Source organism: Phaseolus vulgaris, chromosome 3, assembly GCF_000499845.2.
Source record: "Phaseolus vulgaris cultivar G19833 chromosome 3, P. vulgaris v2.0, whole genome shotgun sequence".
In the NCBI taxonomy this organism is placed as follows: Eukaryota; Viridiplantae; Streptophyta; class Magnoliopsida; order Fabales; family Fabaceae; genus Phaseolus; species Phaseolus vulgaris.
In genome coordinates, this window is record NC_023757.2 from 45,016,675 (window position 1) to 45,087,462 (window position 70,788).

Consider the following 70,788-nt stretch of genomic DNA (forward strand, 5'->3'; position numbering starts at 1 on the left):
AAAATTTCTCATGCAAGTTAAAACTACCCTTAACATCCACAATACGTCCCACAATACAACACGTTCTTCTAAAACTGAATTTGCCTTCTGTATCGGTCGGCCCCGAACGACCGAGGCCGCATATTAAATAATAAAATATAGTAAATACGTGGCAAGGAAACGATTGCAACTAGTGTTGAATAAGTCAGAGACACTTCGAGAAGCATTCCCTTAATATCAGGGAGCCACTACACATGACCCAAAGACCACTACGCATGTCTTTAGCAATCGGTTACTTGGCCCACACGAGCCAAAACCCAAGTCAACCTACAAAAGGAACTTCTGAAAGGGGGAAAGGTACGTTTTTATGATATCTGGAGAGACTAAACTGAATACTAGCACTGACTTGAGCGTCGGATTGCAATCGCAGATACCCCGCCGACCGGACGAACGCATGCGCGAAGGAGGAAGGACTCGAAGAATTAGGTAATTGCAAGCACGACAACAATTGTGTATCGACGTGGATCAACATTACTCTGGCCCTGACATCCACACAGGTACAATTGGCGCCCACCGTGGGGCCCGGGTAATCTCATTTTCCCAGACCTAAGGATTTCGACAAGCAAAGATGGTTTCAGCAGTGAACAACACCAACAATGATAACACAGCGGAAGAACATATGATGATGCTCCAAACCCTCCAAACTTAGATGCAAGAATTGCTTCAAAAAGGAGTTACAGATCAATTGTGTCATGAGGAGGACATGCGTAGACAAGAAGAAGGGCGACAACGGCAAGCAGAAGAAATGGCTCAGTTAAAGGAGCATAATAAAAGACTACTGGAACGACTCGAACAGTCTGAACGAGAAGGACACTCACGTGCACCCACACCACCTCCACATCAATCTGGATTAAAAGTCCTCACCCAGGCAGTACCTCATACATCGTTTAACCATCAAACCCACCAAAGTGTTAAGCACGTTATCCCAAGCAGAGTACCAAACCCAAGGGGCCATCCCTTCACAGATGACATCATCGCTACGCCTCTACCTAGCAAATGGAGGGGTCTAACCATGAACCTTTATGATGGTTCCACCGATCTGGACGAGCACTTAAATATTTTTAGAACGCATATGACTCTGTATACGGTTGATCAAACGGTATGGTGCAAGGTTTTTCCCACGTCACTTAGAGAAGGACCTCTCGGATGATTTATTGACCTTCCACCTAACTGCATTACCAGTTTCGATGTTTTGGAATTGAAATTCACTACTCAATATGCCACGAGTGGACCCCATCGGACGTCCTCCATGTCTCTCCTTAATGTCAAACAAGAAAGAGGAGAGTCCTTGAGAGCTTTTATGGACAGGTTCAGCAAGGTATGTATGGGAATACGGAATCTGAATCCGGATATAGCAATGCACCGCTTGGTTCCGACCATACTGCTTGGACGGTTCACAAAAAGTCTCATCAAACGACCACCGTACAACATGGATGAATTAAGAAACAAAATTTATTCAAATTGAATAACATGTTGACTATCATAGGAAGACACATGTTGAAAATACAAAAAGAAACAAGGTAACACGTCCTCCTATGGTGTCGGCTGACCGAGACCGGTATCGCTCTAATAAAGGTCCTCGCTTCCATAATTACACTCCATTTACTGTGCCTAGAGGAAAAATTCTGGATGAAGCCTTACAAATTGAATTAATCCCGGCATTAAAGCAAACACAAACACCTTCCAATGTGGACACAACTAAGCGTTGCCAATATCACCGCAATTACGGCCATACGACTGAAGGCTGACAGTCTTTAAAGGACAAGATAGAAGAACTTGTTCAAGTCGGCCACCTCCGTAAGTTTGTAAAAACCATATCGGCACCACGGTCGCCCCAGCGCGACGTGGATTATTCCAGAGGAAAAGAACGTTATGGATAAAGGGACGAAACCGCGACGACTATCGCCGCACGAGTCGCAGGAAACGAAGTGAAAGTCCAGTCAGACGGACGAGGCCTCGAAGTGAAAGCCCCGAACGCAGAAGCCGAACCAAGCAGAAGGTTCGCGAGGTTATCAACACAATTGTCAGACCAGTGTCGCTCGGTGTACCTCTTCAAGAGGTTAACTATATCGCAGGTGGTTTCGTAGGCGGGGGTTGCTCCAACTCAGCAAGGAAGAAACACTTAAGGGCAATTCAGTCCGTCCATTCGGCCTTTGCACATCGCCGACCACACATACCACCAATCACATTCACAGACAACGACTTTACTGCAATTGACCCTGCTCAGGATGATCCCATGGTCATAACCGTGGAAATTGACAAGTTTGCAATTGCCAAAGTTCTGGTGGACCAAGGTAGTTCGGTCGACATCCTTTATTGGGAAACATTTAAGAAAATGAAGATCTCAGAGGCAGAAATACAACCTTATAACGAACAGATAATTGGATTTTCGGGAGAAAGGGTACATACAAGGGGATATATTGACTTATTCACTAACTTCAGTGATGACTATCTCAGTAAAACTATCAACATATGATACCTGCTGGTCAATGCCAATACATCCTACAATATCTTGCTCGGTCGTCCATCTATCAACAAGTTGAAAGCTATTGTTTCGACCCCTCATTTGGCCATGAAGTTTCCTTCCGTCAATGGAGACATTGCAACAGTGCATGTAGATCAGAAAACGGCACGAGAATGTTACGTAGCCAGCCTGAAAGTCGAGCCAACCAGACGGCTCTACACCACAACAAGCGACCGATCTCCAAGCCGAAGAGACCGGTCACCAGAAAGGCGTTCCAGAGGAAGAGGTTCTATAAGGCACTTGATTGCTCTCGTTGACCTAGATCCTCGGTTGGACAATCCTCGCATGGAGGCTGGGGAAGACCTTCAACCCATATTCCTCCGTGACAAATACCGCAAAACACATATGGGAACGTCCCTCAAGCAGGACGACCGAGAAGTAATTAGTAAGACACTAACAAAAAATGTTGACCTTTTTGCTTTGACTGTTGCAGATATGCTAGGAGTAAAATCCGATGTTATCACTCATCACTTGTCCGTTTATAAAGAAGCTGGGCTGATCGCTCAAAAGAAAATAAAATTGGGTGAAGAGCGGCGCAAGGCTGCACGAGTGGAAACTGATAAATTGGTGCAAGCTGGGTTCATTCAGAAAGTCCGCTACACAACATGGTTGGCCAACGTGGTAATGGTCAAGAAGTCAAATGGCAAATGGAGAATCTGTGTAGACTATACAGACCTTAACAAAGCATGTCCGAAGGATTCATATCCTCTACCTACCATCGACCGACTGGTCGACGGCGCGGTCGGACACCAAATCTTAAGTTTCCTCGATGCATACTCAGGATATAATCAGATTCAGATGCACTATCACGATAGAGAAAAAACAGCATTCAGAACATACTCCGACAATTTCTTCTATGAGGTCATGTTGTTCGACCTCAAAAACGTTGGGGCCACTTATCAACGCCTAATGGACTATGTCTTTCATGACATGATCGGACGGAACGTAGAGGTATATGTTGACGATATTGTTGTTAAGTCAGACTCGTGCGAACAACATATCTCAGATTTGAAAGAAGTTTTTCAAGCCTTGCGTAAATATCGCATGCGTTTAAACCCCGAAAAGTGTGCGTTCGGCGTAGAAGGTGGAAAATTCTTAGGTTTCATGCTCACCAATCGGGGCATAGAAGCAAATCCTGAGAAATGCAAGGCTATTACAGAAAGGAGAAGTCCCAACGGACTCAAAGAAATTCAACGACTGATCGGTCGCCTTACTTCGTTGTCTCGGTTCGTACCTAAGCTTGTCGAACGAACGAGACCCATCATTAAGCTGTTAAAGAAGACGACCAAGTTTGAAAGGACAGACGAATGCGAACAGAATTTCCTCCAGCTCAAGGCATTTCTGGCATCCCCTCCGGTCATCTAGAAACCGAACACACGTGAGCCCATCATAGTTTATCTTGTTGTCTCCAACGAAGCGGTAAGTTATGTCCTTGTGCAGGATATAGGAGCGGAGGAACGACCGGTATATTTCGTTAGCCGAGTATTGCATGGCGCAGAAATCTAGTATCAAATGGTTGAAAAGGTCGCATTAGTTTTAATCATCACCGCACGACGGATGTGGATGTATTTCCAAAATCATCAGGTCATAGTTAAAATTAACTATCCCATCATGAAGATCCTCACTAAACCTGATCTAGCCAGACGAATGATAGGTTGGGCGATCGAACTGTCAGAGTTCCATATCGAATACCAACCCAGGGGGGTCATTAAATCTCAGGCCCTTGCTGATTTCGCAGCAAAACTCACTCCTTATCCGACCAAAGAAGGGGAGTCCAGATGGACGTTGTACGTGGACGGTTCCTCGAACAATCGTTCGTGTAGAGCAAGAGTTGTGTTGGAAGGACCAGGTGAAATTGTTATTGAACAGGCCATGAAGTTCGAGTTCAAAACTTCAAACAACCAAGCCGAGTATGAAGCTATAATTGTCGGTCTTCACCTGGCAATCGAACTAGAAATAACCGCTCTAGTTTTTAAAAGTGACTCGCCTAGGCATTGGACAACTTACAGAAGAGTACGAGATAAGAGAAACTTTGCTTCAATAGTATTTCCATTTTGTAGAAAATCTTTTAAACATATTTAAGGAAATCTCATTCCAACACGGCCGGAGGGAGAATAATACTCGGGCAGAAACTCTCTCAAGGTTGGCCACCGTCAAACAGAAGGGAGTTCATCGGTTGGTTATGCATGTAACCCTGATCAAACCAAGTGTTGGCGCTGAAAAATGCATGGCGACCGACACTCAGTCTAACTGGATGACCTCCATCAAGCAATACTTGACAGAAGGAGTATGCGACCCACACCTGGAAAAAACGATGAAGCAGCAGGTCGCCCGGTACGTACTCATTGACCAAGATCTCTATAGGAGGGGGTACTCTCGTCCACTCCTATAGTGTCTTGACCCTGAACAAGTCACTTACGTGATGACTGAACTGCACGAGGGGGTATGCGGGACCCATTCTGGAGCTCGAACTATGGCTGCCAAAGTATTGCGAGATGGATACTACTGGCCGACCATGCAAGGAGATTGCACCGAGTACGTCCATAAGTGCTTGAAATGCCAAGAATATGGCACCCTATCACATCAAAAGCTAGAAAACTTGCATTACATATTGTCTCCCTGACCGTTCGTAAAGTGGGGGATGAATATCATTGGACCCTTCGCACCAGGTAAGGGGCAATGCAAATTCCTACTGCTTGGCATCAATTACTACACCAAATGGATCGAGGCCGAACCCTTGACGACCATCACCGCCCGAAACGTCCAGAATTTTGTATGGAAGAATATTGTTTGTAGGTTCGACCTACCTCAGGTTATTATCATAGATAATGGTCGGCAATTCACCGACCGAGGGCTAGCGGAATTATATCAAAAGCTCAGCATCAAACATATTACGAGCTCGGTCGAGCATCCACAAACCAACGGTCAAGCCGAGGCCGCCAACAAAGTCGTTCTCAACGAGCTTAAAAAGAGACTTGGTCCGGCCAAGGGAAATTGGACTAAAGAACTTCTGGAAGTCCTATGGGCCTATCGATGCACCCCGCAATCAACAACTCAAGAAACGCCTTACAGTCTGACGTACGACCAAAGCCATGATTCCGGTCGAGATAGGCGAACCCTCACTACGTCGACAAACGTTGGATTTAGACCTAAATAAAGAAAGTTTGTTGGTCGGTCTAGACCTCATCAACGAGTTGAGGGACAAATGCAGAATACGAGAAGAAACATGCAAGATACGGTTGGCAAGAAGGTATGAAGCCACGAAGCTTTCAAAAAGGAGACTTAGCCTGCATGCACAGTGACGCTCGGAAGGACGGCGAAAATTTTTCAAGTAACTGGGAAGGACCATTCCACATTGCCGACACAGCGACTGAAAGAGCGTATTACTTAGAATATTTATCAGGCAAATCTGTACCAAGAACGTGAAATGCCACGCATCTCAAATTCTATTACAAAAATAATAATATTATTAATTAACCGATCTTTCAGCCATAAATATAACTTAAATGTTATTTACCAAAGTTTGGTCAGAAATTTATAATAATATTATTAATTAACCGATCGTTCGGCCAGAAATATAACTTAAATGTTATTCACCAAGTTTGGTCAGAAATGGATAATAATATTATTAAATAACTGATCGTTCGGTCAAAGATATATATAATAACATTATTAATTAACCAATCGTTCGGTCAGAGATATAACTTAAATGTTATCCACCAAGTTGTTGAAGATGGTTGCTGCCCCTTTAAGAAATGTGTTTGATGAAGCCATTTGTGTACATTTCATGTATAGTTGTATTTGCTTTAAGAATGTCTTAGGTATAGGTTAGAGTTTGTTTAAGAGTAGGCTTTTTGTTGGGTAACTCACCTCTTAACCCCTGACCATGTGATAAGAACAAACACAAATTTTCTGAAACTGTTTTTCACATGTTTTGCAAAAACACCTTTACTGCATAAAAATAAATCTGTTCTTTTCTAAATAAACAGATTCTTTTTTAAACTGATGCATTGTCTAAGTCTTTTGAAAATCAGGTTTTGTGCATCAAGTATTTTGACCAAGTCTTCACTCTTTCAAAACGATTGTGTTTCGATAGTTCAGTCTTTTCTGTTATCGTTTTGAAAAATAAATTTGTTCATCTGTAAATGAATAGATTCTTTTTAGTCTGGTGCCATGTTTATCTTAAACGGTTTTTCGTTTTGTCCCTGCACCATAATGGTTGACTGAGTCTCTTTCACATAACAAATTCTCTAAATGCTTTTGAAAATAAATCTGTTCTTTTTATTTTCAATCTGTTCTTTTTATAACAGCTTTAACTGTTTTTTGAAAACCTGTTATAGGTTGTTTTTCTATAAAAAGAAAACTTGTTCCTACGTTTAAAAGAATCACACATTTGAGAAAACAAGTTTTACATAAGAGAATTAAGGATTTACAGAGAATTAGCATGTGTTCTTGAAAGATTTCAAAAATCAAAAGTGTGCTTGTTCTTGTTTGGTTCTAAGGCTTGGTGGGAGGTGCTACTACTGTGTGAGCAATCTGTTCTACTGGTCTAAGGCAGATTTTTGCATACTCTATCAGGTGTATTCGTTTCATATTTATTTTCTTGTAAAAGTGTGATTGTAAACTCTTCTTGATAGGGTTTCTTGAAGAGTGTGTGTGCTGAAATAGTGTTTTTCAGCAAGTGTGTCAAGTTTCTTGTAGGGTTCAAGAATTGTGGCTGCGTAAGTGTGTTTGGTACATTTTGTTTAGTGGATTTCACCTTGGATTAGGTGAGACTGGATGTAGCTCATTTGAGTGAACCAGTATAACTGTTGTGTGTTCATTTCTCTTCATCCCTGCACTCGAATTCTTGCTTATCTGCTAATCTGCCAGAAATTGGATCTGTTCAATTAAAAATAAATTTGTTCTTTCTGGGCTTGTTCATACAATTCTTATTTTCTGGAAAATCAGTTTGGTTCTGTGAACAAGATATATGATCTGTTAAATACAACTGGATCAAAGGTTACCCAATTTATTGTCAAACTAATAATTGAACCTTAATCACTTGCTTAAAAATTGTAGGTTACTGTTTTTTTTCTATTCACTGTTTTTCTCTTTAATATCAGTGTATATGTGGCTTGCAAATTAATCTATATAACCTCGAGAATAACTTGGCTGATATAAACGTTTTCAAACATAAACAGTGTCAAAATAAATTTGTTCATTGCCAAATAAATCGATTTATTTTCTGTGTACTGTGATAAAAACTGATTCTGCGAGAAACTTTTAAAAGGTCAATTCACCCCCCTCTTGAACTTTGACACTATTGAACACAACACAAGTTTGGTCAGAAATTCATAGTAATAATTATTAATTAACCGATCATTTGGCCAGAAATATAACTTAAATGTTATTCACCAAGTTTGGTCAGAAATGGATAATAATATTATTAAATAACCGATTGTTCGGTCAGAGATATATATAATAACATTATTAATTAACTGATCGTTCGGTTAGAGATATAACTTAAATGTTATCCACCAAGTTTGGTCAGAAACTAATAGTAATAATTATTAATTAAACAATTGCTTGGTCAGAAGCTAGTAACTTAAATATTATCGAACGAACGTTCGATCAAAAATAGTTTTGGTCCTAAGTAATAACTTAAAAGTTATCCATCTATCGAAGCATTCAGTTAGAATACTTAATTGTTTAATCGAAATAAGGCAAGCAATTGTTCAAATGTGATCAAAATAAAGAAAGAAAAGATAAGACATATTGTTTAGCGCCCACACCCCAGGTCCAGGTAAAATTCATCACATGATTTCGATTGTTTCGTCCGGTGGAGGGATCTCCTCGGCTGGGTTCTCCATGACTTGGTCAGTATCCTCGACTTCTTCACCCTTAAGAGGCACCAGTTGCCCATTCACTATATCTTTGCCTAAGTCATAGCGAGAATCATCGGCAGGCATGCCGTGGAAAAAGGCCACCTGATGGACACCTTGATTGAAGTTTTCCTCGTTAATACACAGCATAAACCCCTGGAGTTTTTCAATCTCACCATTGAGGGATTCTTTATCGGCCGTTAGGTCAGCTTTCTCATGCATAAGTTGGTCCCGTTCGGCCATTACTTTAGCAAGCGTAACCTTAAGAGCCTCATGTTCTTCTTTAGCCAGCTGGTTGTCCCTCTCCTTCTCCCTTTGACAGTCATCAACGACCTACAGAGCCTTCTTCAAAGAAACGGTCGAGTAGTCGAGTCTATTTTTCAACTTTGGGATCACGACCGACTCGGCCCTCTTTAGTTCATTGCCGATAGCCCGACTTACCACCGTCGCGCGACACTGAAGCTCCACCATTTCTTCGATCAAGTCCAAGGTGGGAATGACGACCAATATCCCTTCATCCTCCGGACGTAAGTCAAACTGCATAGTAGGGACCACCCTTAGTGATAACCCCAACATACTAATCGGACTACCGGACGACGTCCTAGTCTCGAGACGTGGTGCCTTTGACGGACGTCCTCTCTTCTTGCTTACGACCGGGGCAACAACGATGACCTAATGAGGTATCGTTTCTATAGCAACCGGCTAGGGCGTGACACCAGCGATACTGGAGATCTTGCGGCCGTCCGCTTGCCTCTTCAAGCTCTTCATAAACTTGCTCAGGCTGAGATCCATCTTCAGAATGATATATGCAAAACACATGCAAAATTAAAACTACATTAAAAACTAATAGCAGAATAACCGAAGACAAAACAAAAACTCATACCGTTTAGATCTGCCCATTGCTTGGACGACCCATACAGAGCTACTAGTTCCCGGGTAGGAAGTCTACTCGACAGTTGGTTTACGATCAACAATATTTCTTTATCAAAAGGAGTTAAAGATTTCCAAAACCGATTGTCGAGAGGGGTAGGTTTCTCGGTCCAATGGAACAGAAATTTAGTGGTTCCATCGGCATTGTAAAAAAGGTCTCGGCCGTCCGGTTCAACAAAAACCTTAAAGTAATATTCCTTAAAAATTTTATAAGAGGTGGTAAAAGCAGCAAAACGTACATTCCCAGGTCGACTGGACAAGGACAGCCAGCCTACGGGAGTACTCAGTTGAGTATTATAATAATACAGGAAGGACTCGGAAAGCCTGCAGAATTGCCCATGAATTTGGGTGCCACTGGGTAGGGGCGACGTTAAGAATCCGAAGGACTCTCGTGGTAAAATCATCAAAGGGAAAAGTTATGTGCAAGTGATAAAAGAATGTGCTATACACAAAGAAAAAGTCGTGCGGTGCGTTTTCCCGATCGTGACATACACGGTCGGTTACGCAACAAACATCAATAGCCAATGCCTCGGTCGGACAATCAGACGCTAAGAAATTCTTGTTTACAGAAAATAACTCATCCAAATCATCAACAATCCTAATTTTAGTAGGAATTTTAAGGACGGACGGATCAACCCAATCATAGCTTGGGCCGTCCGACGACTGACTCGCACTGCCAGACGCTGTACGAGTCAAAGATGAATCTACGCTATGAGAGGACTCTACGGAGGATGGCATTACTAACCTTGACTAAGCAGACTCGACGACGAACTTGACACTTGCAACAGACTCGGCACTCGGAGCAAACGACACAAGATTCAAAGGGTAGAATAGGAGTGTAAACCATTCTACTTGCAAATGAAGCGTTATTTATAGGCAATGAGGTGAGAGAAGAAGTGCCCTGTTAATCGTTCAGTACCGTTGGATCTGGTCTAATCTAATGGCTAAACTCATTCGGCATTTGAAACGACACGAAACTTCCACCGTTGAAACCATCAGATGAAACAGTACATACCAAGATGACGACTCTGCCAAATGTCACATCTCTGCTACACATTTAATGATGCCAGCTATCAAGCATTATCTTGGAAGCCCCAACCATCCCATACGACTCTTCGGCTATCCACGCCCTCGAGCCTGGGGGGCAAGTGTACCGGTCGGGCCCAGACGACCGAGGCTGCATATTAATAAAATATAGTAAATATGTGGCAATGAAACGGTTGCAACTAGCGTTGAATAAGTCAGAGACACTTCGAGAAGCACTCCCTTAATATCAAGGAGCCACTACACATGACCCAAAGACCACTACGCATGTCTTTAGCAATCAGTTACTTGGCCCACACAAGTTAAAGCCCAAGTCAACCTACAAAATGAACTTCTGAAAGGGGGAAAGGTACGTTTTTATGATATATGGAGAGACTAGACTGAATACTAGCACTGACTTGAGCGTCGGAGTGCAATCGTAGGTACCCCTGCCAACCAAACGAACGCACGCGCGAAGGAGGAAGGACTCGAAGAATTAGGTAATTGCAAGCACGACAACAATTGTGTATCGACGTGGATCAACATTACTCTGGCCCTGACATCCACACAGGTACACCTCCCACTTTTGACCGTGCATTTATGTGCGCGTATGTTAAAATTCCTTTCATGTTAAAATTCCTTTCAACAGTGCATTTATGTGCATGTATTTTAAAATTCCTTTCAAGAGATATTTGTATATATTTTTACATGATAATTAAATAACAAGGACTTTGTTAAAAATTATAAAAAAAATTTACTACTTAAAAGACTAAATTATTTTAATAAAAGTTCAACTAGAAGTACTTATATTTATCAAGAATTTTAAATTTAATTAAATAATAAATTTTTTAAATCCAATAACGTGTGATTATATAATATAAAATAATGTCACAAAATTTTATATTAAATTATAATTGTTTGATTTAGTTTAATTTTAACATAATATGTAGTTTTTCAAAATATATTAAAATATAAATAGTTTGATAATTTACTTTTGTTATTGTTGAATTTTAATATAAATAATCATAATAATAATATGATTTTTTAATTCAATGGTTGAAGTGATGGATTTTTTATTATCATATAAAATAATCACTGGTATAATACTTAATACCAAGTAGAAAAAACAAATATACTTCATGTTTATATATATTTGAAGGATTTTTTTTATTCATAGTAGTTACATAAAAAAAATAATTACACGATAATACTTTGAGTACTTAACTAATGAAGATGAGTATTCCTTGATGAAGCACATAATTGCAAAGGAGATTATGATGAATTCTAATTGCAAATAAAAAATAAACAATGACTAAAGCATAACTGAGAGAGAAAATAAAATGTGAAGGAAACTTTTATTCAAATGTATCTTAGATAGTAAAATACATTGTGTATATATATATAAGAAAAATACTAAGACCTATCTGAACTAGAGAAAGAAAGTTGAGTAAAAAAAAAAAAACAAAATCCAACAACCTAAAACAGAAAAGAAAAGTAAACAATTTAAATAGAAATAATATATGTCAATAAGTTAAAAAATACAGTTAAAAACAAAATGAAAATATTAAGACTATAAATTTTTATTTTAAAATATAATTAAGAGTAAAATAAAAATAAAAAATATAGACGTAAAGTTTTTTTTATATATTATTATAAATAACATAATTTAATCTTATACTATATACTTTATCTTCTAAACTATAGTCTCGTAAATTCAGAAAATAAAATGGAATAAATAGAAAATTTGAAGGAAAAACACACTAGGAGATATTGAGTGATAAAGAAATTGTGTATTAAAAATCTGTACCCAGGTGAGGTGGTATGCTGTAAATATTTTATTTGTGACTATTATTAAATAATAATAATAATAATAAATATATATTTTTGTGAAATAAAACAATAGGATAATTTGAAATACTAATATTGGATGTGGATTTTCTCAACTATTTCCTATTTTCCATGGGTTGGAATTAGACATTGGTAGGAATTGAAAATAATGTAATTCAATTTTTAATTTTTTAATTAATGTTATCTTAGAGTCACACGGGTTAAGATCTATAACTAATAAATAAATAAAAGGCCGGTTCTGCTTTTGACTTTAACAACTCTATTACTAACTCTGTAATCCTTTTTAAGTAAATTTTAATCAATATATCAACTTTATTTGTTAATTCAATTAGTGATAAATTTATTTAAAAGATCTTAAATAAAAGTGATAATAATATTAGTATAAGTGAGAATGACAAATTGACATTGCACACTTCCTCTATCAAAATTTAATGCTAATAGGAAACAATATAAGAAAGGAAAAGAAAAGAAAAACAACAATAAAAAATCTGCTGGGAAAGTGTCACACACTACGCGTGTTCGTGTCGTTACCCCTTTTTCTCTCACTACTCTCTCTATATTTCCGTCGTTCGCCGGAACCCTAATTCGATCCGCCGGAAATCGTAATCACCGGTGAGTCTCTGGCTTTCCTTGAGGCTTCGTCGACCTTCTCGGTGTTCTTGCACTTTTTATTTCGAAGTTCGTTTTTTGATCGAGGTTACAGTAACATAGCGTGAATTGTTGATGCAGTAGATGATTGTACGATTGAGGAATAGGTGAGATCAGAGGGGCTGGATTTCCTCGCCGAATGGAGGGAGGTAGCGTCTTTAGACTTTCTTCTTCTGGTACTGTTCATGTCCAGCTTTTTTTTTTTTTGTGATGTAGGGTTCTCTCTATTTTTTTTTATTAGGTTCGGTTGGTGTTTATTGCTGTTTTTTTTTTTCAGTACAGATATAGGTTTGATTTTGTGTGGATTTTCTTTTTGCGGCGAAGTGGTGATTTTTTTTTAATTTCTGATTGTTATTGACTAAAATGAATTGACGTCGGGAAGAGTTGTTCTTTGACTGCTTTTAATTCCTCAAACAAGGTATTCAATCTTAGTAAATTAATTGGGAAGGTTTGTAAGGATGTGTTGTTAAGAAATATAGTTTCTCAGTTAGTTGGAAAGGTTGGTGCTGTGTGTGGAAGTGTAAACTGATCACACAACTGGCACAGTGAACGTCCTCTATCTAATTGCAAACCTGGTGTGTTTTAAAGAAAAAAAAAAGATGATATAGGTCTTGAAACAATTTTTTTTTTGAAATTACTGACTTATCAAAGTTAATTTTTTCTTCACTTAATTCTGTTTTTCGGTTGATAAAAGTATGAGAAAGTTAGTTATACAAACCGTTCATGTTCACGTATAGCAGTGCTTTTTTTATTAAGTTGGTTTGTGAAAAGAAGATAACTTGAGTGTTGCTACGGCGCTGTGATCTATGAAGAAGAAGCTTTCTTATTAGTCTTACTGCGTCATGCTTGTGTTAACCTTTCTGTGTAGTGAATGAATTGATACCACATGGATGTCTTCAATTAGCTGTTTTTATCATGCACACCTTTTTTGCCACCTTTTATACTCTTCTAAACAACATTCCCAGACCACTTGACAGTCATTTAGTCATTTGCCAAAGCTCTCCTTCCCTCACTGTCCAGTGGCTTTCTAAGTGTATTACTTGTAGAGAATATATATTCATAAATATTAATCATTTAATCCATATTAGTGATAAGATATTTTTGTAATAAGACTTTTGGTTTTTCTTTAATTCTGATATTTTAGGGAATTCTTGAATTGGCAATTTGGCATGATATTTTAAATTATGTAATTGCCAAATGTTTAATGATCAAGTTGTTATCTGCTGTGGGTAAATTGAGGCTATATGTTACCTGCTTCATGTGGAGTGGTTGTTCCTAAGTAATCAATAGCAGCTGGAGTGGGGCTAGGTGGGTGGAGTTATGCAGCTCCCAGGTGCTTGTGACTCTGTTTTTAGTATATTGGTGTGGTGCATCTCAATTTTGGCACTTCAGAGACATGGGTGGTGGACATAAGCAGTCACTCTTGGGGTTTCCGGATTAGATCCGGTTGGACAATGGACACTTTAGTTTCTAGATTTAGATTAGAAAACCCATTGAGCATTCATAACCAAAAGTCCCATTTCTAGTATTTAATTTTGTGCTACTCTGGCTGTTCTGCTCTGTTTTAATGGAAGCTTCTTAGGGGAGCATTCTTTATCTTTCCGTGTTTTGTTTTGCACAGGTCATGTGCAGTTGGGTTTCTCCTGCCCAATTATGAATTTCCATAATATATTTGTTTTATTAGAAATGATAAGAGATCACTGATCTTTTTCTCTAGTAGTTGACGTAACTGCCCTTTTTTGTCATTGATGTCCTTTTTTATAATTTATTATATTTTCACTCCTTATTTGGTTAAGTTTTAAGCATGGATTTCTAGTCATTTGACTTATTTCTCTAATTCTAATATGCTTATTTGTTTTAGGGATACATCCATGGATTATGATGACAATGATTTTCAAAGCCAGAATCTCCATATAACTGGTGAAGGTAGCACAAAATTTCCTCCTGTTTTAAGGCCTTATGCTCTCCCTAAGTTTGATCTGGACGAAAGCCTTCAAGGGCATTTAAGATTTGATAGTTTGGTTGAAACTGAAGTTTTCCTTGGTATTGAAAGTAACGAAGATAACCAGTGGATTGACGCATACTCCCGTGGGAGTAGTGGAATAGAGTTTGGTTCAACTGCTGCTGAATCTTGCTCTATTTCAAGGCATAATAATGTTTGGTCTGAGGCCACTTCCTCGGAATCGGTTGAAATGCTATTAAAATCTGTTGGACAGGAGGAATTTATCCCTAGAGAAACTGATATACAGGAATCTAATGCCTTTGATGAACTGGCATGCTTAGCTAAGCAAATGGAGCCTGGTCCAAATCCTAACAATAGAAATGAATATAAAGATGGTGTTACTGATTTACAGCCACCATGTTTTATCCATGAAAACTTGGCTGGATTAAAGGAAGCAGAAAGGGAGCAATCTCAGGCTGTAGTTTCCCAAGGTGAACTGTCCATTGATGGGAGTTTAAGTACTCTGCAACCACATGATATACTTGGAAATGTTGACTTGCCTGTGGCCAGGGGGTTTTCCTTTACTGATGACAAAAGTGATGATGCTAATCAAGGAAAAGTTGAGATTGTGGCTGATGGTTCTCTTGAAGAAAAAACTCAAGAGGAATCAGCTGCTTCTGGGGCAAAGAATAGTATTACTGTAACTTCTATAACAAATATATCTTCTACGTGTGAAGTATTAAAGATTCAAAATGTGCAGAATCATGTTGTTGACATGGGTCACGAGGAGCAAAGTTCCTTACAGATGCAAACTAATCAGCAATATTTGGATTCTTTTGCGATTATCAAAGATTCTGATGTTGACATTCAAACTTCGAATTTAAATGCAGTTGGAGGTGAAGAACATGATTCTGATAAACCTCTTTGTTCAATTCCTATGGAAGAAGCATTGGAAAGTGGCAATGTAGTTGAAAGCCTGGAGACTTCTGAAAGAAGTTTAGGGGGCTCCTTGGGCATGGTATATGATGGTATTTCTGACTTGCAGAACACAGGAAGATGCCATGAAGATGCAAGTTTCAGAGATTTGTCTCGGAGCAATGCAAAGGAAGATACAGTTGTGGATAATCCATCTGCTGTATATACAAGTGATTCACGAATTGTTGCAATTAAAGACGATTCCAGTTCTGAGGGGCAAATAATTGGGGTCAGCAAATCTGAGAATAGTACTTGTCCTAGTTTTCAGAAGAATGAGGGTACTGTTGAGACTACATATAGCGAATGCAGTGATTCTAAGGAAAATGAGTTAGTGAACATTGGTAACCAGATGGATACAGAGCTTTTATTCAGTAAGTCGGAGGCATCTATTTTTGCTGTTGGGGATAATAACACTTCTACTATTAATAGAGGGAATAATGATATCAAACCAGGTAGTTCCGCAAGTTTAGGTGCCCTGGATTCTACAACATCATGTATTTTGGTTGAGGCAACACAAGTATGTGAAAACGATGAGTCTGACAAGCAGGGTGACCATGGAAACTTTTGTCAAGATATTTCTGCCATTGACCTAGCGAATAAAAAGGCCACTTCTGATTCCAGCGTAAAGCATTACAATGTTGACCAACCGCATCATCTTGATTCAGTAGTTAGTTCATCATCTCTTAGTACAGGTAACATGGAAACTAAGTCGACAACTGCCACAATTTCAGATGATGAGCCTGTCAATAATTCAGGTATAGTAATAAAATAGAGTTGATTAAACATCAGGATATGACCCAAGTCATTATGTGGTTTAACTACATATTTATTTGTCTTATTTTTCAGACTCACAATATATATTAGAAAATATTAGTTCAACATCCTGTGAGATAGCAGATGTTACACCACCTAGCAGAGTTGTATCGACACTTGGAGTTACAGATCACTTTGAAGTTCCAGGAGTGATCCTTGTCGGGTCTGCTTCTATTGATGAAAAGGAAAACGTAGAAGCTACCTTAGCCAATGAAGAAGAAGCTACCTTAGCCAATGAAGCAAGCGCCAGAGGTACCTTAGCCAATGAAGCAAGCGCCGAAGCTGCCTTAGCCAATGAAGAAGAAGAAGCTACCTTAGCCAATGAAGCAAGCGCTGAAGCTACCTTAGCCAATGAAGCAAGTGCTGAAGCTACCTTAGCCAATGAAGCAAGGGCTGAAGCTACCTTAGCCAATGAAGCAAGCTCTGAAGCTACAGTAACCAATGAAGCAAGCGCTGAAGCTAAAATATGCATTGAAGTAAGCTCTGAAGGTAAAAGAGCCAATGAAGCAAGCTCAGAAGCTAAAATAGCACATGATGCAAGTTCAGCTCTTCCTGTTGGGTCTTCTGAACAGGAAACTGCTCCTTGTCCTGTTACTGGAACTGAAAAATTACATTTTTCTGATACATCAAGACAACCGTTGTACGAGACAATAAACAGTTCTGTGATCACTGCTTCTGGAAAGATGGGTAAACCTCAAGAGACACCAAGTGATAAGGTTGATCAGGAATGTGCAAAAGAGGTTGGTGTGACTCTAGTTCTCCGTGAACCAATAGAGAAGCTGGGTGATGAAGTTGCCGTTTCTTTTACCAAGGATGACAAGGAGGCAGTACAAGAGTTCCATGACAAGTCATCCTCAACAATATCAGGTATTCTTTAAAATTCTGTAGTTTGTTGTATGAGATTTATGTGGCCATCCTTGTAGAATATGGGAAAAATAATTTAACATACAACATCGATTATGATCATTTATCTACGTTTTTTAATTGAATGATCTTTGCTTATGTTCTCACGATGTTGATTACATTATGTAACCTTGAGCGTAGCATTGTCATTGTGTATCATTTCATGAAATATAATATCATGTGTATCTCATTATTCTTTAGTTTTCTTTAGTATTGCACACAATAAGAAACGTTGTTTCTCTTGTATTCTTTCCTCTTATTATTTTTTGGTGCTTTTAATGAAGTTTTAGCAAAAAAAATTCAGTGTTGTGTTGTTGAAGAATGCTTGACTATTTTATTCTAAAATAGTGATTTTGTTGTTTCTTAGATGTCAAACTAATTCTAAACTACAAGGGATTCTTAATCATTTCATGTGTTTGAGAGAGTTTCTCTGCACCATACAAAAAATATCTGGAGTAAGAGAAGCCTCTGCAGTATATCTAGAATTAAGGTTGCAGTGTACCCTTGTTTTGGCTTCATTGTGGATTGAATTTCTGGTTTGATAACTGATCTTAAATTCAGCATAGGCTTATAGGACTTCTTAGTTTTTTCTCCATAAGCAACTAGAAAGTAGTACATTAACTTGTGATATACATATGTGATTGATTAAGCAGAAATGATGGAGGCAAAGAAAAGTAGAAGTTAAATCAGGGGAGAAAAGCAAATAAGGACTGTTTTGCGACTAAAAGTAAAAAAGGAAGACTTGTTGAAAATTCTTATATTATTACCACCCTAGAACATTTGTTAGTTTATTGAAAATGCTTTTGATTGAACTAAGGACTGTTTTTCGACTAAAAGTGAAAATGAGAAACTTTCACTTTTGTTTCCACTTTTGAAGGGTGTTTGTGGTTGAATTTTAACATGTTGTAACCATTCTAATCTTTTGTGGTTTGAATCAAATTATTTAATTTTGGTTTTTGTCTTTTTTCTTGTGATAACACAGTCTCTTGGTCAATGAACAAATGAAACATCATTATCTAGAGTAAGAGTAAAGGCCCGAACTAATACATGCATGGGTTTTTCTTCTGGTTAATTTTTCATTTAGTGATTAGTACTATATTAAATATTAAAGACTTGTTCAAAGTATTAAGTTTCATCGTAAATCACAACCTAACCAAAATTATAAATCACAAGTCAAAATATACAATACATATAATCAATCTCAAGTTTCTATATATACAATTACATATAATCAATTATTCATCAGCTTTTAGGTTTGGGTTTATTTTAATATTAAAGTAGGAAAATTAATTTAATATAGTGTGCTTTTGGTTTGGTTTGATTCTGTTTAGTTTGAAGTTTAAACATGAAAAGTAGAATGTGCAGAGTGTAAAATATATGATCTTGGTGCAACAAACAACGACAATATTGATTAATGGGCAATCTAAAGGGCTCTTTTTAGGTTTCAAATACTTTTCGGAACAAGATTCATGGATGATGCCTGTTATGAACTGGGAGCTTGGGACCCTGTTTCATACATGTTAAGAAGAGTTCATGAAAAGAAGGTCCTTAGGTAGGAACACATCCTTCCAAAAGCAAATCTCCATTTATAAAGAATGAGATGTAAAAATGTACAAAAGAGGGATGGACCTAAGAGATGACTCTTCTGAGATTCTCATGTCACTGCATTAGCAGATACTTGTGTCACAACAAGTCATAAGTATTATTTCTGTTAGGTTGTCTGAATGTTGACTTACCATACTTATGATGACCATATTTCTCTCTGCATCACCCCATTTCTTTATTTTTTAATATGTGCCCCTGAGAGTGATGGTCTCTGCTTATTGCATATGATGACATTCTTATTCCTCGTTACTTGTCTACTCTTTGAATTTTTATTGGACCTGCCCTGTTCTTTTTTATTTTTTGCTGGCAGTTTCCTTGCACAGCAAAGGTAGTAGTGAACTTCTGGTGATCGTTGGAAATGTTTGGTAATTGTTTACTGATTTCTCCTGTCCTGTTTTAGAGTTACCCAATATTATGGTGATAGAATTGTGAAATGTAACATGTGAAAATTGTGTTAGTTGCTTTATAGTTGTAACATGCATCTCCTCCTGTTTAACATTTTATTGAAATGCTTCTGGCTTCTACACCTATAAGATGATTAATTAATTTTGTAGGTGAAGATTTATCTGCAAATGAAGGTTCCAAATCTTCTTTACCTGATTCTTGCACCAAGTTGCATGAAACTGGAGGCAGTCCTGCCAACAATGCTGATAATGCTTGTGGTGCCTCTGTTACATTTGGAAGCCAACCTGAAACTGAAAAGGATGTGAATCAAGTTAAGGCTTCTGCTCATCTAAACCCTTCAATTTCTGAGTGCATAAATAAGGATGCATTGAACATGTCAACAAATCATGATCCTAAGGGGAATGATGCATCTAAAGAAGAGAGAAGCTTAGCTCCTGTGGCAAATTTGTCCAAAAAAAATGTTTCAGGAAAGACTACCAAAGGAACAAATTCTGGCAAGAGGCAACGAGCTGCAGCCAACAAAGCTTCAATGGTAATCCCTGTTGTGGTTCATAATCTAAGTCTAAAGGCATTATTATCTGAAATCTGTTCTCTGTAATATTTATATCATGATTAGTTTCTCCCGTGGGGAGGTTTCTTGAAAAATTCATCATACAATAAATTCTTCATTTTTCATTCCAAATTCCAATGCACTCATTTTCCCCCTTTTTCTTCTGTGCTTATTGTTGAAGGTTGGAGAGGAATCTCCACTGGCTTCTGTAGTAGGTACTCCCAAAACCAAAGTAGCTGGAAATATCTCCCTTGGGAGTCCACAAATATCTGATGGTGTCATGGCACACACTGTTTCTCAAGGAACACCTGAACGCAAACCTAGGCGATCCTCTAATAAGACAGCTGGAAAGGAAACTTCTAGGAAAGGAAATAAAGGAAAAAGTCCGGGAAGACATTCAGAAAGAGGGGATAGATCAACTAGCGTGTCTTTGAACCCATCACCTGGTTTCCAGGTGATGCAATTGAATGAGGTGCAGCAGTATGGGCATGTTGATTCTGCCAGTACAAAGCAATTTGCTATTTTAAATGCCTCCACTTCTAGCCTACCAGATTTGAACTCTTCTGCTTCTCCACCTGTTCTGTTTCAACAGCCTTTCATGGATATTCAGCAAATACAATTGCGTGCACAGATCTTTGTCTATGGGGCATTGATGTGAGTTCAAATCTTAGCTATATTATGTATTTTAATTTCTTCATTGCCAAGGAGGCTACATGGATGTGATATGCACACGTCTATGAATTGTATTTTTTTCATCCCTTCCCAACCACAAGTATTGCGTACCTTCTCTCCTAAACTCCCATGCTTAATTAAAAATGGGAACCTGTTTTATTTTACGGATTTCAGATTTAATTGATGTGTTGAGCCTTATACCTATTTTATGTTCATTCAATCAATATACTATATTAAAGCAAATGACTTGTGTATCTTCATGAGATAATAATATGTTTTTAGGTGGCTTGATATATTCTGTACTCTCCTGTATAACAACGCCTACTATTTCTCATATTGATTGATGTTGCTGCAGTCAAGGCATGGTACCTGATGAGGCGTATATGATATCAGCTTTTGGGGGCCCAGGTTTTTATCTAAATCATGTTCTTTTCGCATGCTCATTTCTCTTATTTGTTTGTACAAAGTATTGAGTATCATTGTGCTTTCAGATGGTGGAAGGAGCATCTGGCAGAATGCCTGGTTTTCCTGCATGGAGAGGCAACATGGTAAAACTCATCCTATGAACCCAGAAACTCCTCTGCAATTAAGATCTGGTATCTCTCTCTCTCTCTCTCTATATATATATATACATATATTAGTTTCTTTAATTTTTTCTCTCTCTAATTTGATTGTGTAACTAAACAGAAATGAGATTTGCAGGTCAAAGAACCACTGATGTAGCAGTGAAGCAAAATGCACTTCAAGGTATCTCTTCACCTCTTGGGGTAGCCAGCAACAAGGCTACTCCAACAATTGCCAATCCATTAATACCCCTTTCATCACCCCTTTGGAGTTTACAAACTCCTTCCTGTGACTCCCTTCAAAGTGCCCTTGCAAGAGGTTCTGTTGTGGATTATTCACAGGCACTTAATTCTTCGCATTATCAAACCCCACCTCTCAGAAACTTTCTTGGACATAACACATCTTGGTTATCCCAAGCCCCCCTTCGTGGATCATGGACTCCAATTCCTGCCTCTGATAACAACAGTTCCCATATTTCTGCCTTGCCTCTCACAGCTACAGTTCAGTTCAATTCTGTCAAAGGATCTCCTGTTCCTCCAAGTATTAAAAATGTTCCTCCTGGTCTGCCAGCTTCTAGTGCAGTCGTACAAAGTGTCTTTATAGCTACTACCCCTCTGCATGATACAAACAATGTGATGGTATTGAATGCTCAACATTCTTCAGATCCGAAGCCCAAAAAAAGAAAAAAAAGTATGGTGTCTGAGGATCTTGGCCTGAAACCCATTCATTTGCAGTCTCAACTAGTACCTACTCCTGTTGTAAACAGCCATATATCTACTGCTGTTGCCACTACCCCTGCTGGGAGTGTGCCCATAACTACTGTTGAAAAATCAGTTGTGTCTGTAACTCCTCTATCTCTTGCTGATCACCTCAAAAGTGACTGGAATGTTAAGATGAGGATTCTGTCAGACGAGTCTCTTGCAAAAGTAAAGGAGGCAAGAGAAAATGCCGAGGATGCTTCTGTTCTTTCTGCTGCTGCTGTGAATCATAGCCTGGAGATATGGAAACAGTTGGATAAACAAAAAAATTCTGGACTGGTGTCAGATATTGAGGCCAAATTAGCTTCTGCTGCAGTAGCAGTTGCTGCTGCTGCTGCTGTTGCAAAGGCAGCAGCTGCTGCCGCCAATGTTGCATCAAATGCTGCATTGCATGCAAAATTAATGGCTGATGAAGCATTAGTCTCATCTGGTTATGAGAGTTCTTGCCAAATTTCTTGTTCAGAGGGTATGAGTAACTTGGGAAAAGCAACCCCTGCCTCCATCTTGAAGGGTACTATTGGAACGAATACCTCTAGTTCTATCATCGGAGCTGCAAAGGAGGTTGCAAGGAAGAGAGTGGAAGCTGCTTCAGCTGCCAGAAAACGAGCTGAAAATATGGATGCTATTGTGAAGGCTGCTGAGCTGGCAGCAGAAGCTGTATCCCAGGCTGGAAAGATTGTAACTATGGGTGATCCTTTGGCTTTAAATGACTTAGTAGAAGCTGGTCCAGAGGGTTGTTGGAATGCAGCCCGAGAATTCAGTCAGCAAGTTGGCTTGTTGAAAGACATGAACAATGGTCTGGTTAGTGCTGAAAATATTGGAGACAGACCCGAAACTTCTCTGATACGTGATAGAGATATTTCATTTGATGAAATGGGGAAGAAGACTGCTGCACATGAGAAGTCACCTTTTCATACAGTGCGAAGTGAGATATCTCAGGACCATATGAAATGCATTGATGGCAATTCTTCTATTAATATCTATGAAAAGAGCTCAAAAGGACCAACTCTAGTCAATCCCATTGACGTGCCTCCGGAATCTGAGATTGAAATACAGGCTGCTTCTACTGCTGGCAATAGACCTGAAGACGTGGAGGAAGATAACATAAAGGAGGGCTCACCTGTAGAGGTTGTTTTAATGAGTTACTTTTTATAGTGAATTTGATTAGAGTAACTAGTATTGGCATTTGGTTTCATTGTGAGCATAACATCTTTGGTGATGATTATGTCATAGTTAATTATTAAAATTAGATGTGACATTTCCAATTCAGAACTGGTTTTAAATTATATCTTTTCCTGGCTATTTGAAACAAGCATATGTTTCAGGTTTTCAAAGATGGAGAAGGATTTAAAGCAGCATGGTACAAAGCCAAAGTATTAAGTGTGAAGGATGGTAAAGCTTATGTAAGCTACGATTTGCCTGTAGATGATGAAGGTTAGTTTTTGAGAACAAATTACCTTAATTACTTGACATGTGAGAGAAACTACATGAGTTTCTTTTTCAATTTTTGTACTATTTCCAAGAGCCAGTGGACCTTGATATTTTTCTGGTGTTTGTCATAGGTTTAATGCATAATTCTCAGTTTAGGTTGGAAATAAAGAAAAAAAATTGTTTTACAGGTGCAGGGCCTTTGAAGGAATGGGTTTCACTTGAAAGCGATGAAGACAAACCTCCCAGAATACGCATTGCTAGTAATATAACTGGTTTGCGTAATGAAGGAACAAGGAAGAGACAGAGGGCAGCTATGGTAGATTATACCTGGTCTGTTGGGGATAGGGTTGATGCATGGGTAGAAGACAGGTATAGTTCTACAGTTTTTAAGTGATGATTATGGAATAGAAACTAGTGTTGTTGATAATGTATAGTTTATATAAATAATGTTTTAATATCTATTTTCCTGTGACTCTTTCTAGTGCATTTAAGGTTTATTTGTTTGACACTAATCTGAAGAATTAGAGGAAGTGACTTGAGGTTTATTTGTTTTGAGAGTAATCAACAGAATTAGAGGAAGTGATTTAGTTCCAATTATCTTTTCAACATAAATGAAGTAGCAGATTTTTTTGACAAATAATTCTATCGACCATTGATTGTATCTGATATATAATGTTTGATTGTTGGGACTGTAAAGTTGCTATATTTTTATTAATTATAGTTCAGATACGATCAAGAAATTTGCAAAAGAAAATGGATTTATTGCACAGAATAATCATTATTGCACCATTCTAGGGATTTTTTTCAGATAATACCAATAAATTGGCTCTTTAATGTTGGGAATTTTTTAATGGGATAACACTGGAGAGAATGAGATTGAAAAATAATTTGTTGAATAAATTGGGGATTGCTAAACATTTGGTTCTTTTGAAGTGTGTAGGAAAATATCAGATTCAACTCATCCTAATATTAGCCTGTCTTGTAGAAACTTCAAAGTTGCAAAATCTTAGTGTTTTGAACTGAAGCATCATTGCTTTTAATTAATATTTCCAACATAGGTTCTGTTTAGATAAACTTCATTACACTTTTAGGTGAAGAAAATAAAATAAAACCAATTAAGCCTATTCCATAAGTTAAAATCAATTTATAATCTCAGCTTATCCAAACAGGGCCATAGTTATATATAATGCTCCTATATTTTACTGTAGCTGTCTCATTTGATTGTTTGTTATCAGCTGGCAGGAGGGTGTTATAACAGATCAGAACAAGAAAGATAAAACAATAACTGTTCACTTCCCAGGTATGTACATTTTTTTGGTTAAACATTAATGATTATTGTGCTTACAATTATGTTGATTCGGCCCCTTTGAAACACACTGTCTAATTGGTTTGCTGCAGTTAGTGGAAAAACATCCCTTTTCAGAGCTTGGCATCTGCGTCAGTCTTTTATTTGGAAGGATGGGAAATGGATTGAGGCTCCCAAGGTTGGTGCAAAGGACAGTTTTACGCATGAGGTACTTTGTTTGTAACCTCCGTTAATGCTTTAATTTTATGCATGCCTGCACTGAGTTCTGCGTATTCCATGCAGGGTGATACACCTCATGAAAAGCGGCTCAAGTTAGGTAGTCCTGCAGTAGAGGTAAAAGGTAAGGACAGGATTCCGAAAGGAACTAATGCTGTGGAGTCAGCAAATCCTGGCGAGTTGAGGTTACTAGACTTGACTGAAAATGATAAAGTGTTCAATATTGGGAAGAACATCAAGCATCAAAATAAATCTGATGCACACAGAATGTTAAGGACTGGTCTTGCAAAAGAAGGATCAAGAGTGAATTTTGGTGTTCCTAAACCTGGAAAGAAAAGGAAATTTATGGAAGTAAGCAAGCATTACGTTGCTGATGGGACAAGTAAGATCAACGATAGAAATGATTCGGTTAAGCTTTCAAATTTCCTGGTATCTCAAGGTACCGGTGGATCACGTGTGTTGAAAAACACCTCAAAAAATGACACCAAGGAAAAACTTGGAGCTGGCTCCAGGCCCGCTATTAAGTCTGGAAAACTGCAGAGTGTATCGGGTAGAGTGATCCCACCGAAAGAAAACACATTAACAAACTCTCGTACTAAAGATGTGACAAGTCGTGCAGAAAGGATCAAGGATTCTTCTAGCCAATTTAAGAATGTATCTCAGAGTGAAAATCAGGTGGAAAGAGCGTCCTATTCTGGAAACATTGGAGCTGGGGTTGGACCAATCTTGTATTCGTCCCTTGAGTCTTTAACTGATTCTCATCCCACTAAAAAGACGTCAACGTCAAGAGCAAGTAAAGGAAAACTGGCGCCTGCTGGTGGTGGAAGGTTGGCTAAGATTGATGAGGAAAAATCTTTCAATGGAAATCCTGTGAAGTCAACATCTGATATCTCTGAGCCTCGTAGATCTAATCGTAGGATTCAACCAACTTCTAGAGTAAGATCATGCCTGACGTTAACTGAAATTGTTGTTCTAGGATGCATCTTATTTATTTTCTGCATTTATAATAAAGCCATTTCCATTGTCTCTGACCTGTATAACTATTTTTATATCGTTGTGTTTTGCTGAGTCTGATGGTTTTGACTTTTGTTTGGCAGCTATTAGAAGGATTGCAGAGCTCTTTAATCATCTCAAAGATTCCTTCTGCTTCTGTTTCACATGAAAAGGGTCACAAAAACCAGAATCGGAATACTTCTCGGGGGTGAGAATTTGTGTAAAATATATAATTCTTCGAGTGAGTCGCCTGCTTTTGCAGTAACCTTTTGAATATAATTACATTTCAACTTTTTTACTGTCACAGGTAACCAAGGTTAAACGAGAAGTTGCAATGTGCGGTTTAGTTGAAAAAAACAATACACTCGGCATAGATGTGTATATTTATTATAATAGGGGGAACATAGGAATGAATGGAAATTCTTGTTTCCTTTGTTTTAGGCAGACTAGTCCAGTAGATGTTAATATTGATTTTATGTTTACAAAATGATTTAATTTAATCCTGTAGGCTGTATATGGAATTTATCCATGTTGACTTGTTTATAGAAAGGTTTGTTGATAATGATCAAATGGTAAAGTGATGTTCCTCTTCTTCCTTGAATGTCGACTTGCGTTCACTCCCGTTGTACTTCGTTATCCTTTTTGCCTCTCTTATGCGCAGCAATGATAATTTGGAAAAATGAAATGGATCAATATTCAGAGATATGGTTGGCGGAATCATAGGTGAATCTGTACAGTAAACTTTCATTATAAGTTCTTCCAAAGGAAAATTTCCGAGAATTTTCAATGTGGAATGCCTGAGAATGACGGACTCATTAGGCAATCTAATGATATAAAGGGAGTGGGCTAGAATATGCACGAGGGAAAAACTAATTTTGTTGCAAGTCAAATTATGTATTAGACATATCTATTATTAACATCTGCAACGCATTAATGTCTTTTGCGATTTGCCCTATACACGAGTCTAAATTGAGCCAGAGGATTTTCATCATGGCTAATGACTAATTAAATTACCACTAACTTGATAGTTGCCAGATCAGACTTTAAAATGAAGGAGTTGGTGAGGAGCGTTTCTTGCCATTAACAATGTTTACTCATTTATTTATCTCGTGCTGGACCTTCTCCCATTTCCCCTTCCTACAGCACTTTCTTCGCCATCCATTGCAATATTGTTGGCTGCGAGTATAGGCGGACGGGTGCCATCTTGGCTTAGATCATCTATAAACGGTTTCTCACACACACATGTGCTTGGATATTCATGAAACTCTCCTCGTCCAGGTTTCATTTCATCTGGCTCTCCCATGAATCCTCTTTGGCATGCTTTAACCTTACTTGCAAATGTATCCCAGTCCATCTCATGCCTTGACATGAACAGTGCACTAAGCTTCTTTGCATTTGGTCTTATGATTCTTTTGTGACCCATATACCTCCTGATTCGCACAAAAGAATATGAGCAGGTTGATAGTAAATGCAACAAACATGTTCATCGTATTACTTTTTAGACATAAAGGTAGAATAAAAGGTTCTTACCTACGTCCAGCTAGGATTTTGGCCATGTTACCATTATTGTTAGTGACAAATACATTACTTTCATCACAAACGATGTAGTCAATAGCAGCTAGGCGGGAAGAGTATGGATTTAAAGGTTTCAGCTCTTCTTCAGCAAGCATCTCCTTTGTATAAATGTTGGGGAAAAGATTTTTGAGAGGTTCCATGGTCTCATCCCCACCATATATTTCTCCTGATGCAACATAGAGGTATGTGTCATTTGTAAAGCCCAGCGCTCGCAGCATTAAACCCACTTCATGCGGAGTAAGAGGACATTTCCCACGCTTTCGCTCTCCATCAGGGCTCAAATCCTGTTTTACGACAAGTAATGGTTTATCAGCAAAGAAATAACTAGTTTTAAGTGCGTTTCGGAACTTCAGCACAAGTGAGAAAAGAACAAATTGCCATCAACTTGTAATTCAGGATTGCAGTCTTACAGGCAATGTTGTCCACCTTTTCCTGATCTCACCGAGCTCATGTCTTTCTTTTTCACCCCCACCAAAATAACAACCTGAAAATGCTAGCATATCTGGCTCAAACCTGCCATGAATAATTATGAATTAGATCCTTAACCTTTCACGAAGGCAATGACCGCAGTTCAAACCTGCCGCCACATTGCTATTATTAAATTGCGTTGGAGATCTGAAAATTTCAAATTGTTCAACGCAAATCAACCAATTTCAGAAAATTGTATAGGAATTGTGAAAAGGGGGTTAAATCAACCAGATTGAAACAACTCAAAATATTAAAAAAGATTAGAGTGGAAAATGCGTGTGATGGGGAGAGCAAGAGATCAAAGGAAAGAAAATCAGTACTAAGATCTACAGAATTAAAGTGATTGCATGCCAGAGCACACAATGATGCTTTAGATGGAAATTGAATTTGAACTTTACACATCAGTTTCATTGGGCAAACCTCAAATGGACAGCTACATAACGGCTTGCCATCTTACGCATCTTCATTACAACTCTTTGACCAAGTTCTCGTATAGGTTTCGTAAATCTCAAAGCATGATAATTAACACGGCAACGTAATTTTTGCAGCTCGTCATCAAGATTATTTGCAAGTCTATAGTCAAATTTTGTCAATTGCAGAACCTGAAAAATATCCAAGAAGTCAGTTACAACCTCAGCCAAAGTAAAGGGAATGATCAAAACTTACAATTCAATATGCAAGTCATTTACAGAATCAAAACATTTTCAAGGGACATAATTAAGAAATTTCAAACACGTATCAACCATAATAAAAGTGCCATTACCCGTCTTCTCAAGAGTATTGGCAAAACTTGATCAAGATAATATTCAGGTTCTGATTTCCTTGGGACACGCATTGTATAAGGGGGTTTTTCCATTGACCGCATAATCTTATCAGGAACTCTTTTAATAATAGTAATATCTTTTGCAAGATACGTAATGAACCAATTCACATCGAAAATATTGGCAAAGTCACTGTATTCAACCAAAAATGTTGTTATTAAAAGAAAAAAATATTGACTTGATTTTGTTCAATGTATTCAGAATATTGAATGCATGTTAGAATCTGCATTTTACCTGTCATCCTTCCAAAAAGAGTGATGATCCAGCTCAGGTACAACTAGTGTAGCATTAAGAATTCTTGCAGCCACAACAGCGTCTATTATCTGGAGGCAAGAATAGCATTGTCATTTCCAGGAAGAGCTCATGAATCAATTTGGTTGAGAAAAAAAAGAAAGACAAATCATCATCATGACTACAAAGAGAATCTGAGCGAGGTATACTCTGAAAAAAACTGAAACAGAACCAATGAGCTAAAAGAAATATGTTTTTTCATGATTTAATGAATAGGAGAGAGAGACCACCAAATGGACTAATATTTTTCATTCATACAGGTACAGCTGATCACTACCAGTGACCATCAGATCTTACAGAAAATTCTTACGATGTTTCAATGAAAATATCCACATAAAACTTATGTCCTACTTACCCCAGTTCTTTGTTGGTTAAGTCCTCCACTTGTAGCAATAAGCAAGTAGCCATTGGACTTGCGCTCACGTACAGCAGCTATATTATCCAATAACCAAAATAAGATAGAAAGTGTCACGTAGAAAAATCAGATAGTTCAGCCAAATCATAAGGAATGCATTTGTCTAAAAGCAAAACAAATACACAAAACACATAAAGGAAGATGCACACTTGGCAAACTGAGTTAAAGAAAAAGGGGAAATCACCCAATGTTTTGAAACCATTCAGCTGTCACAAGTTACATGGAAGTAAAACTATACCATATACAAGAGCAGTCAAACAAGTATAATGTGCTATCCTAATCTTGCTGAAATATCAGAATGAAACATATTTCTTTCTTTTCTCCCCAGGACTCTGAAGTTTGAACTTCATGTCAAAATTGCAAGAAACTCTAATTAACCTACGGATATCATATCACACAACCCAAAGCAGCAATGAAATCAAACAACAGAAAAAGCGTAACCAATCCCCCACATAGCAAGAAGGAAAATCATAACAATCTCAAATTAAAAATTCCAAAATTGCCGTTAGGTTTCACAAACCTTCATCCATAACAAGCAGGCACCACATCAAACAAAAAGACATCAAAACAACAAGGAGACAACAGCAACATTAACACAAGAAAACAAGAACACTTCACTCACGACCAAAATGCCGTCCCCTCTCTTTGCATCCATAGTAGTATTTAGAATACTGCGATTTCCAAATATCAATTGGCGCATCATCACCTCCATCCTACAAACATTCAATTAAAACACGGTGAGTATCATCATTATCAGTAGCATCAACAAACACATTGGTACTATTTGACGTTTTTACGAACCAGTTTGGAGTAGAGAGTGCGGCGGTGGAGTCGATGAGAGCACCATTCGAGATGAGAAGCGACGTGGCCCGTCAAGAGGGAAATCAGGCCCAGCCCGAATAGCATTACCCCACAAACCATCGACCAAGACACGTGTTTGCCATTAGGGTGCAACAGAGCCAGGTTGGTCCAAAACCACCGACCCTTCCACACACCCTTTTCCATTACCGTCACCAAAAGCAACCCCGAATCCTCATCCCGAATGAAAGAAAAGCCGAGGCAACCAAAAACCCTGATTTAGGGTTTTGCAGAAATGTGACTGAAAGAGTATATGGGGGGGAAGAAGAAGGATTCTTTCTTTGTTTGGTTCCCAAAATGAGAATGTTTGTGTTGTTTAAATTTTGTGTGATTTAGTTTGGGTTGAGTTGCTTCACCTAGATTCGGTTATTATTGGAAAGATATGAGGGTAGAAATAATGTCTGAAGTGGATTTATTGGTTAAGACAGAGAAAAATTAGAAGGTGACAGAAAGATCAAAGTTGGTGAAATCAGCTTAGAAATTTGAATATTATATCTAACAAACAAAGCACAATCATAGATTCTAGGGTGTGCCTGTGTGTGCGTGCCACCATCATCTATAGATACAATTGGCATGTCAAAAATTAAGTCAATGTCAATAATTTCTACTCACTCAAAAAATGCCACATACTATATACTTCATGCTTTACATTATGGTATTACTAAAACTGTTTTATACTATAAGTTTATCAATGATTAAAAATTACAGGTGAAACTGCTAAATTTTATTATCCTTCCTTAATTGATTTCAGTGTATTAAATTTCTAATAAATATCACTGTGTTAAACAGTGGTTGCCATTTTTAATATTGACTGGCAAATTTAATTGTTCATAAATATTAAAATCTTATTTAATTTTATCTTTAATGAATAGTAATACGTTGGAATATTTAATGAGGTATTTAAAAAAATTGGAAATAAAATAATAAAACTAATAACAATAACGGTTAATAAATATAATTACTTCAAAGTAAATATTTGTGTTTATCTTATAAAAAATGATGAAAATATGGAAAAAGTGAAGGGTGTTTGTGGCATTAAAGTAAAATATAATCCCTGAAGGAGCTAGATTTATTAAGTATGTATACTGGTACTTTACAGATTTTTTTTTTAAAAAAATACTATCATTAGAGAGAGCACAGCATAATTTCAGCAGTTAATAAGAAATGAAAATAATTAAAATAAAAAAATTTAAAATAATTAAAGGAAACAATCAAAATATTTTTAAAATGTATAAATATGGAAGTTATTGCAATAAAGTAGATGTGAAAATAATAATGAAAAATGATACAACTAAAAATAAAATTGACAAAATATATAAGAAGCTATAAAATGAGACATTAAATATAAAAATATTTTTATGTAGCTCTCAATTTTGAATGTTGATTACTTAAAATATTAAGTCAACTCACTTAAAATAATGGAGATCAGAAACAGTCAATAAGATAAAGTGAATAAATAAAAAATAAATATTTTTTATAATGTACATATTTAAATAATAATGGAAAAATGTGTAGAAATGAAAGTTGTAAAATTTAAGAGAAACAACACAAACAATAAGACATCAAATTTATTAAACGAATAAATTTGAAATAAGACAGTACAAAATCATTTCAACCATGACAATAAAAAACATATTTATGAAACTTACTACAATAATTTTTCCGTTAGTAAGTGACCCAACATAAAAGAATAAACACAATAATAGCAAATGAAACAAAAGAGGTGTTTTTCTTCAGTTTTCATAATTTGAATGTTAAACATATCAAATTATTCACGACGTACATGTAAAAAGTAAAAATTGTAATAAAAAAACATACACATAAAAAAATAAAAGTAACCTAAAATATCAGAAATTACATAAAAAAAATAACAAATAAATTATAGAGAGGTGATTTTCTACCTCTCTTAATTTTAGTGTCGTTACTTAAAAACGAGTATGCAAGGTATTTTTTTTTTCAAGAACACAGATGTTAATAGAGAACAATATGCAACAAAATATTTTAAAAATATATTATATTTATTACCATTTTCTAGTGTAGAAACATATATATCATTGCAAATCACCATATCATCCTTGCAAGCAATAAAAATTCATAACAAATACAATTAGTAAAAATTAAAATTGAAATACATCGACTGAATTTAAATGTTAATTAATTATAATTAATTATCCATTATATCATAATAATATTTAAATATAATATATTGATCAAATATAATAATATAGTTAAAGATAAAAAAAATTTAGCATTTCAAAAAATGTTTAAAAACAAGTCTTCACAAAGTTTTAAAAAAAAAATCACTCAGTCAACACTTGTTCAAACAACGAATTAAACACATATTAATTGTGATTCGTCCAACCACCATTTTGCTCACCCAACCAAAGGCGTCAGCATGCCTATCGATTAAATCACTGAATTTCGCTCATCGATAGTTTTGTTTGACTAACGACTCAACATATTTGACCAGTTATGTAGAATATAATAGGTGATTTAATTGTTTTAAAGTGAGTTTTACTTCATTTTTTCATTCATAACATATAATATTTTGCTCCAAAATAGCAATAACTTTAACCAATTTTGACTCAATTGAAATATTATAATTTTTCCCAACTTTTCACTTTTTCAAATCAATCTATGTGAGGTTTTGAAATAAATATTTCCTAATTAAATGAGGTTATATTAATCTTTCGTTACAATCGTTATTTTGTTAGTGTGTATTAAAAATATAATTAATAATATTTATAGTTTATTAGCAGGCAAATGCTCCCTGTACCAAACACTTTTGAACCTGCACCCAACATAATTTCAAAAATTCCGAAAATACCCTTTATTCTGGAAATAAAAATCCGAAATTGAAAATAATGCATTCCGGAAAAATAAATCCAGAAGAGATTTTTGTGTTTTGGATATAAAAATTCTGAAAAAATATTAAAATCCCATTCCAGATAAAAAAATCCAGAACTGAAAATTATGCATTCTGAAAAAATTTATCCGGAAAAGATTATTGTGTTCTGAAAAAGGGGTCCGAAATGTAATTTTATATGTACCCTATTTTTTAAGGGTATTTTCGGTTTTTCCCCTGTGATTGGGTGCAGTTATATGGTACCGGAAGCAATTGCCTTATTAGCGGGAACATAGATACATGTCTATCTGCATTTTTATTTATATTATTTATTTATTTATTTATATACATAGTGTGTTAGCATGATACATATAAACTTAATTGCTTCACAATCTTAGAATGGGAAAATAGTCATTTTTTCATTGCAAATGACAAAAACAAATAGGTCATAAAATGGCAAACCTTAAATCAAGATATAATTATAATAAAGCAAATGCATGACATTGTCCACCAAACTTAAGTAATTGTATTCAATGCACATTGTTCTCAATTTCTCATGTCTCAATTCCTCACAAAATATGTATGTTAATAATTGATATTATAGGCACCTCAGAAACACCATGTTACATGGACTATAATTATACGAAGAACATGACTATTACGATATCCAATTGTCTAAACTTACCAAGCAAAAGTTATTTCACTGTAATTGATAAAATCCACCTAATATTTTGTTAGATGAATTATATTGATAGGAAGTAAACAGAGTCCCAAGAAATTTTTCAATTCAGTGTGGCCAACTTTGTCTAATTCTCTATTTTAAGTTATCAAAATTATATACAGTTACATGGAGACAGAGCACACATTTCATAAATTTGAATTATGAAATAATGTTTGAGGGTCATATGGCAAAGCATACTTTTACGATAATAGCTAATAAATAAATAAAAAATCTTAATTCAAGAGCAAGAGTCATGTGACCGTGCTCAAAGAGAGAGGGAGAGAGAAGCAACAATAAATTTCAAAAGTAGAAGAAACTTAGAACACACTATATTCTCCATGGCCAACGGCCTCAACACGCATCGTTTTGTCGGGCACACCTATCATGTCCTCTTGTCACACTCTCTAACGACTTTGTCATCTCCGAGACTGGTGACGGCGATGCGTTGCTAAAGTGTTTTGGCAACATCCGAACACGATAGTTACGTGAATGCGTGGCGCTTCCTACGGATGGGTGGGTTATCGCGAGTAGCAGCACGGATGGGGTGGTGAAACTGTGAGACATGGAAGGAGACGTTAATATTCATCATGGCTTGAGTTTTTGTCCCTCTCCAAGTATTGGTTGAGCATTTAGAGTCATTTTTGCGTTTGAAAGAAACATTCCTACTAAGAGAAAGAATTATGTTTCTCTTTTTTTGGCCTTCTTTTTATTCTTCAAGAACAATTTCTCTTAATAATGTTAAAATAAGAAGTTAAAGAAAATACATGGAGGTTAATGAAGAAGTGGGGAGCGGTAGTTAAAAGAAAATGTTACATGTGGTAAAGAGAAATAATGAATCTTCAAAATTTAAAATTTAAAATTGTTTGTTCAATTCAAAACCACCCCTCTATACCAAATGTTTTAGAAAAAAAATAAGAAATGATGCAATAGCCATAATACTGAAATAAAACCAAATATTGATATAAGGATAAAATAGGATAAAAATTTAGAACAGTTAAAGAGGAGAATCCTCTTTATATATAAGTATAGATGATAATTTTTTTATATAAAATAAACAAAAAAATTAATTAGTTTTGATTAAATAAATATTTAAGATGAAAAATATTTTAAAAAGGTTTTACATGTCTAAATTTATACTTAAAAAAATTAGTTATCAAATATATTAAAATTATACTTTTATTATTTATTTATTGAGATTTGAAAAAATCTAAAATATTTTACAAGATTTTAGAATAAATTTTTAAACTTTACTGAATATTGAAAAAACAAATTTACTGAATATTGAAAAAAATTTAATTATTTTGTTGAAGCTTTGGAATAAATATTTGTAACTTAAAAAATCCTCTGTCGTTATTTTGCTGAAATTTTAAAATAAATTCTTGAAAGTTAATTTTTTTTATTAATTAAATCAATTTTTGAAATTATATTAATCTCACTAAATATTTTAAAGTTTATATTAATCAATTTTTTTTTATTAAAGTTTAATTACGTCTATTTTTTGCACTTTCTTTCAAATGCATGTCATGAACAGGAAATTACACAAAACAAACATAGGTTAAAGATATAAAGGGAGAACAAAATTCATTTCATTATTAATAAACATGAGATCTATTTATTGTCTATTAAGAATAGTATAAATACATCTCTTAGACATGCCTGTGTAAAGATAAGAGAATTCTCACCTTTCCAATAACCATGATACGCCAATCATTGTAAAAGTTTGTTTAAAATAATTACTACGCTTACTGTTTAAAAGTTGTACACTTGTTATATAAGGTATTCGAGTAATTCTATCAGAATTTACAATATTCTTGTAAGAATACAGTATCTAAGGCAAGCAACTATCGCATCGTGTTACAGTGTGCACGAAATTTCAGTCACCTAAAGTAAAATTTCTCACTTTCTCAAGCCCTTTAGGCTTCACTAATCAATACAATAATCTCTACCAAACAGTTAGATGTCATACCCACCAAGGCTTGTCTATGATATCCTTGGAGAACACGTACCGAAACCTTGAACTAAAAGGTAACCATTCTATGATCTGAGATGGCTTTTTGATGGATTTAGAATCAAGGCACTTCTGCATTGAATCACGCAGCTTCTTGTCAACACTCTCCATGACCCATCCAAAGAGATCATCTATGCTTATTGATGCTTCTTTATAAAATCTTTCCAACAATTTTGGCAGAAATACTTTTCTTGACCTTTTCACAATTACATTTGCTTGGAGAAACTCCCTCTTGGCAATATTTAGTTCTTCACTTATATTTGTTGCTGAATAAACCTTTAACTGCAGCATTGTAATTTTTAACTATAATAACATTCTTAATCAATTTTTTAAAATCAGGGTAACAGAGAGCGCAGGGAGTATTATATATGAAAAGTGAAATTACTATCACAGTTCTCCATCATTAGTGTAGAAGATGATCAATTACATTCTTCATAAGCCAAAAAGTAGAAATTCAATTAGTTTAGCAGAGAAAAAAAATCATGAGGGTATCAGTCTCTTTTACCACAGGACAAGGCTCCAGAGAAAAGTTTCCCATTTATATTCAAAAATACTTCTATAGCAATATGCTTGTGAGAGAAAAATTACCACAGGATCTGATAAGGCGCCAGTACAAAGGGCAAAGCAGACAAGGGGTTCGGATTTAGTAAGACACAACTTGGAACTGAGAAGTTGTCTTTCTTCACCACTTTTCTTCCTCAGGGCAACAGACACAATGCTTTCAAGCCACTGTAATTGATAAAACAACAGACAAGAATAATTGCGTGATAATTTTGATTTTGTCCTGATTAGGCACTAAATTAGGTGTTAGAAAATTTTACTTTGAAATATAGCAAAACAATATCAGAAAACAATATAAAGGTCGAAATAAAGGCCTAAGCATATCTTCACTTGCGAAAAAGAATAAAGTTGATTACTGTCTTGCATTCTTCTCATTCCAGTGAAGAAGCAAAACCTAGACAAGTTTACAAGGGCGTGGGTGACTATTGAATCATAGCTGTGCTTACCAATTTATGATGCCACATAGATTCAAAATTAAAAACATTGATGTCTTTCTAAAATAACATAGGACTGGAGGCAGCAGATGCAAATCATACAAAGAATCTATGATTTGCCCTCTACTGGCCAGGGGTGAAGTTTAATAGTCGGACACGTTTGACAGGATTAATCCTTAAACATACCCAGACAATATCTATTAAGAGCTTTTTAAATTCAAAGATGACGTCAAAGAGAGTACCCGGCCAATCCTAGGCGTCCGGAAGCAAAATATCATTTGTTCTATGACATTTGCACATACGATATGACCGCCAATGTTGTAAGCAGCCTGCACTATACAATTGTACTCATCAATTTACAATGAGTATGATTTCTAGTAAACCAAAAGAATATGCTGTCAACAGAGAAAATTCATATACAAATGCTACTTCTGAACGCAATTAGAGAGGTTTTGTTTTCTTTCTGCTTATTTTGATTTCCCAAGTTGGTTATGAGAAATAAATAAGTTATTTGGTTGTTACTGGCCTGAGCTTCGCTAGAAGAATAATTTAGAGAAAACACAAACCTTCCAAAGCTTCATTAACATTCTTAACCGTCAGATGTTATCTGAAAAATATTCTCCCTGAACTCATAAATACAATTTTCTTCTAACTGAACAACAAATAAAATTAAATAAAAAAAGCGAGCTACCTTGTGAAACAAGGCTAGCCTCCTGAGAGAGCCCTGGGGAATTCCGTATGCTAAATATGCCTGACAACAGGAGATCAAAGTTATGCATGCTGACTTCCAGAATAAAACTTATGTATGCTTGAAATATTTTTAAACAAAATCATTGTTTCGTCATATAAATATTACGTGCATAACAAGAGCATTGTGCACATTGATCCAGAACGCAATTTGTGCATCGCTATCCATTTGACTGACTTTGACCTTTTCTAGTTGTTCAACTAGAACTCTGAATGTAAACGGGGAGGGAAAAAAACACGTCAGATCACCAATTCAATAGGAAATTTAGTGCGTGAACATAGTATTACATATAAATAAACAATTAAAGTACCTAGAGAATCGTGTTTTAAAAAATGTACACACATCCCATATTCCCAATAAAGATATGGAAGAATGTAATTGTTTATAACTTTTGCTATAATTATCTAAGAACTCCAACTCCATGAATTTCCACGCAAGGAAATAAGTTGAAGGTTCATCACTGCCTATAAATTATTTACTGCTTTTTAATATTTCAATTGAATTTGTCATACTTACAAAACCAACCTGTAATTGTTGATGGCATAAGAAGCATGAGAAGAGTGACGTTTGTGAGTAGATATCCATGAAATTTCAACTGATGATTTGCAAGACCAGTCACGATCGTCTCCAATACCATGTCGAGGCTGTATAGCATTAGTGGACGACCTTGACAATAATGGTGATCTACCATTTTCAGCATTTACAGAGGTTGCACTACGAAGCCAACAATATACAGTGGCCATGCACCTCACCATTTCCTCAGAAAGCTTGCTTGGACACTGATACAAATGGTCTTTCAAAGTACGCAAAATTGGACTTTTCTCAATCGAAGAAAACTTCTCGTGTGCCTGACAAATGATTTAAATGAGAATGTTCAGTACAAATATCACATAACTTGATTGCATGAATCCATATGAGAATTATTTTTCCTTTGGTTACAATTCGTTCGGGATTTGATTTGGCAAAATGCATTATAGCGCTTCGACTACTTGAACATTGGTTTATAATCATATAACCAAACATACCAAACTTATAAAGTGTAAAGAAAAGGCTGATTTCTTCTGGTGTTCTAAATTCCGGGGTCATTAGAATTGGAAATTGGGATCGGAACAATTCGCGAACTGGCACAGCCCACGTGTCTGATTTAATTCTCTCTTGAAAACATTTTTTTTCATAAACCAGTATGAAATGAACCAAACGACTCAGTTCTAGCAATAAATCAGAGAACCAGACAATTACATGTCCCAGCATGGTGTTGTGGGACCTTTTGAATCTGCCACATAAAATTGATACCAGTTCTAGAATTAATCAACTAGCTATGCCAGTGGAGGTGACCAAGATATCAATCCCCCTCGTCATCCAGAATTGAGCTCTACTATCTAAATTCAAGTCGTGAGAGACTAGAGCAACAACCACATCTTTAAACAATTTTCTCTTAAAAATATTGATTTTAAAATTTCGGTTGATCATTATTCAATGCCAATTAAACTGACACTGAACACGTATCGGTGCACTTTCTGAACAATGCTATCTGGTATACACCGGACATCTTTTAACATAGAATTTATATTTGAGCCAAATGCTATCCATCTACCAGGATATATATAATTGAGATAAAAGGCATATTTTTAATAGCAAAAGCAAAGAAAACAATCAAAGTGCATATAAATAACAGAAAATCAATATCGACGTATCATACCTTGGTGGAATCAGAACAAGCCTTCTTAAAATAATTGTTGCCTTTACCACGTGATAAAGGAGTGTGATTAGATCCAAAGATTCTATTCCTCAAGTCATTATTGGAAACTAGAGCTTGAAGGGGCCGTAGAGGGGATTTTTTTGATGAACAGAATGCGCTTGAAATTATACTCGGATGCTTCCTAGATCCTTGCCTAATATGAGCAGGTGAAGCAATAGCAGAACTTTGTTGAGAAGATGGCCGGCTAACACACTGTTCAAAAATACTTCTGTAGAGGGAAAGTACTTGCTGTTCGCGGCTTGTAACCTCTTCTTCAAGTAACTCAATTTCAGCAATCAAGTCTTTTGTCTAAGGAAAAGGAGGGAAAAATGAAAAAATAGTTATTTATATTCAATAAACATACACTTGTAACCATGTGTTAGATGAGCCATATCAAAAAGTATAAAATAAATTAAAAAATGACATCAAGCAGGAACCCTTCGCGTTCATGTTCACATTAAAATCAAATTATACAATCTACCTATCAAGTGAAAGTGAACAGGCCATTGATTCCATTTTAGTTAGTTATCATCTAACTATGATCCTTTCACGATAGCCAATTTCTCTCTCTTCTATTTTGTGAGTGGAAGTATTGGGGAAGAAGTTAACTCATTCAAAGGATTCCTATAAATAACCCTTCGACGAGGCTCATTTCATAAAAATCATGTTGAATCCTATCCATTGAACCTAAGTATATAAGTTGTGCATCAGATTTCTCAAAGGATATAACATACAGAAAAACTGCATATCGTGGTTTTCCAAAAGTTAGACCAGTTAAGTAGAAGATCGTGACCAAGAAAGGTTTTATCTCTACACGCAGTGGCTGACCTTTATAGCTTAAACTATACGCAAAGCACAGGACCAATAAAATCTTATACAGGTTCATAATTAAATAGATTAGAAGAGTGGCAGAGCAAATATAAAATTTCTGATAATTTGGTATAGAAGTTCTAATATCTTAAAAGCAAAATCATCCTGGAAGCTTAATGTGTTAGGTAGAGGCATAAAATTGAGTTTCATCTTTAAAGTAGTTAGCTGAGGAGGGACTTACGATACCATTTGCGGTATATAATAAGGAAAGTTATCAAAATTAAGAAAGCGGTCACTTTCAGATTTAGTATCTTTTACAGAGATCATCAGGATTGTTCATAATGCAGTTTGGATATCATCTTATCTATATGAATCCTTGACATGGTGCAAAGTAAAATAAGGACTGTCGGTTCTTACTTGGGACGGGATAAAGATTTACTAACATGATAACCAGTCACATTTAATGTTAAACAGCTAAAGGAAAGGAACCTATAGAATAAATCTTGAAAAGCCACCAGAACATAAGTCATGAATGTCAAATTACCTGGGCAGTAAAGTGCCTGTGTCCAGGAGATAGAGTGCTTGAGGCTCGACCCATCGCCCTCTCAAGCAGAATGCGCATGGACCTCTCCTGTTGTAGGCGTAGCTGTAGTTGCTCAACCTGCAAATCATTAGAATGAGGGACTCAAATCAAACTTTGCTTGTCTTCATATACCTACTTATAGTGTTCGTTTTCAGTTGTGTTTTCTTGGACTGAAGATGATTCCAAAAATCTACTTGCGTATGTAATTCCACACCAAAGGACTTTGATAGTTTTTTCCTTTGAAGACTGAAGAAATTGCTCTAAATTTATTCTAGAAATACGTTTTTTTTTTCAATAAGTTCCATGATGATATATTTTTCGCCTTTTTAAAGATGGTTCCCGAGCTCTACATCCAGCGGATTGGCTTTGACCCCTTTATTTGATTTCCCCAATTCTCAATTTGAACTTTGTTATGCGTATTGACTAGAAGAGGAAAGAAATTCAGATAACACAACCAGAGAGAATAATTGAAAATAAAGTAAAGAACCTACAGGTCCAGAGATACGGCAAAATAGGAGAGAAGAGCTTACATCTTTTTCTAAGGTTGCTCTATGATTTGAAAATGTATTATTGTTTACAGAAGAGAGATTGCCATGCGAAGGACTTCGTAACCTAGAAGCACTCACTGAAGGTGATACCTGTTCAAATCATGATAAAACCAGTGAATTATCTTCCGAGTAAAATTCAAAATCAAGTTACAAAACGACTACACTGTGCAACTGCAATGCAATAATTGTTTGTTCAGACGAATAATACAATTTGAAAGTTTAAACATCAAATTAAAATTTCAGTCTCACAAAGGATTCCTTGTGGTCTTTCTCAACTGGATGCGAGGCTCCACCTCTTTCGTTTTTCAGATTCCTTTCAGAAGCACTGAAAAAAATAAAAGTAAAAAAAAAAAATGGCGAGCACAAAATGAATCAGCTGAAGACACTAAGTCAACAAGTATAACACAATGTATCTAAAGAAACAAGGTCAACATTTTTCCATGACCTAATCTAGCTCACACCATGTTTTCCAATTCTCAGGAAAACTAAAATTTCATTAACACATTGAAAACTAAAATTCCATTAGCCAAACCAAACCAGTTATTTTAAAGGAAGAAAAAGCAACAATGCAAGGAATACCAATGAAGCAAACTGAAGCCCAAAAAACCAAAAATCTCGATCTCAGTTTTCTCATGAAAACATATTTACTTGAAAATGGAGCTCCCATTATCCAAATCACTTCTCTAAACATTGCAAAACTTTCCTCTCACACTCTTTTTTATTTTTTACACGTTGCTTTTACACTCGAAACGAAAGCAAACCGCAAATTGCCACCGACAAAAGTTCACATTAACATCCACACATTACTCAAAGCACAGAAAGAAACAAATTAGTATTTCGCAACGCCGTTATTATTTATCTCGCAACAAATAATTTAAAAAAAAAAAAACCTCTTAGATCGCCTGTGTCGAGTTTCGCCGTAGCGATAATCTCCGTGATCCTGGTGCCTGCACGCTTGTGCGTGGGTCTGTTTTTCCAACACGCGGAACTCCGTCATCGTTAATTGTGAGAATGCACATGCACAGTTGTTGGTTTGGAGAGTGGTATATGATTTTGTATGAAGAGGAGAAGTTTGAAGTGGATGCAAAATCATAAATGTCAAGTACGAATATCTAAGGCGCAGGAGTGGAAGAAAGAAAGTGTGTGGGCCTGGGTGAATTGAATGGGAAGAGAGGAAGGTTCCACAGGAAGAATAATTGAATTTAATCGAATCTGAAAGAAGAGAAGAATGTGAATGTAAATGTGAATGCGAAAGCTAAAATAGAAATGGTGAGATAGGTTACCGAATGAGTGCGGCAACGAGACAAGATAGGTGGTGTCCCCGGTATTGAATTGGAAGGGGTTTGGGTGGTTGGGCGCATTCAATGATCGTCGATTAACCTCCACAGTTACTTGAAGCACAAACTTAACACTAAGGAAGAGTGACCGAGTGAGTGTTGCTTTGACTCGGTTTCTGTTGGGTTTTGCTTTCGATTTTGAGGTTGAATCGTTCAATCAATGCTTCATACTTTATTGATTCACTGCAATGTGCGTTACTGTGTTGGCACTTACCCGCTACGATGGTTTAAAGTTTAAACTCAAAACGTGGACAGTACGACGCGAACGGGATCCTCTAAAGTCAACTTTATTTACAGTCACGGTCCTGTAAATCTGGACCATTCATTCATTGAATCAGTGGTGGTTAACAGTTAGATAATGTGATCAATAGCCACACAGGTTCTGCTGTAGAACAAATCCAGCTGGAGAGACAGCAGAGGATCTGCAGAGAGGGAGATACTCGCGGGAAATAGTTTTCTGGAGCCTTCTGTTTTCATTCTTATTTTTATAACTATAAATGCACTAAGTACCTTCTCTGTATTGCTTTATTAATGAAATGTTTATTTTAGTTTCTCGATTTAAGAAATGCAACAACACTTTTTCAACATTTAATCAAGTTCTTCCATCTAACATCCTTTCATTAGTTCAAGCATTTTAATTAAATTTTAATTATTTTATAATTTTTTTTTTTTTTATCATATCATATTTAAAATATTTTTTTATCTATATCTTATTTGATTTTGTTATCAAATGTAATATACTTTTCTAGTACGTCTAGGCCTCTTTTTAGTTTTAATCCATTATTAATAAGAGGTTCTCATGCAGCAATCTCACCCTTATTAACACAGATGTTCATAATAACATATGGTAGATTATGAGATGAATAATTTTTTTCAAAACTTTTGAAGAGTGTAATTCGTCTATGCCACTACTCGTTTCTAAAAAGAGAGTAAATATATTTAAATACTATTATGAACTCTTTTTTTATGCTATTAAGAGATTTATTGAATCCGCAAAACATTTTGTATCTAAACTTATGAAAAACTGAAGCACATCATATGATCTATAAGATCATATGATAAGATCACCATAAAAGCAAGTCGCATAAAAGCATCAGATAAGATCACCATATCATATATCATATATAGAAAGATATCATCAAAGCATATAATTTGTTAACATCACATCATATTATCATGACATTAAAAGGTTAAAATGATTATATAATAAATTGTTAAATTTTGGTCAAGTTAAACAACAAAATTCATACAAACAGTTTTTTTTTTTACATTTTTTGTTCAATAGCAAAAGGATCCAATGAACATCATAACTTAATATTTATAACACTATTCCCTTTCTGTATTATCAAAACATTTGCCGAGAAATTTAAAATTGAAGAATTTCTAAATTTTGCTTTTGAAACTTGTTTTTTAGCATACTTCCCAGTGTGATTTGGTGACATTTCCTATTGAGTTTTATCTTAATGAAATTTTCTATCATGTTTCGATTTTTTTTTAAGATTGTGTTTGATAAAACTAGCTGTTAAGCTAGTTCTTAACTAATGAGCTACCTTTTTAGCTGATAAGTTAGCATATTTAATTATAAGTCTGGTTATCTAGTCGATAAATGTAAAAAGAAATAAAGAGGAAATAACTAGATAAGTTTTTATTATATAAATAAAAGTTGTGTTTTAAAATAAAAACATATTAAATATATCATTATATAATAATAGTTTTATATGTTTTGAATTAATTAAAATTTCATTAAATTTTTTAGTACTTTTACTTATTTTTTAAATTTTATTTAAATTAGTTGACCTAATGGGTATTAATTAAATTTATTTATTTTTTCTCAATTTAAATTATTGTTAAATTGAAATTATTTTTTACAATTTTTATTGTGTGAAATTTTCACATAACAGTGTAATAAAACATTTTTTACTTTATAATGTTACATTTTTAAATTTGAATTATATAATATATTAAAAAACCCATCAAATATTAAAAACACTACAATAATTAATTATCTCCATAAAATTAAAATAAGTAATAATACGTAAACAAATTTAAGAATAACGATAAAATATATTAAAATATAAACACAAAATTTGAAAAAAAAATGAAAATAATTTACACATTGCAAACTAGCAAAAGTAACTTATAGTTTATAAAGTAGTAAACTACTTTGAATTATGTACCAAATATTTTTATATTACTCAAACCAACTTATAAACTAATTAAATAAATTATACCTAGAGTATTAACTTCACCAAATATACTCTAAATAGGTTGTTTATCTTTAAAGGTTGTACTTTAGTGACAAGCACACATCTTTAGATGTTTTACTTTATATTTCAAATTTTGTGATTATTTAGCTCTCTTTAACGACAAAATGTGTTGTATATAACTTTTAGTATAAGGACTATGCATAAATATTCAGATAAAATCATAGTTTTTTTCAGAGATTTTATTATACCAATATGTTATTGATTGAGTTTGTTTAATTTGAACTGTAAGAAAATTTGAAAAGTCTGGTTAAAAAATGGACTGATTGAGGTTTATTTTCCCTTAAACTTAATATCTCACTCTTACATCACACAATTTAATTATGACTAAAAATAAAATAGAAACTAATATGAAAATTTATAGTAGTGGGAACATGTGTCTCTATTTTTTTTTCTTATGATAACAAAAAATAAAAAATATTATTATAATAATTATTATAAAAAACAATTTTATCAATTTATTATAAATATTTTTTCATGAAGTAATTTTTTATTGTAAATAATTAATTGAATTTAAAATAGCAATTATTTAAAGAATAATTGCTTCCGCCCGAAAAAAAAAGAATCTTTATTAATGTTATAGATATGATTATAAATTATATATTCAAAAGATTCTTCGCATTTGTAGAGGAGAGGACAAGCAAAAGGTTGGTGGTGGATTGAGAGAGTGCGGTGTTGGTTGAAGATGTGGAAAGTTGGTGGTTGATACTTCATCCCTGACATAGCGACTCCGACAGAGAATAGCCAATGGCCCGAAGTTTCCCTCGCGTTATGGGGTTGACCAAAATGTGCAGGAACAGGAACATCTCCTTCAAATCTTTGGATCCCCCTTCCTCCCTCACCCATGGAATCCACGTCTTTCATTGCCCTGTAACCTACATTTCATGGTTTTTAGGTCATGCTTTGGTTCGTGTATTGTTCACTGTGTTATTATTCCAAAGGGAATTGAAATTGGTTCTGTGATTAGGACGCGGTTGGAATTGTAGCCAAGCTATCGGATTGTATCGCTTCCAGAGGGGGAAACATTCTAGCTGCTGATGTTTTTGTTCCGGAAAATAAACAAGTCTTCTACTCCAGAAGGTACACTCCCTCTCTCACTTCCATCACGCTTTCAACACACACATAACAATGTTCGAATCCTTGCTCATAGATGTCTTCACTTTTAATGTCTAACCTTATCTCGAATAAGATTGCCTTTGAAGGAACATACTTGTGTAAAACCAAAGAAAAATATCACCGATTCTGTCCTGTGAGTTGACTATGATTTGCATGCAGTGATTCATTTGGGTCTACTCAAACATAATTCAATAGTCATTGTCTCTAATCAAAATTAGATATCGTTGCCAATTTTAGATATTGATAATTTTATATTAAAGCAATGGTTACTAGGACGAAATGCCAATTTGGTTGGTGAACAACACTAAAAGCATCTAAGGTTTATCCTTACCAATATTATTTTTATCTTTAAGCTTTTAGGGTAAAAGGAATCTCTCTCTCTGTTGCCAAGTACGAACACTGGTTCTGCTTACTATCGAAATTCTTCTAATCTTATTTCACTTATGTATATGAAGGAATTTTTTTAGCCTTCTCCCTTAGGACAATTCTTAACAAATGCTAATACCGTGTGTGTATGCTTTATCGTGTACCGATGTCCAGTTTGTAGTGTTTGAGCTCCATAACCCAATGCATGCTAAAAAGCGTCAGAACTGTAGTGTTTGGATGGATGGCTGGCTGGAAGGAATGGGTATATGGAAACAATACAATGATCAGAGATTCAATAACTTGTGTTAATTATTGCAGTGATTTTGTTTTTGATCCTGTTAAATGGCCACGTGTGCAAATGGAGGAGGACTTCCTGAAGCTGTCACAAACATTCAATGCAATAAGATCTGTTGTAAGAGTGCCAGCCCTGGATCCTAAATATAAAATAGCAGTTCTGGCATCAAAGCAGGTTGGCATTATCACTTTTTGTCATCTTTTTTTTTCCTTCATTTTGAAGATCAATATATTTTGAAGATATTTTTATTTTTCTGCAGGACCACTGTCTGGTTGACTTATTACATGCATGGCAAGATGGAAGACTTCCGGTAGATATCACTTGTGTAATAAGGTGAAATTTCAGTAACTGCACCACTACATTGATTTATATGTTTCTTTGTCTTATATTTTTATTTATTTATTTATTGTCTTCTCTGATGCATTCACCAGTAACCATTATAGAGGTTCAAACACCCATGTAATTCGTTTTCTTGAAAGGCATGATATTCCTTATCATTATTTATGCACAACAAATGAAAATAAAAGAGAAGGGGAGATGTTGCAGCTGGTTCAGAATACTGATTTTTTAGTACTTGCGAGATATATGCAGGTAAATAATTGTATTCAATTCTTGTTCTCAGCGTATCTATTATATTTCTAAATTTAAAAGAGATTTGATAATTGGACTCATTCTTGAAATTTGGGTGCTTCTGGAAGAACTGGCTCTTCTCTGCATCTGCTCGTTATGAAAATCTGAGAGTAGTTTATAATTATCTTGGATTGTAAACCAATGTTCATATTTGATAGTATTGAACTATTAATACTTACAGCATTGATTTGTATGCAAAGATATTATCTGGAAACTTTTTAAGGAGCTACGGGAACGATATAATTAACATTCACCATGGCCTGTTGCCATCGTTCAAAGGTGGCAGTCCATCTAAACAGGTTGGTCTTCCTGCACTTTTATAGGTTAAACTGTTATCACTTTTAACCATTTTTTATGCTTTTTGTAGTTTTTTTCTTCATTTGTGTTCATGTTTAATATGCTAGATTATTTTGGCAGGCCTTTGAGGCAGGTGTTAAATTAATTGGTGCTACAAGTCACTTTGTGACCGAAGAACTTGATGCTGGACCTATAATTGAACAAATGGTGAACATACAATCTTTCATACTTGCTTTGTTGTTGTTCACATTGCCTTGCTTCCTTTGTGATTATATTTGAATACTAAGGTTGCTCTGAATTGACATTGGTGGGAATACACATTAGCATGTTTAGTGCCATTTATTTATGGTGTTTTTTATTACACTTTGTGCTGGAGACTTATCATTACCCAGTTGCATTATTTCTGCATCTGCTTTCTGAAATTCTGATCCATCATCCATGACCCTAGTCTGGAGCCTCTTAAAGTTAGTTGAGACGATAACATAGAGTGAAGAAAATACAGGTGCAATTAGCATGATATATGTGCAATTAACAAGGGTGATCAAATTGCAATGCTATTTTCAGTTACACATTACCATGCAAGATTTGTGTTTTTTGAGGGTGAATTTCCTCCTAGATTTTACTCAACATTTCTGTTGTTTTCTTGTGTTCTAAAATAAAAGCAACTTGAGCATCCACACTTTTGAAGGTGGGTTCAATTTGTGGTTAGTTATTCCAATTTCAATGCAGTAAAGGAACGGAACTAATGGTGGGAAAATATTGCATCAATGGTTGACATCTGTCCAAATATTGATAAATTTTTATAATACTACTACAATGCTCTAGATTACATTTGCTGAGCCCCCCTCCGATAGATAAAATAGTAATTGATACCGCTGCAGAAGAATGTCAGCAGCATGAAATTTTTTAGGTTTCTGTTTCAGTTACATTATGGGCAGACCAAACTTCCCAGATACATTTGAGTCTTACTTTACACTGTAACTATTTTGCTGTGTCATTGTAAATCAAGCATACTTTAACTGCGCACAAGTATAGTATAACATACACTTAATGCACGGCCTCAAGTATGTGTCGATACTATTCATCTGTGGGTAAAATGGTTTAATTTCATTTGCAGGTTGAGAGGGTTTCCCATAGAGATAACTTGCAGAGCTTTGTACAGAAATCAGAAAACCTAGAGAAGCAATGCCTTTCCAAGGCTATCAGATCTTATTGTGAACTTCGAGTGTTACCTTACGAAGAAAAGAAGACTGTTGTATTTTAAAGAAAACAGCAAATAACCAAAATATAGTGCGCACCAAGTGGGGTGCTTTTGTATTTCTAATCAATCATTCATTTACGTGCAAAATTCAAAAATTTCCCACTTTAGTTGTAAAGTATGAGCTTAAGAAGAGATTGAGCTTGATTCTTTGGGTCCTTGTAGCATTGCTAATTCCGTGAAATGAATTCTGCAACTTGCTGGACTTCGTTACCTTGATTGTCACTTGTAATTACTGAATGCTTTCTCTCGACATGTTAACGTTAAAGGGAAGAAAATAGCTTTCATTTGCAACCATTACACAGTGACGTGCATAACTGAGGGGAACAGGCAAATACTTTGATTGGCCCCTATTTTATTGTAAAGTTATGCACTTTAGATCCAAAATTTATTTTCTTTCGTAACTCATCATTCATTTCTTATGTTGAGTATGGATGGATACTTTGAGGAAAAGTATTTTTTTTAAAAGGAAGGAAAAATATGGAAGGACAAAATAACTTTTAAGATTTAAAATAAGGAATTTAGGATCAAGTAGCCCTTCAAAAACATTTAATAAATTCAACTTTTTTGTTTTCAGCTTGACAGATAAAAAAATCTGAGTTGAAAAGATTTTTCAGAATTCACTTCATTTAAGTATTTTTTAATAAAATTTTATATTATTAAAAAATAAGAAAGGATAAAAAATAAGACTTGGTTGGTTGGTTGTTTTGTTTATTGTATTTTTACACTTTAGGGTTTATTGTATTATATATTTTATTTCTACACTATAAGAGAATTAATCTCAAACATGAAAATACTTTGTTCGGCACAAAAAAAATATTAATCTTCTTTTATTAGAAAAATTGTATTATCTTACTCAGATATGTAGTTTCTCAAGTCCCTTTAAGGTTTTTTTTTCTCTCCCATTTTCAAAGGTTTTTTACAACCAACTTTTACCTATACATAATAGCATTTCACATAAAAATTATTTTACAACCTTGATTTATATTAATATCTTTTTGAAGTGTCATTCCAATCCTTTTCTTTACACCTCAACATGTCTTGAAAACTTCGGTGACCTCATACACTACTATTGATTTAAAAAAAATGTCTTCTCAATTATTTTTCAACACTTAAAATTTTCTCTACAACAAACCAGTCACGTGTCGCTGTTAATACTTAAAAAATCAAGTGAAAGTTTTGTTGTCTCAACAGAGTTAACTCGACGAAGTAGACACCCAATCCCATCAACCCATTTTTGCTTGTGGAGTTTACTGTCACACTTAAACTCTAGAAGACCTTGTGCAGTTTTGAGGCCAAAGTAGAACTCTTCTGAGGTTTTCCTTTCTTTTCTGTATGGCCATGCCCCATCTTTGTCACAAATTCCATAAACCACACCTAGTATAACAATGTATGCAATGAAAATTAGACTACCTAACTCCAAAAACAGAGACAACTGGGGAAAATAGAACTTTTTTTATTCCAAATGGAATAGAAAAAAATAAATGAATTTAGTAATGCAAATAGATGTTTGGATAAAGGTGGTGGGAGTTTTTAATTAATGCTTACATTTATTCTTTTTGGAGAATGCTCCTCCAACGTGCTTGCTTTTGATCTTGATTTTGACCTGAAGTAAAAGAATTAAAAATTCCGTCCTTATTATCACTATTGTGTCTGAAAACTTCATCACATGAATATATGTTTAAGCTAGAATTTTACTATGGTATACCTGACACTTCTTGTTGATGTAGACAGAAACATGCTTCCATCGTAATACACCTGAAAAAGTTAATCAAAGCAGCCTTAAAAATAGTGATAAGCAAATTCCTATTATTTATTGGTCATGTATGTTTGTACTATTGGATCTTTAGAATCAGATTTTGACTATAATGAAGTCACCTTTTGGTTTGAGCTGCAATAAATCTCCTACACATGGAGGATGATGTTCACACATTTGACCATCGAAAGCATTAAACCAATGAGATTGTGGTAGAAGTACTCTATCATAGGGACTTATAGATGCATTCCTCTTTGCTTCGTTTGGCAATCTTGCTCTTAAAGCTGCTTCTCCTCTCATAGCTTATTTTGCAAAGAAAAAAAAGCTAGTCATGAATGATCAACTCTTAAAAACTACTTTCCAAAATTGGTAAGAATAAATCACTTAATAAAAGTTTTCCCACTAAAATCTCTCATAAGGGTGGTAAAATTTAAAAAGAAAATTACTTTTTCTAAGTTTGAACCGAATACAAATAAAGCAAGTACCAGTTGCAGCTGCTGCTGTAAGAGTCATAAGATCACCAGGGGTTTGAATATCAACAGCAGATTTTACTGTAGAAGCCACATGATCATGATCAGCTCCGGCTAGTTCAGCCATTTCAATGCAATGTGATGCCATGAGTTGTGTGGCTGAAGCCAGAGCAAGGTTCAACTTCGAGTGAGAGCCACTAGAGTTCTCTGCTGCAGCAACAGCAGCCAAGGCCGAAGCTAACCCAGCAATGGACACAGCAGAATGCAAACGTGCATTTTCTAACCGTGCCCGATCTTTCTTCCTTACAGTAATATTAGTGTTCCCATGATGCCTCTGATGAAACCATTTTCCTATGGTACCCATCTTTCTAGGAGAAGGTATGATCTTACCTGTCTACAAAAGTAAGAGTACTGAAGTTAGAGCTTGTAGAGAATAGGCCAAAACACCGATTGATCCACACGTTCTCGATGTATATGAACTTATAATTAGAGATTAGTCTGTAATTTTGAAAAGATAATTTTTTATTAAGCAATTATCATTCAGAGTTTTGGCAGATTATGAGATTCAGTCAACGATTAATGCAAAATGGGCATAGCATGATGCATGAGAAGAGGCATGATGCATGAGAAGAGGCATGACTTACTGCTAATTGAGGTGCGAAAATAGGTTCTTGCAAGGTGGCTTGATTCTTGTCATGGAAAGTGTGCTTCTGTTTTTCCAAAAGAGCCTTTGAAATTTCTGCAGCAGAGAGACTCCATGACCTGGATAAGAACTCCATAGGCTCATGTGGGGTAGGTGGCTGAGGAATGGACGGTAACGATGGGACCAGTTTGAGTTCATCATTTTCTTGCACGTCCTCTAATTCTAAACCATGCCACGAACCAATTTTGGCAGGTGGAAAATAACAACCATCCATTTTAGTTTCCACTTTCTATGAATCTACTACCCTTGGTACTGAATGTCCAACTCAAGAATTTGGATTATATTGGCAGAGACAACTAACTACACACCACCCAAAAAGCACATAAAAGAAGGTTAGTTCGACTTGTGATTGACTCGAGAGCTGAAAAAGGTAAAGGTAAAAGTTTGGTGTGATTTGAAAGAACTGGCTGAGAAGTTGCTTATGGAAACAACAGCAGCAGATAAGTACTTCCAAAATCCTTTGCAAACCGTGCCTGATCTTCACCGAATTGATCAACGAAAAGAAGAAACGATACATAAAAGGCCACAACAAAACATCCTAGCAAACATCAAACTTTGGAAAACACAAGAGAGAGAAAAAAACCCCACTGACAAAACAGATTAAGTCCCTTAGAAACTTCAAAGGGCTGAACCCAGAATATATAATAATCCGATTTCTGAAACTAATCTTAAAAAATAAGTACCCGCTTTACAGAGCTTGCAACTTTAACAGCAGCTTTTGAGTTTTGACCAAGCTTTTGAGACCGTGTTGAGTCTGAATAAAAGTGGGCTTAGAATTAACGAGACAGAAGAGATTGCATGAACACTAATCTAAGTCTTGTGCTTTGGACCACCATGAATTCAGGTTGAAGTTGATTAAAGAATAGGGGACAAGCCGGTATTCACGAAGCTCAAAAAAAAAAACTAAAAATTTAACAAGACATATTCCCGAATAAGCTGGCATTGGTTCGTAGGAGTCATGCACAACCCTGTTATCGATGAGAGACACAATTTGATTGGTATTATTATTTTAAAGTATATGGTCACATAAGATTTGGTGGCAGAAGGAATATTAAGATGCGTCATGAACTAGAGCATGGTTGAAAATAGGAATAAAGTGGGTGCAGTGCAGGAGCAGAGTCTATGAATATGATGACACTGCATGGACCTTAGACTAGACGGCGGTGTGTGGGGGCATGACAATAACCTTTGCAATTCAGGAGCCTAGTTCATAGACTACTCAACAGATAAAATTATTTTCAATAATATTTCCACACTTTATCTTTCATTCTAAAAATATTTTCTCTCATTATTACTTTTAAATTATTAAGGTAAGGAAGCAGTATACAAAATAAATAAATAAATAAAGACAGAAAAATATAAATCAGGTCACTGCACATTTTTCTACCAGATATTTAATTTTCCACATGCACAAGTAAGACCATAAATCAGGGAAAAAGTTATTTCTAGAAAACATTTTGTAATATATCTTATAATCTTTAGATTAATCTCATCTTCAAATATTATACTTAGATAAGTGATATATTGACATAATATACAATATTTAATTGATAATATAAAAAATAAAATATTTTTATCAATTTTATGTAAAAACTAAAATTTTAAATAACAAAATAGGATTGTATAGTATCAATATATCATTACTCTTATACTTATTTCCCTAAATCACAAAGGGAGATGGAGATAAAGAAAAAAAGGGAGATGGAGATAAAGAAAAGGCAAAACTTTTTTTTCTCTCTATTTGCAGTTCCAGAATTTACTTCTAATTATGAATTACTAAATTTGAAGTTTCCTAACGAAATTTTATACTATTTCAATTCAGATGAAGGCATGAGAAAAAAACCAAAACAATGTAGCTGCTCGAGTTAAATAAAAATTCGAGAAGGATCCGAAAGGCAGCTCTACCCCAGATGAGGGAACAATGATCAAGTTATCTTAGGTTAAAGACTCAGGGAAGGTAGAGGGAGATCCGTAAAGGGTACCTCTCCTTCCCAGATGAGTGAAGGAAAGTAAAGGTTGAAAGCTCTGGGAGGTAGAGGGAGATCTGAAAGGCAGCTCTCCTTCCAGTTGAGCAAAGATGAAGTCATAAGGTAGCTCCGCAGAGAACGCTTTTCAGTTAAAAGGAAAATGGCATCGCCGAAAGCCTATGGCTTTGAGATTGAGATAATAAGAAGATTACACGGCGAGAACCAGATCAACAAAGTTTTAGGCGATAACATAGAAATACACATGTTACTCGGCAGATCAGGCAAGTGACATTTCAAGCACTAAGATTGACCTACGCCTACTGCCCAGTAAGTGATTTTGCGTTAAATGTTGTTGCTATAAACTAACAGTTTGTTCAGGTTAAGTCGATTTCCGGAGAATTAAGCATCAGTTTGTGCTAAGTTAATTGGGTTAAGCAAAATTAGCCAGTTACATCAGATGATCGCACAACAGATAAAGATAAAGCCACATGTATATATATATATATATCAAAGCAGTTTAAACGGAATGAAAGCTATTACAGATAAATCAAAAGTTAAATGCAAAAGTTTTCAAGATGATAAGATTGAAGTGGCAGATGAAAACAGTTAAGCTGAAGGCACGATCTTGCCATCCACCACTTCATTGTAAACGGAGAATTTGGAGAGGTTGAGGTCAGGATATTCGCCGGCAATCTGCTCCAAAGCAGCACCAAAACCTGAAGTGGAACATGCGCGGCGCTGAGATCGAGTTCCTCAATCTTCTTCTTCGGCCCACTGTTCTCCTCGTGCATCTGGGCAAGCTCTGCTGAAGACTTGCTCAGCTCTTCAGCTTTTCGATCTCTTTTTGCCTCGACCTCAGTTGACTTAGCCTCAAGCTTAGCCACTTGAGCCTTGTTCGCCTCAAGAGCCCCCTCCAACTCAGTTATTTTCACCCTCTGAGGCACGAGCTCGCTTTCCAGTTCAATAGTCTCTGTAAGTTTGGCATTAAGCTTTTGGCGCAGGTCAACGTTATTGTTGCGCTCACATCGCAACTCGTCTTTAAGGGCATTCCGTGATAACTCAAGTCCTTTCATCATCATGTCACATTTAAGTTTGTGGACCTGGGCCCTCGCAGTGCTGGCCTCTTCCCGTTGGATGCGGTTGTCAAGTTCATATTTGCTCAGGGAGTCTTTTAGAGCCTCACCAACCATTTTGGAAAGGCGCTTCTCCACACTCTCAGCTGTTATGATGCTGAGGTGAACGGCGTAAGCCTTCAAAGCTTCTTCGAGAGGGGCTGGAAGAGCTGGAGTTGGAGGAGGCGTTGTAACTTGATTCTTGCCACCACCCTCACAAGATTGGATGGCGAGGGGGGCCTCGTGGTGTGGTGGTGAGGCAGGTAACTCTGCTGTAGGTTGAGGGGAAGCTTGCGTATCTGCAAGTTGTTCTTGTGTAGCTCCAACAGCTGAGGCATTTGAAGGGAGAGCATCCTCAACAGACTCGAAGGGTGTGGAGGCGCTGGGGGGTTCTCGGCATAGTTGGGGTTGGTGCCTTCAGCTGCTGGTGACTCAGCTACAGTCACCCTCTTTCTCTTGCAGATTAGCCCGTCTTCAGTGCTTTCATCTTCTTCCTCATCTGACACCACTCTGGGGGTCTTCCTCTTTGCCCTTTTCAGTGGCAGCTTCTTTCGCTTAGATGCAGGAAGAGCGGTAGGAGGGGATGGGCCAACCTGTGGAGATCTGCCTTGGGCAGCAGCAACCTCTGCGGCAGAGTTGGGAATGGTTTGGGAGCCCGTCGCCAGATTATGAAGCTTGGCTATTGAGCGCAGTCTCGCCATACGCTCCTTTCCCAACATTGTATCTGCATAAAGAAATCAATGATCACAAAACAGTCCAATTCAAGCAGTTGATGATGCAAAGGAAAATAAGCAGTGTGAACTAATGCGTGAGCTAACCAATCAAGACTACGCGCAAATCAGAATAACACAAGCAACATTAATAAAAGATAGAGTGATGCGAATTCAGGGAAAGGGAAACTTGGAGATGAGAGGAAGACAAACCTATATGAAAGTTCAGTTGACTTTCGTGGAATTCGTAGGTGATGATGGAGGAGGTGGCCAGGGTTATGTTGGAGGAGGCAACTCCTTTCCAGAAGTTGCATAGATCCTTGTCAAGCTCTCCCATTTTTTCTGGACTTCTAGCCCTCCTGAAGTTGTCCTTGGGCTCCTTCTTTCCCTTGTTCACCCAGTACAAGGGAAATCCGTCGAGGAGAGTGGGGTCTTGGTCGTTGCGGCAAACACACACAAATTTGTCTTTCCAGTCCTTGTAGGATTGCTAGAAGATGGAGAGGATTGACCTCCCAACAATCCCGTTGAGGCTGACCCATAGACAATCACCTGGGTTCTTGGCCTCGAACAAGAAGAGGAACACGTCCACGGAGGCTGGGTGTCCCAGGTGCGCGCAAATGATCTGGTACGCCCTGACGAACGCCCAACTGTTGGGATGTAGCTGGGCGGGAACTATGTCGAGCTCGGTCAAGAGTTCCCTTTCGAAGCGAGGGAAGGGGAAGCGGAGCTTGACCTTCTTGAACATGGTAGCATAGACGAAGCATAAGGGTTCGCCATTCTTCCCCTGGTCGTCGGTGCAGATGGGCTCCCCAGGGGGACAAGGACGAACGGTCACCTTGTCGTCATGCTCCTTGCTAAAGGAAGATGAGCTTTATCACCTTTCTTGAGGCGAAGGACGTCAATGTCGATGTTGATGGAAGAGGTCTCACCCAGCAAAGCTGAAGTGGCCCAAGGGTACAGCTGTTTGTAATCAGGAGGGGGTCTCACAGCTACGCTGGTTTGAGGTGGGGTTGGTTGCGGTTGGTTGGGTCGAGAGGATGCGGGTCTCTCGGCCTGGCTCGAAGGGATACTGGGATCCCTTGGTGGATTGCGAGAAGAGGAAGGGATGACCTTACGAGTTTTCGACGGAGGGTTTTGAGAAGATGAAGGAGGGTTTGGAGTGATTTTGGTGCGAGCCATCAGAAGAACTGCAAAGAAGATGAAAAAGGGAAGAGATGAGAGTTCATAAACAGAATGACTCGACTGAAAAGAAGAAGACAGAACGAACAAGGGGGGCTCGTAGAGAGAAAGCTAGAAAACCTAAACGCAGGAAAAAGCGAAGCAAAGAACAAAACAGCCCACAACGTATGCTCCAGACAGTTAATGGATGATGTAAACCGATTAAAATGAAGCAAATGTCAGTGGGAGAGATAAAAAAGTTTCCTTTTGATGATCAAAAGTGTGTTGAGCAAGATGATGATTGAAGGAGATGAAGAATTCGCAAAGATATTTCGAACGTTATGAATGAAGAAGGTAACGAAACAGTGAAGTGGCGCGAAGGTTTTAAGAGTTTTGAACGTTGCAAGAAGCGCAAACGGCAGTGAATAATAGTCGTTGATAAGTCCACGTGTCATTTGATCGGAGGGGGTTGGCGAAATGTCAAATCAGTAAATAGTATGGGCGCTAGCGCGCAAAGCCACGTAGATCGCCGAAAATTCAACTTCTTAGTCTTTTCGTTGGACAAGTCACAGCTTAAGATTGGGGGGCTTGTGTACCGATCAGGTCATCGGGTGTGATGACGTGAACAGTAAGTGACTACGTGGGGCGTGCTTGGCGGGACACGTGGACGAGAGAGAGATGAGTGGTCAAGAAGTTAACATAGTCGCCGTTTGTGGAAGTGGCGTTCTTCAGTGTACATAGTCGGTTGTCGCCAGGTTTTCGTATCATCGTCGTATTAGATAATGGAAGATCAGGTGGTCAGGAATCGCCACAAGAGGCACATCGCCGGATTTCCCAGTAAACTTAGTTGAAGCTGTTGGAGGTTCAGGCGAGTAAGTTCAGGCGTGTAAGTTCAGTAAAGATGATTGTTACATCAGCATGAAGCATGGAGGTTAAGTGAGTTGGAGGAAACAGCTTGCTCATCGATGACGGGATTCCCAGAGTGGACATTCGTCGATGGCGAGGTTTCCTTAGCTAGAACATGCATGGCGTGGCAGCGAGGAAGGTGGCTGATGAGCATATATTTATTCACACTCACTAGCCTTATTCATAGATTATTGGACTATAATAATAAATAAATCCATTGTTTTAATTAATATTCTTATAATTGGGTTTATTTGGGCCTTAACTATTATTATTGTTAATTTTGTCTTTTTAGAGTAAATTATCCAGAGGAAGCATCTACCTTTGTGAATGGGCCAAATATGCAAAAGTCTAAGTTGCTTCTTGAACCAAAACAGAAAAAATATTTTGAGGAGAAGAAAGAGAAAATAAAAGCTACAAGATTCCAGAAACAGAATTGGAAGCAAATCTTCTGCAAAATAAAAAGAATTATGGAAAGTAAAACTGTTTACAAAATCTAAACTGCAATATTTTCCCAAGATCCTTGGAGCAGAAAAGCCTATAAAAGGACACAAGCATCAAGGAGAAAAGAGAGAGCTGCATAGGGTTTTCTTAGTTTATTTTCTTCTTATTAATTCTTTTGTTTTACCTCCGCATGGAAGGCTAAACCTTTTTGGTTGATTCTTTTGTAATTCCCCATTGAGTTCTGAGGTTTTGTTCAATAAAAGTTTCGATTTTTAATTCTCTATAGCAGTTGTTTCTATTGTCTAATCTTCTGGAAAACTAGTTTTTGTGAGAGGTTGTACTTGAACGCATGATTGAGAGTCTTCCTTATCTTAAACTTTGGTTTCTTAGTTAGTTCGCATTGTTCTAATTAATTTCTTGGGCGCATGATTCAAGGGAGAGGAGGTAAGCATTCCCATGGAGTATACGCATGGAACAAAGTGGGCATTGATTAAACTAGTAGACGCATGCTTTACTGGTGAGTTTCAGTTGAATCAGATCGGCGCATGTTCAATCTGGTTTAGCTCTGTTGGAGGATTGAGAAAAGATTAATCTTTAGACAACCTGTGAAGAATTCAATGGTGGAAGAACTTGGGATCAACCGCTTTTTATTTGCTATTTTAATCTCTTTTATATTTTCTGCACAACTATCTCAAACCCCCTTTTTATCTTTATTGTTATTGCTAACTTTTATTGTTTGCAAATAGATTTTAAACCCTGATCAACTGATTTTACTATTGGATTCGTTGGGAGACGACTTGGGGACATTTTTCCACAATTATACTATCATCTCTCTAGTGTTAGACAAGTCTACGCTAGAATCATATTAATTTGACAGCAAAACGACAGTTATCAGTGGCACCTGCGACAAGCGATATCACAAAGATGATGTACTTTGTTGCATCCGATACTCGCTTTGTCGGGTGGCGTTCCAGAGCGTGTTACGTGCTAGGTTACACCTTGAATAGGAGACTTGGCCGCGTAACGGGATGCTACATAGAAATGACGCTTAAGTTACCCCGGCCCAGATAATGACACGTGTAGAGTTGGATGCTACATAGAAATGACGCTTAAGTTACCCCAGCCCAGATGATGACACGTGTAGAGTTGGATGCTACATAGAAATTACGCTTAAGTTACCCCAGCCCAGATGATGACACGTGTAGAGTTGGATGCTACATAGAAATTACGCTTAAGTTACCCCAGCCCAGATGATGACACGTGTAGAGTTGGATGCTACATAGAAATGACGCTTAAGTTACCCCAGCCCAGATGATGACGCGTGTAGAGTTGGATGCGAGCCACGCGTCCAAAGTGTAATTGTCTGGAGAGAGAAAATACCCAGGTATAAAAGGTAAACTTAACAGAATTTGGGAGGTATGTTCATTACGACTCATTTTTTTTGTTGAGAACACTTGAGCACGGTTCTACAACACCTAATTTTCTCTCAGTTTTTGGGTGTTCCTGTTGCTGACTTGAGCGTCAGAGTACCACCGGCCGCAGAGGCGCTATACTGTGTTTTCAAGTTCTCAGAGAGACAATATGTAGCGTGGACTTGAAGCGCACGTGGTATCAAAGCTGGTGAGGAAAGATCGTGACGAGGCATCGTTCTTGCGCTTGGTCAACCGGCAGGATCAAGTATCAATATATCATTACTCTTATACTTATTTCCCTAAATCACAAAGGGAGATGGAGATAAAGAAAAGGCAAAACTTTTTTTTCTCTCTTTTTGCACTTCCAGAATTTACTTCTAATTATGAATTTCTAAATTTGAAGTTTCCTAACGAAATTTTATACTATTTCAATTCAGATGAAGGCATGAGAAAAAACCAAAACAATGTAGCTGCTCGAGTTAAATAAAAATTCGAGAAGCAAAAATGAGAAAATAGACATAAAATAAGTTGCTAAATTTTGTAAACAACTTATTATACACCAAAAACAAATTGTAGTCAGATACAAGACAATTATGCTAAAATGTCCCTGGGTATTGAAATATTCAGCAAAAAAATTATTTAGTTAAGTGGGGATTGTAGAACTTCCCTTATATGAAGAATTTATGAATGATTTACTAAATTAATTAATTTAGTAACAACTCTCTAATTACTATTAAATCTAAGTTATATTTTACTGATGATAAAAAAATTAACTAATATTATTTATCTTTGGTGATGGTTATTGGTTATTTCGAGAATGGACTAAAACCATGTTTCATGTAGCAACAAGTTAATCTTGTAAGGAAAAATTATTGGAGAGATTCAATTTTTAAAAGTATAATGAGTTTGTGATTATATTTTTTATATATATTTTGTCTATCTTGTTTTTTTCTATTCAACTTGGAATTTAAAATTTTCCACTTAAAATCGCAATCATTGCTTTTAGGATTGTTGGTAGTCAATTTTGAAATTATTCAAAATACTTACTATTCTGCAGTTTAATTGTGTTGTGGCCAAGTCAATACTAGTTTAGGAGACTGTCTCAACAACAATTGTGAGAAAATGTGAAATGTTAAATAACACAGTATGCGAATAATTATTTCAGAATAATAATATTTTTATTTAGAAGTTTACTCAATTGATTAAAGAGTCACGGTACTTATTGTATATTTCGCAACAAATTACTTTCCCTAAATAAATAAAAAAAATACCAAAACAATAAAGTTAATAAACTCGTACCACCAAACTCTCCATAAAATATAATCTAAATAGTTTTAATAATCATACTATAAAATACTACTCAATTTATAAAATAGAATTCACATTATTTATACTACGGGAACACATGCACTTGCACGTGAGTGCTGGTGTATCCGCATTTTTCATTTTTACTATTTATATATTCATATAATTTTAATAAATATTAAATTATATGAGAAGATATGTAAATTATCTAAATGCACCATTAATAATATTTTTATTAAGATTTTATGTTAATTTTTTTATATTTTCATTTTATTGTTTTTGAATATTAAATTTTGATTTAATATGGGGTGTAATCTTGAACTTTGTAAGGTTATCAAGATTAAAATTAAGGTTTAAAAAAAATGGACCAGCAAACAATGTCAAAATATAATGCAAATGGTTGTATGTTGGAAGTTGTAGAATCTATCACCATATCAATTGAATCCACATCTTCCATGGCAAAGAAGTTGAAAAAAATAAAATAATAAACTAAATACAAATTACCAAACTTCCAACTTATGTAATATCTAATAGATCAAAGCACAAGTAGACATAAAAACTTTGCCCGCAAAGCTGGGCTTATGATTCATACAAAAATATAAAAAAAATTAAGAAAGCAATAGAAACAGAAATGTTCAAATCCTATAACAATGAGACACGTCTCTGCTTCAAACACTTTGGGAAATGCGAAAAGGAGCAAACAATGGTGGTTGTTGTTGTACGTGATTGAAGAGGGACTAAGATGGGTGAGAGTAGGAGAAGAACATGAAGCGTGAAGGAAGATGGTTCAAAATGTGTCAAAATTTATGAGCATTTTTTTTTCTTTGGATGCAACGGGTGAAAACTACTCCTTATAAGTATGTGGAAAGTGGATGTAAATGGTGACTGAAAACTATTGAAGAAAGTGGTAACCGCTCAGTAATAATCAAATTGTTCACGTTTGGCCACTACTCACATTTTCTAATATTTATTTCTCTCTCATACAACAGACACTCTCTCATTATGCAATTAATTTTCAAAATAAATTATCTCTTTCAATTCATAACCACTCCTCCCCCTCTCTTTCAATTCATAACCGTTCATTCACCTCTCTTTCCATTCATAATTGTTCCTCCACATCTCTTTCAATTCATAACTGCTTTTCCACATCTCTTTCAATTCAAAATTGCCCACTACGTATACCAATATTGTAGAAAAAATAAGAAAGGACACAATGACCATAATACAATAATAAAATTAAATATTAATATAAGGATAAAATGGAAAAAAAAATTAAGAACCGTTAAGAGGGGAATAAGAAATGACACAATAACCGTTCATCCACCTCTCTTTCAATTCATAACTACTTTTTCACCTCTCTTTCAATTCAAAATTGCCCACTACGTATACCAAATATTGTAGAAAAAATAAAAAAGGACACAATAACCATAATACAATAATAAAATTAAATATTAATATAAGGATAAAATGGGAAAAAAAAATTAAGAACAGTTAAGAGGGGAATAAGAAATGACACAATGACCATAATACAATAATAAAATTAAATATTAATATAAGGATAAAATAGGAAAAAAAATTAAGAGCAGTTAAGAGGGGAATCCCTAAAATTAAATATTAATATAAGGATAAAATAGGAAAAAAGGGAATCCCCTTTATATATAGGTATAGATATTATAAAATATTTTTTATATTTATATATTGTAAAATTATTATGCGGAATTCAAATTATTTTAAAATAATGGAATAAATTTTTTCAGATATGTTAAATGAATGGGTTGAACTAGTCTAATTTAAAAAGCCACTCAATAAATTAATATTGATCAGTCTAATTCTAAATAAAAAATATATATTTTAAATTTAAATTATATTAATATAATTAATTTTAATTTTAGATACTATGATTTATAAGTTATAATAAATATATATACAAATATTTTTAATGAAATAATATTATTTATTTTAAAAATATAACTATTATTTTATAAAAATGATTTAATTCCAAAATTTATATATATCGGATAAAGAATTATATAAATAAGTTTAAATCACAATTTTTCATCTAATTTAACTCAATTTATAAAATTTTCATAACACTATATAAGAAAAAATTATTTTAACTTGCATATTGTGTTTTACAATGAATTTAAATTATAATATTATATATTCTCTTATGAATTTAAGGTGAGTTGAAAATTTTATATTGGTAAAAAGTAATTAAGATTAACAATCTATTATAATAAAATTTTAAATTAAAGATAGTATTTTGATCTTTTATATAAATTTATTTATTAATTATTAATTTTAAATATTTTAAAAATATATAATTTCTTATTGTGATAAAGATTAGATTTTTTATGGATTTTTAATATTTTATATAAGTGTATTCACTACCAAATATGCACCCTAAAAGTAGGTACATAATCCATTAAAAAATTAGGGTATTAACGCATGAGTGATATACAGGTGTTTGTGTTGGAGACTCTTCTGTCGGGTTGGGTTGGCCCTTCATAGTTATAAGAAGATCTGAAATTAATAACCTTTTATATGATGGATTAGAGTTAGCAGGTTTGGTCTACTAATTTAAAAAAAAAATCAGTTGTTCTTTTTTAAATTTTTTTTAGGATTATTTATTTAGTTGTAGTTGTTGATATCACTTTTTAATAAATCAATAAAAATACAAGAAAGATTAAGAAAATTAAATCAAATTTTAATATTCTAATAAAAAATTTAGTGCTTAACAAAATAAATATCAATAATACTTCAATGAATCAAATTATGGATAAAGAAATTAATGTAAATAAAGTTTTATATAAATATTTAGAAAAATTATCCTTGCACCTCCATATCTCCTCTTGTACCTCTATACTTTTTTTTAATTCTAACTATACCTTTGTGAGCATAGTGGAGAGTGTATTTTTTTTTTTTTCATTTTTAAGTTTTGTGATGTTTTAGTGGTGAGTTTTTTTTGTTTGTTTATTTTTTTCATTTCTTTAGAAGCCACGAAACCTAGAAGAAAGAAACCCAACAATGTGCAAAAATAGAGTACAAAGCCAAACTAAAATTATTTTTGCACCAAGGAATGTCAAATACAACGAATCTTCTAGTCAACCCTCTCACACACACTCAAATGATGTGATTGCTCTCTCAAACGATGCAACTGAAAAAGAATGACATATATGCGACTAGAAAGGAGGTATGCAGCTGGAAGAAAGGTTTGTGGGTACGGGTGCAACGGATGTTGTTTAAAAATGTGAGATTATACTCTATTTAAAGTTCTTTAAATTTTTTAAAAAGTTTAAACTGACTTTCACAATTAATATGAAGGTGTAAGAAGAAAATATAGAAATGAAGAAAAATTTTACAAAACATTGATCACCACTAATTTTAATTCTAAAAACATAAAATTCATATAAAAAAGACGAACAAACAGAATTAGACCATCTATAACCACTATTATTATATTAATAGATTAGACAGATCGAACTAATACAAATCAAAAGAATTAAAAAAATTATGTATCTACTTAAATGATACAGCCCACCGACCAACCACTTCACAATTCCTAATGATGATATATAAGGTTTGGAAAAATGAGCTACCAAATTGGTCGAGTTGGGCTGTGTTGCAGAATAGAGAGGAGTTAGGCAGACATATAATTGATCATGTGAGTGTGTCTTTGCATTGGGAACAGTTGCATGTCGAGGAGATATATCTGATACAAAAATTGAAGATAAGCAACCATATATATTCGCATCCGTCCACAAACTTCAAGCTCATCATCTCAAGACATCCCACTTTCCATTTCTGACACAACCAAAATGATGCATCTATTATTCAACCACACTAAGGAATTGCCCATGATTTGACGCATGCATGTATAGATCTAATATTACAAAAAATACTCATCTGCTCTCTTCATGTAAATAAATCAATCTTCGATGCGACTCAATAGGGTGGAAGATCCATCTCAGGTGAAACAAATTACTCATTTTATTTTCAGTGCATCAACTCACCTTTTTCTTTCACCCGTTGCATGTATATTGTATCGGTACGAGCAAGGTTGACACGTGAACTCTCTGACCAAGAGTCTTTTGATTGTCCAAAATTTGGTTTACTCGATCAAGATCAGGGGAATCTGGTCGAATCCTGAGAGTCCTGATCGAGTCGGCCGACACCTAAGAGACTTAGTCGAAACCAGGTAAGCTTGGTCGAGACGAGTAGAATCACCACGGCCGACCGATCCATATTACCGTTAACGCTCAAACCAAGGTCAGTGAAACTAATATGTTATTAAGAATTAGGTAATACAACCCTAAGTGAGATCCACTTCGCTAATCGGGCCCAATAAAATAAGTCAATTAGAATAATATAAATAGCACACATCCCAAGGAGAAAGGTACGTCATTTATTATTGTTCACCTACCTACCAGAGTACTGACAACCGCTTTACTGACCGTCGGAGTGTCTTTGCAGGTACCCCACCATCTGGTGTTCACCCGAGACCGAGGGCTGAAGGAGTAACATGAGGACGAGAAGAACCCCAATTCATCACCCAGCAACCTGACCGACCGAAGGAAGGAGGAGAAGACTTTAATAGTTCTCTAGGTCCCATCTCCCTAGTAGGAACATATATCATTTTAGGAATTCAAGTTAAATCTAAGTTCCGCATCGATTATGAGAAAGTTGGAAAAAAAATCCATAAATTAATTACAATAAAGATATGAGTTAGAGATACTATTAATATTTTATATAAATTTCACTCTATGTTTCATTATTATAGAATTTTTTTTATGATTTCGCCTTAAAAAGTTTTAACAGTAGCAATTATTAACCAAATGGTAACATTCCTATTTTTACTCATATTTAATAAAATAAAATAAAATAAAATAAAAATATATTTAATTAACATATGAATATATACAACTATCTCATGATTATATCTAAAAAAAATATCTCTCTTCATACGGATTAAAAGCAAAACATTCAAATTAAAGTCATCTCATCCTCTAACTACTCACTGAGGAGATTTATTACCGTATAAAAACACGATCATCACATATAAAGAAAACAAAACGCAACACAACAAACAATAGGGTAAGCTAACTATAAAATAATTTTATATAATTCCAATTTCAATTTTAATTTAACAAACATAATTCATCAAGTTTCACACAATTTCTCAAACCATCAAGTGTCTATTGATAGCTGTCGTTTTGCTGTCAAATTAATATGATTCTAGCGTAGACTTGTCTAACACTAGAGAGATGATAGTATAATTGTGGACAAATGTCCCCAAGTCGTCTCCCAACGAATCCAATAGTAAAATCAGTTGATCAGGGTTTAAAATCTATCTGCAAGCAATAAAAGTTAGCAATAACAATAAAGATGAAAAGGGGGTTTGAGATAGTTGTGCAAAAAATATAAAATAAATTAAAATAGCAAATAAAAAGTTGTTGATCCCAAGTTCTTCCACCATTGAATTCTTCACAGGTTGTCTAAAGATTAATCTTTTCTCAATCCTCCAACAGAGCTAAACCAGATTGAACATGCGCCGATCTGATTCAACTGAAACTCACCAGTAAAGCATGCGTCTACTGGTTTAATCCATACCCACTTTGTTCCATGCGTATACTCCATGGGAATGCTTACCTCCTCTCCCTTGAATCATGTGCCCAAGAAATTAATTAGAACAATGCGAACTAACTAAGAAACCAAAGTTTAAGATAAGGAAGACTCTCAATCATGCGTTCAAGTACAACCTCTCACAAAAACCAGTTTTCCAGAAGATTAGACAATAAAAACAACTGTTATAGAGAATTAAAAATCGAAACTTTTATTGAACAAAACCTCAGAACTCAATGGGGAATTACAAAAGAATCAACCAAAAAGGTTTAGCCTTCCATGCGGAGGCGAAACAAAAGAATTACTAAGAAGAAAATAAACTAAGAAAACCCTATGAAGCTCTCTCTTTTCTCCTTGATGCTTGTGTCCTTTTATAGGCTTTTCTGCTCCAAGGATCTTGAGAGAATATTGTGGTTTATATTTTGTTAACCGTTTCCAAGTTTCTATCTTTTCATAATTCTTGTATTTTGCAGAAGATTTGCTTCCAATTCTGTTTTTGAGATATTGTAGATTTTATTTTCTCTTTCTTCTCCTCCTCAGAATTTGTTTCCTTTTTTTGGTTCAAGAAGCAACTTGGACTTTTGCATATTTGGCCCATTCACAAAGGTAGATGCTTCCTCTGGATAATTTACTCTAAAAAGACAAAATTAACAATAATAATAGTTAAGGCCCAAATAAACCCAATTATAAGAATATTAATTAAAACAATGGATTTTTTTATTATTATAGTCCAATAATCTATGAATAAGGCTAGTGAGTGTGAATAAATATATGTTCATCATCTATCATAAATATTCATTCACATTTCTCATGTCAGATTTCTATTGACCAACATATTTAGACACTTAACTTTACTTCCGAAAAACTTATGCATTGACTTAGACTCAAAGATGTGCACTTCTCATTCTAGACGAACTCTTAATCAAAGCACATCCTAAACAATCTTAACACAGTATTTTCTTTCCTGAAAATACTATGTCTTGATTAAGATTCATATTTCACATCTCACAATATCCAAAATCACAAAATTAGATCATACCAAAGCTTAGAATTTCAAAAAAACACAAAAATTTATCCAAAAATCACATAAATATTTAATTAAAGGATTTTTCAATTAAATATACATAAAATCAAATTTTACATAAGTTATAAGTAAAAACTATAAAATAGAAAAAAAAAACCAACCTTTTAAAACCAAAGATAAAAATTTTAGCTTTAAGTTTTTTTTTTTACAGTCTAACTTGAGCGAAAATCATCTATCTTTGTTAAGTGAGAATGGGTCTCACATAAGTGAAAATTCCCTTGCTTGAGCGAGATTGAACCCAAAAATACCTAGAATTTCATTTTAGGTATCGCCTGAATGAGATTTCTTCTCGCTTGGGCGAAAATTGACTCACGAGCACCTCATTTTTCATTAAATTGACACACACACACACACACTTCCAAACTCATATACATTCTACAACATCTACAATTTCACATTTCAATCTGAATCAAATTCCAATCCACTAAAAAACAAGACTCGTGACCACGTCACCCCCACATCTAGATCTTCTAATATAGGATTTTATTGGAAATTTAAAACTAGCTTCCCTAAGAGCTCCAACTCTACCAAAAGTTCAAGGGTAACTTAACCTGAACCACAAAGTCGTGATAAAAAAATCTAACTATATCACTAGGACTTTAAGCTAACAGAGACTACTTCTAAAGCTAAAAGAGTCACATGCAAAAACCTAGATTGAGACCAAATTTGACTAAAAGAAAAGAGCAAAAATGAACTTACTCTATCAGAGATTCTAATCAAGCAGTCTTGTAGTTTTCTCTGTCAGGAGTCTAATGACGAGCTTCGACCGTCAAACTGATGAATGAGGAGGTCAGAATCTTAGAGAAAAGGAAGAGAAGAGGAAAAAGAAAACTCTAGAGAGATGGTGATTAATTTAAAATGAGACCTGAATAAGTGGTTTTCTATTTATATGTTCTTTTCATTTTAATAATAAAATATTCAGGTGTCATTTAAAATATATATCATTTATACTCGAAGGTTATTTTCTAGATCTTACCGTTGTTGAAAAGAATTTTATCAATAATTTTTTAAAAAAAAATTAGCACTACATTAAGTTAAAATATTTTGAGTTTTTTATTTCATTAATAGTAAATTTATATTTTTAATTGGTCAAAAGTATTAAAAAAATTAATATGATAAACAAATTACAATATGAATTCAACTTTTAAAATTTAAATTACATCATGATTTAAATATGATGCTTTTATTATAAGTCAATATTATATCATAAATCTTAATTATATGCAATAAGATTTTGTAATATAAATAACATGAAAATGCTACAAATAATATAAAAATTCTATAAATAAATAGAGTTATAGAAAAAAGATGTTATAAAAAGAAAAACAAGGCATAGAAAGAGAAATAGTTATAAACAAAAGAGAGTTATAAATAAGAGGAAGATAAAAGTCGAAAATAGGCAACAATATACAATTTTATATAAAATATTAGGTGTAGATAAACTTTTGTAGACGTTCAAAGCCACATTTCTTTTTACAAATTGGTGTATTGTATTTATTGAAGTTTTTCATTAGATTCCTATATTTTGACTTAAATCTTTCTTTGGTTACATGTTATCTTCGTAATTCTCCATTATCTTTAGTAATGTTTATATATGCATTTTGGTTGAAATAATTGTCTTTTCCATGTTTTATGTTTTCTTTAAAATAGTTCTTATTTTCCTGTATTGCACATTTTGTAATTATATTTTTTATGTATCATGACGCTTTCAATAATAATATTTATTATTTACTTTTATTTTCGGTTTAAAAGTTAATCTCTATTTTATTAATTTTTTAAACTTTCAAACATAGTTTTGTTAGATATATTTTTTTTGAATCTTATGTTTTTTAAGTATTTTATAATGTTCTGTCTTTACTCATTATATATTTTTTAACTTTTACCTTGAATTAAGCATATTTTAAACATTTCAAACTTAGTCATTTTCAAACTATTTTCTTCTCAAGTATTTATTTCATATATGATTTTCACATTTTTTCACCCACTCCAAACATTTATAAGTTTACTTCCATTGCTATAATATAGCATTTTGAAATAGAATAGTTTAAATTACTCCATTAATTATTTGAACATATGTATTTCCTATGTTATTTTCACATTTTTATTCACTCCAAATATTTATAAGTTTACTTCCAATGCTATAATATAACTTTTTGAAATATAATGAATTGAACTACTCCATTAATTATTTGTAAATTTAAAATATGTTTGAATATCATTATTAATTGTAATAATTATAACTTCTAATAAATTTGTCAAGTCAACCTTAACATCAACCAAGTAGACAAGGAAACAAAATAACATTATGACAACACTTTTTTTATATATTTTTGTAATTTTTCTTATGGATATCTCCTTTACAATTGTATTTAAAGAACTATTAATTATTAAATGAGAACACGAGTATTCAGAAAACTATATACATATTAGTTTAAAGTTTATGAATATTTTGAATGAAAAATATATTACGATAAATGAATTTACTATAATGTGATTTATGTTTAGATTATTTTTGTCAAAATTATATTGATAAAAGAAAATTTATTTGGATTAAAGGCACTCTTAATGTTGCTTTCGTCTGTTACTGTCAATTGAAAATGAAATTTTAAAAGTAATATTTCGTATATTGTTTTCATGTGATAGAGTCAAACATATATATCTGAAAATTATTTTTAAAGACAACGAAAACTACTAGCTAGTAACTGAATTTAATTAATGACACAAAAATGTTAAATGGACCTAAATACTATGCAAGCATAGCCTCTGCTATTACAACCAATAATGTTGTGGCAAATTTTTAGTATTTTTTTATAAAAACAACTTTTAGACTGTATGATTTAAATTTTATATTATGTATTACCATTTTGAATTGTGCATTCCAACTAATTTTTATGTTTGGGATATAGAAAAAATTATGAAGGTGCAAGAATAACATTATTTTCTTTTGTCTTTGACAGGTCATCTTTAATTTTCTTTCTTCTTTTTATTTATACTTTTGCATAATGTTTGTACAGATTTTCTTGTGAATTGGACTTTTCTCTCTCTCTCTATATATATATATATAAATCTTTATACAAACTTGCTAGGAAGAACATTTTGTTGTTGAAAATTAAGTATTTAAGCATTAAAGATGTTACTTTACTTTT

General features: G+C 35.0%; 6 protein-coding genes across 13 annotated transcripts; 2 read left to right on the forward strand and 4 right to left on the reverse strand.

Annotated features, from left to right (window-relative positions):
- The first annotated feature begins 12,641 nt into the window (after positions 1 to 12,641).
- Positions 12,642 to 26,610, forward strand: LOC137808082 (uncharacterized). 8 transcript variants are annotated; one of them, XM_068608996.1, is made up of 16 exons: positions 12,642 to 12,840; positions 12,961 to 13,025; positions 14,738 to 16,548; positions 16,640 to 17,473; positions 19,669 to 20,051; positions 20,251 to 20,723; positions 21,097 to 21,149; positions 21,233 to 21,337; positions 21,444 to 23,191; positions 23,389 to 23,497; positions 23,683 to 23,863; positions 24,730 to 24,794; positions 24,893 to 25,008; positions 25,083 to 25,952; positions 26,114 to 26,217; positions 26,317 to 26,610. In XM_068608996.1, exons 3-16 carry the CDS (start codon positions 14,748 to 14,750, stop codon positions 26,318 to 26,320), a joined length of 6,846 nt encoding a protein of 2,281 aa, XP_068465097.1. In that variant the 5' UTR covers positions 12,642 to 12,840; positions 12,961 to 13,025; positions 14,738 to 14,747; the 3' UTR covers positions 26,321 to 26,610. The 8 variants fall into 8 exon arrangements, with proteins under 8 accessions (XP_068465097.1, XP_068465092.1, XP_068465096.1 ...); XM_068608991.1 differs by having other exon boundaries at positions 12,672 to 12,840; positions 12,961 to 13,052; positions 21,429 to 23,191; XM_068608995.1 differs by having other exon boundaries at positions 12,672 to 12,840; positions 12,961 to 13,052.
- Positions 26,611 to 26,882: 272 nt separating this feature from the next.
- On the reverse strand, positions 26,883 to 31,003 carry LOC137808084 (O-fucosyltransferase 29). Its single transcript, XM_068608997.1, has 9 exons — positions 30,381 to 31,003; positions 30,202 to 30,292; positions 29,520 to 29,596; positions 29,108 to 29,196; positions 28,816 to 29,005; positions 28,473 to 28,654; positions 27,995 to 28,097; positions 27,540 to 27,868; positions 26,883 to 27,439 (listed from the first exon to the last, which is right to left on the reverse strand). Exons 1-9 carry the CDS (start codon positions 30,582 to 30,584, stop codon positions 27,112 to 27,114), a joined length of 1,593 nt encoding a protein of 530 aa, XP_068465098.1. The 5' UTR covers positions 30,585 to 31,003; the 3' UTR covers positions 26,883 to 27,111.
- Positions 31,004 to 35,745: 4,742 nt separating this feature from the next.
- On the reverse strand, positions 35,746 to 43,193 carry LOC137808085 (uncharacterized). Its single transcript, XM_068608998.1, has 12 exons — positions 42,717 to 43,193; positions 42,324 to 42,645; positions 41,683 to 41,758; positions 41,416 to 41,523; positions 40,847 to 40,963; positions 39,454 to 39,801; positions 38,280 to 38,602; positions 37,863 to 37,962; positions 37,698 to 37,757; positions 37,249 to 37,335; positions 36,600 to 36,740; positions 35,746 to 36,293 (listed from the first exon to the last, which is right to left on the reverse strand). Exons 2-12 carry the CDS (start codon positions 42,524 to 42,526, stop codon positions 35,964 to 35,966), a joined length of 1,893 nt encoding a protein of 630 aa, XP_068465099.1. The 5' UTR covers positions 42,527 to 42,645; positions 42,717 to 43,193; the 3' UTR covers positions 35,746 to 35,963.
- Positions 43,194 to 45,632: 2,439 nt separating this feature from the next.
- On the forward strand, positions 45,633 to 49,209 carry LOC137808086 (formyltetrahydrofolate deformylase 1, mitochondrial-like). Its single transcript, XM_068608999.1, has 8 exons — positions 45,633 to 45,904; positions 46,002 to 46,114; positions 46,835 to 46,985; positions 47,071 to 47,144; positions 47,243 to 47,402; positions 47,642 to 47,740; positions 47,859 to 47,945; positions 48,856 to 49,209. Exons 1-8 carry the CDS (start codon positions 45,782 to 45,784, stop codon positions 49,000 to 49,002), a joined length of 954 nt encoding a protein of 317 aa, XP_068465100.1. The 5' UTR covers positions 45,633 to 45,781; the 3' UTR covers positions 49,003 to 49,209.
- Positions 49,210 to 49,980: 771 nt separating this feature from the next.
- LOC137808088 (VAN3-binding protein-like) lies at positions 49,981 to 53,159 on the reverse strand. Its single transcript, XM_068609000.1, has 6 exons — positions 51,867 to 53,159; positions 51,238 to 51,616; positions 50,875 to 51,054; positions 50,705 to 50,754; positions 50,545 to 50,602; positions 49,981 to 50,373 (listed from the first exon to the last, which is right to left on the reverse strand). The coding sequence occupies exons 1-6, from the start codon at positions 52,137 to 52,139 to the stop codon at positions 50,135 to 50,137; spliced, it is 1,179 nt and encodes a 392-aa protein (XP_068465101.1). The 5' UTR covers positions 52,140 to 53,159; the 3' UTR covers positions 49,981 to 50,134.
- A 1,173-nt stretch (positions 53,160 to 54,332) lies between these two features.
- On the reverse strand, positions 54,333 to 56,893 carry LOC137805666 (MICOS complex subunit MIC60-like). Its single transcript, XM_068605606.1, has 4 exons — positions 56,593 to 56,893; positions 55,420 to 55,728; positions 54,609 to 55,333; positions 54,333 to 54,425 (listed from the first exon to the last, which is right to left on the reverse strand). Exons 1-4 carry the CDS (start codon positions 56,891 to 56,893, stop codon positions 54,333 to 54,335), a joined length of 1,428 nt encoding a protein of 475 aa, XP_068461707.1.
- Between the last annotated feature and the right edge of the window lie 13,895 nt (positions 56,894 to 70,788).

What these genes read in the sequence shown, in the direction of transcription:
- LOC137808082 (XM_068608991.1), top strand. Translation starts at nt 14,748, where the DNA reads ATGGATTATGATGACAATGATTTTCAAAGCCAGAATCTCCATATAACT. An exon ending in GTCATCCTCAACAATATCAG is followed by an intron (nt 17,474 to 19,668) that starts GTATTCTTTAAA and finishes TTAATTTTGTAG; the next exon opens with GTGAAGATTTATCTGCAAAT. An exon ending in GATGCATGGGTAGAAGACAG is followed by an intron (nt 23,864 to 24,729) that starts GTATAGTTCTAC and finishes GTTTGTTATCAG; the next exon opens with CTGGCAGGAGGGTGTTATAA.
- LOC137808084 (XM_068608997.1), bottom strand. Translation starts at nt 30,584, where the DNA reads ATGGAAAAGGGTGTGTGGAAGGGTCGGTGGTTTTGGACCAACCTGGCT. An exon ending in TCTTTTTGGAAGGATGACAG is followed by an intron (nt 29,006 to 29,107) that starts GTAAAATGCAGA and finishes GGTTGAATACAG; the next exon opens with TGACTTTGCCAATATTTTCG. An exon ending in AAAGGTGGACAACATTGCCT is followed by an intron (nt 27,869 to 27,994) that starts GTAAGACTGCAA and finishes GTCGTAAAACAG; the next exon opens with GATTTGAGCCCTGATGGAGA.
- LOC137808085 (XM_068608998.1), bottom strand. Translation starts at nt 42,526, where the DNA reads ATGATTTTGCATCCACTTCAAACTTCTCCTCTTCATACAAAATCATAT. An exon ending in GAGCAACCTTAGAAAAAGAT is followed by an intron (nt 40,964 to 41,415) that starts GTAAGCTCTTCT and finishes AATGATTTGCAG; the next exon opens with GTTGAGCAACTACAGCTACG. An exon ending in ACAATGCTCTTGTTATGCAC is followed by an intron (nt 37,758 to 37,862) that starts GTAATATTTATA and finishes TCCTGTTGTCAG; the next exon opens with GCATATTTAGCATACGGAAT.
- LOC137808086 (XM_068608999.1), top strand. Translation starts at nt 45,782, where the DNA reads ATGGCCCGAAGTTTCCCTCGCGTTATGGGGTTGACCAAAATGTGCAGG. An exon ending in CAGTTCTGGCATCAAAGCAG is followed by an intron (nt 46,986 to 47,070) that starts GTTGGCATTATC and finishes ATTTTTCTGCAG; the next exon opens with GACCACTGTCTGGTTGACTT. An exon ending in TACTTGCGAGATATATGCAG is followed by an intron (nt 47,403 to 47,641) that starts GTAAATAATTGT and finishes TTGTATGCAAAG; the next exon opens with ATATTATCTGGAAACTTTTT.
- LOC137808088 (XM_068609000.1), bottom strand. Translation starts at nt 52,139, where the DNA reads ATGGATGGTTGTTATTTTCCACCTGCCAAAATTGGTTCGTGGCATGGT. An exon ending in ATTGCAGCTCAAACCAAAAG is followed by an intron (nt 50,755 to 50,874) that starts GTGACTTCATTA and finishes TAACTTTTTCAG; the next exon opens with GTGTATTACGATGGAAGCAT. An exon ending in ATTCTCCAAAAAGAATAAAT is followed by an intron (nt 50,374 to 50,544) that starts GTAAGCATTAAT and finishes TTGTTATACTAG; the next exon opens with GTGTGGTTTATGGAATTTGT.
- LOC137805666 (XM_068605606.1), bottom strand. Translation starts at nt 56,893, where the DNA reads ATGGCTCGCACCAAAATCACTCCAAACCCTCCTTCATCTTCTCAAAAC. An exon ending in TGAGTCACCAGCAGCTGAAG is followed by an intron (nt 55,334 to 55,419) that starts GCACCAACCCCA and finishes CAAATGCCTCAG; the next exon opens with CTGTTGGAGCTACACAAGAA. An exon ending in CCGCGCATGTTCCACTTCAG is followed by an intron (nt 54,426 to 54,608) that starts GTTTTGGTGCTG and finishes TATCTGTAATAG; the next exon opens with CTTTCATTCCGTTTAAACTG.